The sequence below is a fragment of the Oncorhynchus mykiss genome, chromosome 27, assembly GCF_057628025.1.
Source record: "Oncorhynchus mykiss isolate SJ-2025 chromosome 27, ASM5762802v1, whole genome shotgun sequence".
NCBI lineage: Eukaryota > Metazoa > Chordata > Actinopteri > Salmoniformes > Salmonidae > Oncorhynchus > Oncorhynchus mykiss.
In genome coordinates, this window is record NC_143048.1 from 32,348,783 (window position 1) to 32,420,871 (window position 72,089).

Consider the following 72,089-nt stretch of genomic DNA (forward strand, 5'->3'; position numbering starts at 1 on the left):
ATATATGAATAGCGTACAGTATATGATGTTCAGTTGGGTTGTGAAGGCCTGCAACCTTATCTACTACTTCACAGGGACAGATCTAAGTGATTATCAATGACATGACAGAAGGTCTACGGAACCTTTCAACATGCAACAGTGAGGAGGTTTGGACTTTGAATACAAGATTGGGAGAGTATTCCTCACACCATCCAGGCTTTCTTATCAAGACCTGACGGATATGAAACCCTCAACAGGAGCAGTTAAATGATTTAAAGTAGAACACTACGACCATAAAGCATAGGCATAGAGCTGGGAGCGTATAACATTCTAATTGTTATGACACAAGTATGTGATTGCTTAGTTGGTTGGAACGTGCTTCTTGCAACACCAACATGGTCTGAACTTTAGTCTGAACCAACTATACTGGATGACTGTGTGATAATGCTCTCGGTAGCCGATGTGAACAAAACATTTAAACAGGTCAACATTCACAAAGCCACTGGGCCAGACGGATTACCAGGACGTGTACTCAAAGCATGCATGGATAAACTGTCAAGTGTCTTCACTGACATTTTCAACCTCTCCCTGACCGAGTCTGTAATACCAACATGTTTCAAGCAGACCATCATAGTCCCTGTGCCCGAGGAAGTGAAGGTAACCTGCCTAAATGATTACCGCACCGTGGCACTCATGTCGGTAGCCATGAAGTGCTTTGAAAGGCTGGTCATGGCTCACATCAACTGCATCCTCCCGAACACCCTAGACCCACTCCAATTCACATACCACCCCAACAGATCCACAGATGAAGCAATCTCATCGCACTCCACACTGCCCTTTCTCACCTGGAAAAAGGAACACATATGTGAAAATGCTTTTAATTGAATACAGCTCAGCGTTCAACACCATAGTGCCCACAAAGCTCATCACTAAGCTAAGGACCCTGGGACTAAACACCTCCCTCTGCAACTGGATCCTGGACATTCTGACGGGCCGCCCCCAGGTGGGAAGAGTAGGCAACAACACGTCTACCACGCTGATACTTAACCCTCAGGGGTGTGTACTTTGTCTCCTCCTGTATTCCCTGCTCACCTACAACTGCGTGGCCAAACCCGACTCCAACACCATCATTAAATATGCTGAAGACACAACAGTGGTAGACCTGATCACCGACAACGATGAGACAGTCTATAGGGAGGAGGTCAGAGAACTGTCAATGTGATGCCAGGACAACAACCTCTCCCTCAATGTGAGCAAGACAAATGAGCTGATTGTGGACTACAGGAAAAGGCGGGCCAAACAGGCCCCCATTAACATTGACGGGGCTGTAGTGGAGCGGGTCGAGAGTTTCAAGATCCTTGGTGTCCACATCACCAACGAACTATCATGGTCCAAAACATACCAAGACAGTCGTGAAGAGGGCACGACAAAACCTTTTCCCCCTCGGGAGACTGAAAAGATTTGGCATGGGTCCCCAGATCCTAAAAATGCTCTACAGCTGCACCATTGAGAGCATCCTGACCGGTTGCATCACCACCTGGTATGGCAACTGCTCGGCATCTGACCGTAAGGCGCTACAGAGGGTAGTGCAAACATCACTGGGGCCAAACTTCCTGCCATTCAGGACCTACAGTTGAAGTTTACATATACCTTAGTCAAATACATTTAAACTCAGTTTTTCACAATTCCTGACATTTAATCAGAGTAAGCATTCCCTGTCTTAGGTCAGTTAGGATAACCACTTTATTTTAAGAATGTGAAATGTCAGAATAATAGTAAAGAGAATAATTTTTTCCAGCTTTTATTTCTTTCGTCACATTCCCAATGGGTCAGAAGTTTACATACACTCTATTTAAATGTTGGCCCATTGCTCCTGACAGAGCTGGTGTAACTGAGTCAGGTTTGTAGGCTTCCTTGCTCGCACATGCCTTTTCAGTTCTGCCCACACATTTTCTATAGGATTTAGGTCAGGGCTTTGAGATGGCAACTCCAATACCTTGACTTTGTTGTCCTTAAGCTATTTAAGCCAGTATGCTTCCAATTGGAAAACCCATTTGTGACCAAGCTTTAACTTCCTGACTGATGTCTTGAGATGTTGCTTCAATATATCCACGTAATTTTCCTGCCTCATGAGGCCATCTATTTTGTGAAGTGCACCAGTCCCTCCTGCAGCAAAGCACCCCCACAACATGATGCTGCCACCCCCGTGCTTCACGGTTGGGATGGTGTTCTTCAGCTTGCAAGCCTCCCCCTTTTTCCTCCAAACATAACAATGGTCATTATGGCCAAACAGTTCTATTTTTGTTTCATCAGACCAGAGGACATTTCTCCAAAAAGTACGATCTTTGTCCCCATGTGCAGTTGCAAACCGTAGTGTTTTTTTTAATGGCGGTTTTGGCTCAGTGGCTTCTTCCTTGCTGAGCGGCCTTTCGGGTTATGTCGATATAGGACTCATTTTACTGTGGATATAGATACTTTTGTACCTGTTTCCTCCAGCCTCTTCACAAGGTCCTTTGCTGTTGTTCTGGGATTGATTTGCACTTTTCGCACCAAAGCACTTTCATCTCTAGGAGACAGAATGCGTTTCCTTCCTGAGCGGTATGACGGCTGCGTGGTCCCATGGTGTTTATACTTGCATACTATTGTTTGTACAGATGAACGTGGTACCTTCAGGCGTTTGGAAATTGCTCCCAAGAATGAACCAGACTTGTGGAGGTCTACAATTTTATTTCTGAGGCCTTGGCTGATTTCTTTAGATTTTCCCATGATGTCAAGCAAAGAGGCACTGCGTTTGAAGGTAGGCCTTGAAATACATCCACAGGTACACCTCCAATTGACTCAAATGATGTCAATTAGCCCATCAGAAGCTTCTAAAGCCATGACATCATTTTCTGGAATTTTCCAAGCTGTTTAAAGGCACAGTCAACTTAGTGTATGTAAACTTCTGACCCACTGGAATTGTGATATAGTGAATTATAAGTCAAACAATCTGTCTGTAAACAATTGTTGGAATAATTACTTGTGTCATGCACAAAGTAGATGTCCTAACTGACTTGCCAAAACTATAGGTTGTTAACCAGAAGTTTGTGCAATAGATGAAAAACAAGTTTTAATGACTCCAACCTAAGTGTATGTAAACTTCCGACTTCAACTGCATATAATAGGCGGTGTCAGAGGAAAGCCCATAAATTGTCAGACTCCAGTCACCCAAGTTATAGACTGTTTTCTCTGCTACCACACAGCAAGCCGTACGGGAGCGCCAAGTCTAGGACCAAAAGGCTCCTCAACAGCTTCTACCCCCAAGCCATAAGACTGCTGAACAATTAATAATATTGCCACCAAAAAATTTACATTGACCCCCCTCCCCTTTTGTACACTGCTGCTACTCACTGTTTATTATCTATGCATAGTCACTTCACCCCCACCTACATGTACAAATTACCTCAACTAGCCTGTACCCCTGCACACTGACTCGGTACCGGTGCCCCCTGTATACAGCCTCGTTAATGTTATTCTTATTGTGTTACTTTTTATCATAGTCTACTTGGTCAATATTTTCCTAACTTTTCTTGAACTGCACTGTTGGTTAAGTGCTTGTAAGTAAGCATTTCACAGTCAAGTCTACACTTGTTGTATTCAGCGCATGTGACAAATACAGTTTTATTTGATTTGAACTCTGCATGGACTATATTGGGTAAGCCTAGATACTGTAGCTTTAGCCTGATAAACATCTGAAAGACTATTCACTCACCAAGTTAGCATATTTATACACATTAGAAATAGGGAGATAATTTGAACAAATAGGAAATTAGGCAATGTTTAAGATGTTCAAATTAATGATTATCTTTATAATTCATTCATTTATTCGTTTTTATTTATGTATATCTTTTTTTGGAGGGGAGAGTGGGCAGGCTACATACAATTACCTGATTTTGCCTGTAATCGAACGTCCATACATTTCTCTGTAACCTACATACACACCGCATAGTCTGATCATGTTAGGTACAGACTGTACTGGTGCTCCACCGGATCTTGCGAAGTACAGCCAGGAAGCGTCATAGACTCCACGTCGCCAAGAAGACTCTCCGCTCTAAACTAGTCTACCCGCCCGACTAATTTCTCAGGGTGGTCGGGCACTTTGGTCAAACACTACACGCAGACGTAGAAACATGGTAAGGAAATGAAAACATCGATTTTGAATGAAGTGGAACATAGATTTAGAATGAAAGTATTGATAAAGATCCGCTGCCGCTCAGGCCAGTCGTTTTAGGCATTTAAAAAAATATATGAATAGCTTTTTTACGATTGCTACCTGATTGAAAACTAATTTAGACCACATCCAATGAATTAACCTATGCCTGGCTAGTTGTGAATGAAGATATTGCAGAAACTCTAGAAATGGCAATAATGTTACAATATGGTATTCAAAAGAGACATGAAGTCTCTGATCGATTGGTCAGTTACTAAATATGCTAGTCCTTCAATATGCAACTTTATATAACGATTTTTTTTCCTAAACTACCTTATCGCAAATGGCTAATGCCTGGGAATTTCCAGACCAGAGAGAATCATTCATGCACCTCAAATGTGGTGGAATGAGACACATGCCACAGACACGCCCCCATATTAACCCTCCCCACAAGCTGTACAGTTGACTTGATGAAACTTTGTATCTACTGTAGGCCGACAAGTGTATAGCTGTTATGGTTTGGATACACTTCTAGTTTTATTGATAAGCGTAATCAGACTAATTTGAAAACATGTTATAAAAAAAAGGGGGGAAGTGTATCCGACCTGTCTCTATAAAAACATACTCAGATCTGATCTCTGTCAAAGCAGATGTTTTATTTATTGTTTCCTTTCAACTGATCTGCATATACATAGGAGTGAAGAGTAATCTGGTTAGTATCAAAATGAGATACTGTGTCTAGTATTGGTCTAGTATAAGTTAGGAGTCAGAGGTAAAATATGACTTAATATATTGGGTTCTCTCTCTCTCTCCCTCTGTCCCTCTCAGCCTCTCCGGTTGGACATCAAGCGGAAGCTGACCGCTCGGTCGGACCGTGTGAAGAGTGTGGACCTGCACCCAACTGAACCATGGATGGTTGCCAGCCTGTACAATGGCAGTGTCTGTGTCTGGAACCACGAGACACAGGTAAACAACATTCATTCTCATTTAGGATTCAGTTCTCATTCATTCATTCATTGTAGACCTTGCTGCACACTATGTTCTTGAGTGATATATGAATGGATTGTTTCTCTATGATGATGATAACCATGATGCTGGTGCTTCTTTTGAATCTGTGTAGACCCTGGTGAAGACATTCGAGGTGTGTGACCTGCCTGTGAGAGTGGCTAAGTTTGTGGCGAGGAAGCACTGGGTCATTGCTGGAGCAGTAAGTGTTATAACACCCTTATAACTGCTTATAATGCATCTATCTGTCCTATTCAGAGTTCAGAGTTTTCCCATATCTCTCTCCATTTTAACCTTCTCCACCCTCTCTCCCTTCACCTTCTCCCCCTCTCTCTTGCTCTTCTCTGTTCCTCCCCAGGATGACATGCAGATCCGTGTGTTTAACTACAACACTCTGGAGAGAGCTCACATGTTTGAGGCCCACTCTGACTACATCCGCTGCATCGCAGTCCACCCAACACAACCTTACATCCTTACCAGCAGTGGTATGTTGTGTTTGTCTCTTTCTTTTTCTCACTCTCTCTCTCTTTCTCTCTTTCTCTCTTTATATATACATAAATTACAAACATCAACCATTGAATATTGTGAACATGATCGTGTGTGTGTGTGTGTGTGTGCATGTTTGTTTGTGTGTCCAGATGACATGCTGATCAAGCTTTGGGACTGGGACAGGAAGTGGGTGTGTGGTCAGGTGTTTGAGGGCCACACCCACTATGTCATGCAGATCGTCATCAACCCTAAAGACAACAACCAGTTCGCCAGCGCCTCCCTGGACAGGACCATTAAGGTACATACAGTACACACACTAATCTTTGTGTTTGTACCACTACAGTTGTTGGTTGGATTATTGTCATGTTGAAGTGCTTATAGATGTGTAATGTTTCATGAATTCTATACAATTGTTGTAAATCATTACCACTACATTTCAGTAATACACTGGAGTATTCTTTGGTCCTTGGCTGTTGCAGGTGTGGCAGCTGGGATCTTCCTCCCCTAACTTCACTCTGGAGGGCCATGAGAAAGGAGTCAACTGTATCGACTACTACAGCGGAGGGGACAAGCCCTATCTTATATCAGGAGCTGACGACCGCCTGGTCAAGATCTGGGACTACCAGGTACACATGGAAATAAACATGGAAACACAGTTTATGTACAGTCGTGGCCAAAGTTTTGATAATGGGCCTCCTGGGTGGCGCAGTGATCTAGGGCACTGCATCGCAGTGCTAGCTGTGCCACCAGAGACTCTGGGTTCGAGCCCAGGCTCTGTTGCAGCCAGCCGTGACCGAGAGGTCCATGGGGCGACGCACAATTGGCCTCCCTGGGTTAGGGAGGGCTTGGCTTGGATATCCTTGTCTCATCCCGCACTAGCGACTCCTGTGGCAGGCCGGGCACGGTACAATCTAACCAGGTCACCAGGTGCACTGTGTTTCCTTCGACACATTGGATGCGCGCTGTGTTAAGGACGCATGGCTTTCGACCTTCGTCTCTCCCGAGCCCGTACGGGAGTTGTAGCGATGAGACAAGATAGTACAAAACAAAACAATTGGATACCACAAAATTGGGGAGAAAAGGGGGTAAAATGTAAAAATATAAATAAAGTTTTGAGAATGACACAAATATGAATTTTCCCAAAGTCTGCTGCCTCAGTTTGTATGATGGCAATTTGCATATACTCCAGAATGTTATGAAGAGTGATCAGATGAATTGCAATTAATCACAAAGTCCCTCTTTGCCATGCAAATGAACTGAATCCCCCCCAAAAACATTTCCACTGCATTTCAGCCCTGCCACAAAAGGACCAGCTGACATCATGTCAGTGATTCTCTCGTTAACACAGGTGTGAGTGTTGACGAGGACAAGGCTGGAGATCACTCTGTCATGCTGATTGAGCTCGAATAACAGACTGGAAGCCTCAAAGGGAGGGTGGTGCTTGGAATCATTGTTCTTCCTCTGTCAATCATGGTTACCTGCAAGGAAACATGTGCTGTCATCATTGCTTTGCACAAAAAGGGCTTCACAGGCAAGGATATTGCCGATTGTTTGGGGCACGCGGAAAAAAGCTTGTCCGCAGAAGACAAGGTGAGCGCTATCATCAGTCCTGTGTCATGCCAACAGTAAAGCATCCTGAGACCATTCATGTGTGTGGTTGCTTCTCAGACAAGGGAGTGGGCTCACTCACAATTTTGCCTAAGAACACAGCCATGAATAAAGAATGGTACCAACACATCCTCCGAGAGCAACTTCTCCCAACCATCCAGGAACAGTTTGGTGATGAACAATGCCTTTTCCAGCATGATGGAGCTTGCCATAAGGCAAAAGTGATAACTAAGTGGCTCGGGGAACAAAACATCAATATTTTGGGTCCATGGCCAGGAAACCCCCCAGACCTTAATCCCATTGAGATTATTGTGGTCAATCCTCAAGAGGCGGGTGGACAAACAAAACCCCACAAATTTTGACAAACTCCAAGCATTGATTATGCAAGAATGGGCTGCCATCAGTCAGGATGTGGCCCAGAAGTTAATTGACAGCATGCCAGGGCGGATTGCAGAGGTCTTGAACAAGAAGGGCCACACTGCAAATATTGACTCTTTGCATCAACTTCATGTAATTGTCAATAAAAGCCTTTGACACTTATGAAATTGTAATTATACTTCAGTATTCCATAGTAACATCTGACAAAAATATCTAAAGACACTGAAGCAGCAAACTTTGTGGAAATGAATATTTGTGTCATTCTCAAAACTTTTGGCCACGACTGTACACATGTACACACAGTTTATATACACATGTACACACAGTTTATATGCACACGTACACACAGTTTTTCACACACTCTCAAACGAAGAATGAAACACATATGAATATGCACAGCATACACACTTTTCAGATGAGAAAATACACACACTTGAAGTGTTACGCGTCTGTCCTATTGATGATATATATTGAGTTGACTGATTCTACTCTAGTCCTCTCCTCTACCTCCAGAATAAGACATGTGTGCAGACTCTAGAGGGCCATACCCAGAATGTGTCCTGTGTCAGCTTTCACCCTGAGCTGCCAATCATTCTCACAGGCTCCGAGGACGGTGGGTAGTGTAGTGTTTACCTTATCCCTTTAGAATGGAATAACAAGGTGTTTACCTATGTTATAACATAGTAATAACATGTTAAAGTTGTAACATTGTACCGTGGTAATAACATGGTGCTTTCTTGTCATGTTGACTAGTTCTAGTCTTCCCTGGATCCGTTATCTATGTTTGACCATCCTCTCACATGTAAATCTCTTTCTCTCCACCCTTCTTCCATCTTCTTATGGACATACAGGCACAGTGAGAGTCTGGCATTCCAGCACGTACCGCCTGGAAAACACACTGAACTATGGGATGGAACGTGTGTGGTGTGTGTGTGGCCAACGAGGCGCCAACAGTGTGGCGCTGGGATATGATGAAGGCAGCATCATCATCAAGGTACCAACTTAAGGAAACTCTAAACTACACATCAAGAATGATGTGGGGTCAGTGATCTGATTATTAGTATCGTTGGTAATCATATAGAATGCTTGTATTGTTTTCATACAGGGCCAGTTTGATTCTGTAGGCTGACATATCACCCATGTCACCCATGTACAGTATGTCCAAGTTGTCCAAGTTGTATGTTCAGCTGAATATTATGATTTGAACATCAATCCTTCTCTTCCTCTGTCTCATCTTCTTCACTCTCTCCCACCTCTTCTCCCTCTCTCTCCTCACCCCCCCCCCTCCCTCCCTCAGTTGGGTCGCGAGGAACCAGCCATGTCTATGGACTCTAACGGTAAGATCATGTGGGCCAAGCACTCTGAGGTGCAGCAGGCCAACCTGAAGGCCATGGGAGAGGCTGAGATACAGGACGGAGAGAGGCTGTCCCTGGCCGTCAAAGACATGGGCAGCTGTGAAATCTATCCCCAGACCATCCAGCACAACCCCAACGGCAGGTCAGGGTGTGCTTGTGTTACCGTGTTTGTGTGCATGTGTGTACTAGTTGCTCATCAAATGTAAAAAAAAATATGTACAGTACCAGTCCAAAGTTTGGACACACCAACTCATTCCAGGGTTTTTCTTTATTTTTTTTACTATTTTCTACATTGTAGACATCAAAACTATGAAATAATACATGGAATCATGTAGTAAGCAAAAAAGTGCTAAACAAGTCCAAATATATTTTATATTTGAGATTATTCAAATTAGCCAACCTTTGCCTTGATGATAGCATTGCACACTCTTGGCAGTCTCTCACCCAGCTTTACCTGGAATGCTTTTCCAACAATCTCGAAGGAGTTCCCACATATGCTGAGCACTTGTTGGCACCATCTCAATTGGGTTGAGGTCGGGTGGTAGAGGCCAGGTCATCTGATACAGCACTCCATCACTCTCCTTCTTGGTCAAATAGCCCTTACACAGTCTGGAGGTGTGTTGGGTCATTGTCCTGTGGAAAACAAATAATAGTCCCACTAAGCGCAAATCAGATGGGATGGCGTATCGCTGCAGAATGCTGTGGTAGCCATGCTGGTTAAGTGTGCCTTGAATTCAAAATAAATCACACAGTGTCACAAGCGAAGCACCACCATACCACCTCCTCCATGCTTTACAGTGGGAACCACACATGCAGAGATCATCCGTTCACCAACTCTGCGTCTCACAAAGACACGGCGGTTAGAACCAAAAATCTCAAATTTGGACATATTTCCACCGGTCTAATGTCCATTGCTCGTGTTTCTTGGCCCAAGCAAGTCTCTTCTTATTGGTGTCCTTTAGTAATGGTTTCTTTGCAGCAATAATGGTTTCTTTGCAGCAATTCGACCATGAAGGCCACAGTCTCCTCTGAACAGTTGAGGATGAGATGTGCATTTATTTAGGCTGCAATTTCTGAGACTGGTAACTCTAATGAAATTATCCTCTGCAGCAGAGGTAACTATGGGTCTTCCTTTCTGGTGGCCGTCCTCATGAGAGCCAGTTTCATCATAGTGCTTGAAGGTTTTTGCGGCTGCATTTGAAGAAACTTTAAAAGTTCTTTACATTTTCCGCATTGACTGACCTTCATGTCTTAAAGTAATGATGGACTGTAGTTTCTCTTTGCTTATTTGAGCTGTTCTTGCCATAATATGTAACCTTTATTTAATTAGTCAAGTCTGTTAAGAACCGATTCTTATTTACAATGACGGCCTACCCCAGCCAAACCCAGACGACACTGGGCCAATTGTGCGTTGCCCTATGGGACTCCCAATGTGATACACGGCTGGATGGACTTGGTCTTTTACCAAATAGGGCTATCTTCTGTATACCACCCCTACTGTACCTTCTCACAACACAAATTCCACAAACCTTTAACAAGGCACACCTGTTAATTGAAATGCATTCCAGGTGACTACCTCATGAAGCTGGTTGAGAGAATGCCAAGAGTGTGCAGAGCTGTCATCAAGGCAAAGGGTAGCTACTTTGAAGAATCTCAAATATAAAATATATTTAGATTTGTTTAACACTTTTTTGGTTACTACTTGATTCCGTATGTGTTATTTCATAGTTTTGATGTCTTCACTATTGTTCTACAATGTAGAAAATAGTAAAAATAAAGAAAAACCCTGGAATGAGTTGGTGTGTCCAGCCTTTTGACTGGTACTGTATATATGCTATTTAGCAGATGCTTTTATCCAAAGTGACTTACAGTCATGCGAGCATGCATTTGTATGTACTGTTGCGCCCCGGGAATCGAACCCACAATCTTAGTATTGCAAGGACCATGGTCTACCAACTGAGCTTTACAGGACCATAAATGGACAGTAAATATGTGTGTGTGTGTGTGTGTGTGTGTGTGTGTGTGTGTGTGTGTGTGTGTGTGTGTGTGTCAGTGGAGGCTGCTGATGGGAGGATGGCTCATAATAATGTCTTGAAGGGAGTAAATGGAATGGTATCAAACGTGGTTTATATGTGGTTGATATCATTCCATTGAATCCATTTCATCCGTTACTATGAGTCGTCCTCCCCTCAGCACTGGTGTGTGATCACACACTAACTAATGTCGTGTTTCTGTGTGTGTATGTGTGTTACAGGTTTGTGGTGGTGTGTGGGGATGGAGAGTACATCATCTACACTGCAATGGCCCTGAGGAACAAGAGCTTCGGTTCAGCACAGGAGTTTGTCTGGGGCCACGACTCCTCAGAGTAAATCAAGTCAACCGCACACTGACCACTCATACACAGTCATCTATGGACCATCCACGGTCTAGTATGGTCAGGCTGACTTAACCACTGTTGTTTCTATGGCAGGTATGCTACTCGGGAGAGCACCAGCATGGTCAAAATCTTCAAGAACTTCAAGGAAAATAAGTATTTTAAACCAGACTTTGGGGCAGAAGGTAAGACAAACATATCATATTTGATCCAGTATGAGCTGACTCCCTGTGTGTGTGTCTGCATGCAGATGATATGCTGATGTGTTATACCTAACGATATGTGTGTATCATCCCCTGCAGGTATCCATGGTGGGTTCTTGCTGGGCGTGAGATCAGTGAGTGGTCTAGCCTTCTACGATTGGGAGAACACAGAGCTGGTCCGCCGCATTGAGATCCAGCCTAAACACGTGAGTCGGCCACAGTATTTAAACTGTTATTAATCCACAGTTGATCTATATCAACTTTCAGACACGTGACCATTTACAGATTATAGCAGGTCCAGGCAGCGCCTAGCTCAGGTCAAGAGGGTGAGAAGCCACCCACAGTGACCAAACCCTCCTCTAACCTCCTCTCCACAGCGACCCAACTCTTCTCTAACCCCCTCTCCACAGTGACCAAACCCTCCTCTAACCTCCTCTCCACTGCAACCCAACCCTCCTCTAACCTCCTCTCCACAGCGACCCAACCCTTCTCTACCCCCCTCTCCACTGCAACCCAACCCTTTTCTAACCCCCTCTCCACAGTGACCAAACCCTCCTCTAACCTCCTATCCACAGCGACTCAACCCTTCTCTACCCCCCTCTCCACTGCAACCCAACCCTTTTCTAACCCCCTCTCCACTGCGACCCAACCCTCCTCTAACCTCCTATCCACAGCGACTCAACCCTTCTCTACCCCCCTCTCCACTGCAACCCAACCCTTCTCTAACCCCCTCTCCACTGCCACCCAACCCTTCTCTAACCCTCCTCTCCACAGCGACCCAATCCTCCTCTAACCTCCTCTCCACAGCAACCCAACCCTCCTCTCCACAGCGACCCAACCCACCTCTGACCTCCTCTCCATAGCGACCCAACCCTCCTCTGTCCTCCTCTCCACAGCAATCCAACCCTCCTCTGACCTCCTCTCCACAGCGACCCAACCCTCTTCGGACCTCCTCTCCACAGCGACACAACCCTCCTCTGACCTCCTCTCCACAGCGACCCAACCCTCTTCTGACCTCCTCTCCACAGCGACACAACCCTTCTCTAACCCCATCCCCACTGCAACCCAACCCTTCTCTAACCCCCTTTCCACAGCGACCCAACCCTCCTCTGACCTCCTCTCCACAGCGACTCAACCCTCCTCTGACCTCCTCCCCACAGCGATCCAACCCTCCTCTAAATTCCTTCCCCCAGCGATCCAACCCTCCTCTAAATTCCTCCCCACAGTGATCCAACCCCCTCTTCACAGCTACCAAACCCTCTTCTAACCTCCTCCCCACAGCAACCCAACCCTCCTCTATCCTCCTCTACACAGCGACCCAACCCTTCTCTAACCTCCTCTCCACAACAACCCAACCCTCCTCTCCACAGCGACCCAACCCTTCTCTAACCCCCTCTCCACAGCGACCCAACCCTCCTCTGACATCCTCTCCACAGCGACCCAGCCCTCCTCTGACATCCTCTCCACAGCGACCCAACCCTCCTCTGACCTCCACTCCACAGCGATCCAACCCTCCTCTGACCTCCTCTCCACAGTGACACAACCCTCCTGTAACCACCTCTTCTTTCCTCAGGTCTTCTGGTCAGAGTCTGGGGAGCTGGTGTGTATTGCCACGGAGGAGTCTTTCTTTGTGCTGCGCTACCTGGCTGAGAAAGTGGCAACAGCACAGGAGACCAAGGAGGGAGTCACCGAGGATGGGATAGAGGATGCCTTTGAGGTGAGACTACGCGACATCTAGAGATTAGATTCTGGACAGGACAATTTATTTTGTATTTCTACTCTAACATTTTTTTCCATACCTATAGCTCTCCCACTCTTGGTCTCTCTCTCCCCCCTCACCCCCATTTCTCTAGGTGTTGGGTGAGATTCAGGAGGTGGTGAAGACTGGTCTGTGGGTGGGAGACTGTTTCATCTACACCAGCTCAGTCAACAGACTCAATTACTACGTAGGAGGAGAGATTGTCACCGTCGCCCACCTGGACAGGTAAGACTATACCTACCTGCTGAGACTGCTACAAACCATTGACCTGTTGACCTCAAATGACCTGTTATGCATGTGTTTCAATATTTCAAATCTCGCTCAACTCTTACAGTTCCCTAGGGCCTAAAACATAAAGGATTCATGCCTTACAAAATGTTATGTCAGAATGTCGTTTCCTTAAGTCATTGCATGTCATGTTTCCTTTCATTCAAGCTATGTGCTCACCTTAATACTGGTGTTGTTTTGACTCCCCTGTCTGTCTGCTATAGAACTACAGTTGAAGTCAGAAGTTTACATACACCTTAGCCAACTACATTTAAACTCAGATTTTCACAATTCCTGACATTTAATCCTAGTAAAAATTGCCTGTCTTAGGTAAGTTAGGATCACTACTTTATTTTAAGAATGTGAAATGTCAGAATAATAGTAGAGAGTTATTTATTTCAGCTTTTATTTCTTTCATCACATTCCCAGTGGGTCAGAATTTTACACTGAATTAGTATTTGGTAGCATTGCCTATAAATTGTTTAACTTTGATCAAACGTTTCAGGTAGCCTTCCACAAGCTTCCCACAATAAGTTGGGTGAATTTTGGCCCATTCCTCCTGACAGAGATGGTGTAGCTGAGTCAGGTTTGTAGGCCTCCTTGCTCGCACACGCTTTTTCAGTTCTGCCCACACATTTTCTATAGGATTGAGGTCAGTGCTTTGTGATGGTCACTCCAATAATGTCACGACTTCCGCCGAAGTCGGGTCCTCTCCTTGTTCGGGCGGTGCTCGGCACAGTTTGCGCAAGGACGTCCGTCAGGAGTTGGCCTGCAGGGACACCACCCTCACCTTCGACCAGCTGGTGGACCTGTCCATTCGGCTGGATAACCTGCTGGCTACCCGCGGACGTCCAGATCGGGTTCTGTCGGTTCCATCCCCCAGCACCACCGCTCCAGTGCGTAGGGAGACTGGAGGAGGTTCCGGCTCGTGCACCATCTGTGGCCACAGAGGTCACACTGCAGTCGGTGCCAGGTTGGTTCCTCTGGGGATCGAGGCAGCAGGCAGGGCACTCTAGCGTCATCCCAGATGAGCCAGCACCAGGCTCACCCAGAGCCCTCTGTTGCACACATGTTTTTGTATGTTACTTTTCCTGAGTTTTCCCCCGCATTCCCAGCATAAGGCGCTCGTCGATTTCAGGCGCAGCTGGGAATTATATAGACAGATCATTCGCCCTTAGTTTAGGGATCTCTATTGTTCCCGTGGCTGTGCCCTTCCCCGGTCATGCCTTAGACAGTCGACCATTAGGGTCTGGGTTGATTAGGGAGGCCACCGCTCCTCTGGGCATGGTGACGCAGGGGTGTCACAAGGAGAGAATCAGTCTCTTCCTCATTGAGTCTCCTGCGTTTCCCGTGGTGCTAGGCCTACCCAGGTTAGCTTGTCATGATCCCACTGTTTTTTGGCAACGGAGGGCTCTCAAGGGGTGGACGCGAGAGTGCTCGGGAGGTGTTTAGGGGTTTCCGTTGGTGCTACTACGGTGGAAAATCCAGACCAGGTTTCCACCGTTGCCATTCCCCCTGAATATGCCGATTTGGCTCCCGCCTTCTCCAAAAAGAAGGCGACTCAATTACCACCCCATCGACGGGGTGATTGTGCGATAAATCTCCTGCTAGACGCAGCACTTCCCAGGAGTCACGTGTATCCTCTGTCACAGGTGGAGACGACAGCTATGGAAACATATGTCTCCGAATCCCTGCGTCAGGGGTGCATTGGGTCCTCCACATCACCCGCCTCCTCGAGTTTCTTTTTTGTGAAGAAGAAGGAGGGAGGTGTCATGTCGTTCCCCTCTTTGGGTACAGCAAGACCCATCCCCCTCTCCCTGCCTCTCCCTTCCCCCTTCAACTAGGCTGCTGTGGTCAGAGAGGTCGTAAATTCCTAGGGAAGACCCTGCCTCATGGCCACACAGTATAACGACAGAGTGAATTTTCATAGAGAACAAAGGAATTTCTTCCACCTCACAGAACTTGAGGTCCGAACAACATTTATGTTCTGGAGAAGTATTAAAAGATCGGTGAAGAATCCAGCTACGAACTGGTCCGTTTGTTACATTTTGGTAAGGCTCATGGGAGACGGTGCGGCCACATTACCATAACGCTGTTTATATAATAGCCTCAGATATGAGGTTTACATCTAATTGTTGTATAAGATGAATGAGTGAGTATGATACTGTTTGTAAAACTGTGGAATGTGATTTTGCACTCCAATTCTCCAATTCCCTTTTGAGTTTAACTAAATAAGAGGACCGCCCATGAGCCCAGTTAGGGTCAGGCATCCTGGGACAGCCCCTTTTCTGCAATTCTGAATAAAACCCCAACTTTGAGAAGTTCTCAGTAGACCATGTTTTTCTCTATTACGAGAGGACGAAGGTTGCAGACCAAAGACCTGAATCTTTTAATCATACCACGTGGTTAAACCCTTAGACTATCGATACCGACAGAATAAGAACAAGTCTTTGATTTTGATTACTAGTCTGCAGCTAGGAATTCGGTATCATTGAACGCGAAGAACGACAACTGCCGAAACATCCATTCTAAAACAACATGAATGAATGTCGCTCTGAACTATCACTATCAGGACAGACAGAGAGAGAGAGAGACGGACAATTCTACAAAAGAAGCAAACTTTTCAACAGCGATCAAGACGACACACTGAGCATAAATATATATATTGATTGCAATTGTTCCCAAATGAGTTCATGTGCAAAGGCATTTCAATTGTTATAATTATCAACTCTGTAGTGACTTCTCAGGTGACCTCGACCTCCCATTTTGTCTAACAAGCCGCCATGCCGGTTTAGCACACTAGGGCACATTCTCCTATCATTTCTTGTAACCATATTTACTTTGTTTGTGTGTGTGTGCACTTCTGTGATTGTTTAGTTAGTTAATAAATAAATGATTTAAGATAATTGATGTATGGATGGCTCATAGTGAAGACTGGTTTCGTGCAGATAACCAACAATTTACGACGTTTGGAATGAGACTAACGTGAGGTAAAGTAAATAATTAATTAATCAGAAGACTATTGATCAGATATGAAAATATCTGAAAGGTTATATTAGGAAATTATAACTTTGTAATCTGAATATTTTCCTTGGTGCCCCGACTTCCTAGTTAATTACAGTTACCTGATTAATCAGTTTGATTGCGTAATACTAATTACAGAGAATCTTTGATAAAAACTATAAGTCTTCAGTTTAATGATAGTAAAGACACGACAGAGGTCTGCGCCCGTGTATTGACTACCGAGGCCTAAACCAGATCACGGTGAGGTACAGTTACCCGCTACCTCTTATCGCCACGGCAATTGAGTCAATGCACGGGGTGCGCTTCTTTACCAAACTAGATCTCAGGAGTGCTTACAACCTGGTGCGTATCCGGGAGGGAGACGAGTGGAAGACGGCGTTCAGTATGACCTCAGGGCATTATGAGTACCTCGTCATGCCGTACGTGTTGATGAATGATCCGTCAGTCTTCCAGGCCTTTGTAGACAAGATTTTCAGGGACCTGCACGGGCAGGGTGTAGGTGTATATTGATGACATTCTGAAATACTCCGCTGCATTCGCCGAGCATGTGTCCCTGATGCGCAGGGTGCTTGGTCGACTGTTGGAGCATGACCTTTACATCAATGCCTGTTCTTCCAGCAGTCCATCATCTTCCTAGGGTACCGCATTTCCACCTCGGGGGTGGAGATGGAGAGTGACCGCATTTCTGCCGTGCGTAATTGGCCGACTCCCACCACGGTAAAGGAAGTGCAGCTGTTCCTAGGGTTTGCCAATTACTACTGGAGGTTTATCTGGGGTTTTGGTCAGACAGCGGCTCCCATTACCTCACTGCTGAAGGGGGGCCCGGTACATTTGCAGTGGTCGGCTGAGGCAGACATGGCTTTTGGTCACCTGAGGGCTCTGTTTACCTTGGCCCCGTGCTGGCCCATCCGGATCCCTCTTTGGCGTTCATAGTGGAGGTGGACACGTCCGAGGCTGGGATAGGAGCCGTGCTCTCTCAGCGCTCGGGTACGCCACCGAGCGAAACTATGACGTGGGGGACTGGGAGCTGTTTGCTGTCGTCAAGGCTCTGTAGGTGTGGAGACATTGGCTTGAGGGGGCTAAACACCCTTTTCTCATCTGGACTGACCACCGCAATCTGGAGTACATCCGGGCAGCGAGGAGACTGAACCCTCGCCAGGCAAGGTGGGCCATGTTTTTCGCCCGTTTTGTTTTTTCCCTTTCCTACAGACCAGGTTCCCAAAACATGAAGGCAGACGCACTGTCCCGACTGTATGACACAGAGGAGCGGCCCATGGATCCCACTCCCATACTCCCAGCCTCCTGCCTGGTGGCGCCGGTAGTGTGGGAGCTGAACGCGGACATTGAGCAGGTGTTACGTGCAGAGCCCGCTCCACTCCAGTGTACCGCTGGGTGTCTGTACGTTCTGTCTGCTGTCTGTGACCGGTTGATCTATTGGGCCCACACGTCACCCTCCTCTGGTCATCCTGGGATCGGTCGGACGGTGCGCTGTTTGGTTGGGAAGTACTGGTGGCCTACCTTGGCCAAGGACGTGAGGGTTTATGTTTCCTCCTGCTCGGTGTGCGCTCAGTGTAAGGCTCCTAGGCACCTGCCCAGAGGGAAGCTACACCCCTTACCGTTCCACAGCGGCTTTGGTCTCACCTGTCGGTGGATTTTCTTACCGATCTGCCCCCTCACAGGGAAACACCACGATACTGGTCGTTGTGGATCGGTTCTCTAAGTCCTGCCGTCTCCCCCCATGCCCGATCTCCCTACGGTCCTACAGACTGCAGAGGCCTTGTTTACACATGTCTTCCGGCACTACGGGGTGCCTGAGGATATAGTGTCTGATAGAGGTCCCCAGTTCACTTCGAGGGTCTGGAAGGTGTTCATGGAACGTCTGGTGGTCTCGATCAGCCTTACCTCGGGGTTTCATCACGAAAGTAATGGGCAGGTGGAGAGAGTGAACCAGGATGTAGGCATGTTTCTGCGGTCGTATTGCCAGGATCTGCTGGGGGAGTCGTCCCGAGCGCTGCTGGAGCCGTGCGTCAAGGGGAGGGGGGGGGGGGGGGTACTGTCATGACTTCCGCCGGAGTCAGGTCCTCTCCTTGTACAGGCGGCGCTCGGCGGTCGGCTCCGCCGGTCTTCTAGCCATCGTCGAGCCAATTTTCATTTTCCATTTGTCTTGTTTTTCCACACACCTGGTTTCTACTCCCTCATTTACTTGTTGTGTATTTAACCCTCTGTTCCTCCCATGTCTTTGTGTGGGATTGTTTATTGTAGTGCTTGTGCACGTTCCCCTTGAGCGCACTACGTGTTATTTTTGTGCCTATTTATCTTGTTGCTCTGGATACCATTGGTTTTGCTTAATAAATCTTACCGGTTATTACCCAGTTTCTGCTCTCCTGCGCCTAACTTCTCTGCCGCCTATTACGCACCCCGCTACAAATAACTTGACTTTGTTGTCCTTAAGCCATTTTGCCACAACTTTGGAAGTCTGCTTGGGGCCACTGTTCATTTGGAGGCCCATTTGCAACCAAGCTTTAACTTCCTGACTGATGTCTTGAGATGTTGAGATGCCCTGGAATCCACATCATTTTCCACCCTCATGATGCCATCTATTTTGTGAAGTGCACCAGTTCCTCCTGCAGCAAAGCACCCCCACAACATGATGCTGCCACCCCTGTGCCTCACGGTTGGGATGGTATTCTTCGGCTTGCAAGCCTCCCCCTTTTTCCTCCAAACATAACGATGATCATTATGGCCAAACAGTTTCATCAGACCAGAGGACATTTCTCCAAAAAGTTTGATATTTGTCCCCATGTCCAGTTGCAAACCGTAGTCTGGCTTTTTTATGGCGGTTTTGGAGCAGTGGCTTCTTCCTTACTGAGCTGCCTTTCAGGTTATGTCGATATAGGACTTGTTTTACTGTGGATATAGATATTTAGTACCTGTTTCCTCCAGCATCTTCACAAGGTCCTTTGCTGTTGTTCTGGGATTGATTTGCACTTTTCACACCAAAGTACGTTCATCTCTAAGAGACAGAACGAGTCTCCTTCCTGAGCGGTATGATGGCTGCGTGGTCCCATGGTGTTTATACTTACGTATTATTGTTTGTACAGATGAACATGGTACCTTCAGGCGTTTGGAAATTGCTCCCAAGGATGAATCAGACTTGTGGAGGTCTACAATTTTATTTCTGAGGTCTTGGCTGATTTCTTTTGATTTTCCCATGATGTCAATCAGAGGCACTGAGTTTGAAGGTAGGCCTTGAAATACATCCACAGGTACACCTCCAATTGACTCAAATTATGTCAATTAGCCTATCAGAAGCTTCTAAAGCCATGACATCATTTTCTGGAATTTTCCAAGCTGTTTAAAGGCATAGTCAACTTAGTGTATGTACACTTCTGACCCACTGGAATTGTGATACAGTGAATAAGTGAAATAATCTGTAAACAATTGTTGGGAAAATGTATTGTGTCATGCACGAAGTAGATATCCTAACCGACTTGCCAAAACTATAGTTTGTTTACAAGACATTTGTGGAGTGGTTGAAAAACAAGTTTTAATGACTCCAACCTAAGTGTATGTAAACTTCCGACTTCAACTGTATGTACTGTACCTGTCTGTCTACAATATTGGTGTTGTATTGACTCCCTGTCTGTCTGCTATAGGTACATAGTTCTGTCTGTCTAAAATACTGGTGTTGTATTGACTCCCTGTCTGTCTGCTATAGAACTATGTACCTGTCTGTCTAAAATATTGGTGTTGTATTGACTCCCTGTCTGTCTGCTATAGAACTATGTACCTGTCTGTCTACAATATTGGTGTTGTATTGACTCCCTGTCTGTCTGCTATAGGTACATAGTTCTGTCTGTCTAAAATACTGGTGTTGTATTGACTCCCTGTCTGTCTGCTATAGAACTATGTACCTGTCTGTCTAAAATATTGGTGTTGTATTGACTCCCTGTCTGTCTGCTATAGAACTATGTACCTGTCTGTCTAAAATACTGGTGTTGTATTGACTCCCTGTCTGTCTGCTATAGAACTATGTACCTGTTGGGCTACATCCCTAAGGATGACCGTCTGTATCTGGGTGATAAGGAGCTGAACATCGTCACTTACTCTCTGCTGGTGTCGGTACTGGAGTACCAGACAGCTGTAATGAGGAGGGACTTTGGGATGGCCGACAGGGTCCTACCCACCATCCCTAAAGAGATGAGGACCAGGGTCGCCCACTTTTTAGAGAAACAGGTGAGACTGGGAGGGTGGGTGTATTTTTACATTGGTGTGTGTCTTAACGCACACCATTTCTGTGTGTGTCCTCTAGTGTCTGTGTGAATATTTTGTGTGTGTGTGTGTGTGTGTGTAACCCTTTATCCTCTCTCTATCTCTCTCTCTGCAGGGTTTCATGCAGCAGGCTCTGGCTGTGTCCACAGACTCAGAACACAGGTTTGAGTTGGCTCTGCAGCTAGGAGAACTGAAGATCGCCTACCAGCTGGCTGTAGAGGCTGAGGTGAGACAACACGTAAAGAGAAATACTGGGATTTTTTGGGACAAACTGGGAATTATAGCAGTCTTGGAATGCAAGGGAAGTATTGAGAAATGTACGGCCAAATTTGGATATTTGCAGGCATACAGTATTTGGAGACCTACAGTATAAGATGACATGTGAAATACTAAAGGTTATATCTTATCATATTTTTAACCAATCAAAAGCAGAGTGAATAGGGCTTCTATTTTGTGTTTGTGATGAATGACTTTCTAACATGGCATACCTGTTCCCTCTCTCTCTTCCCCCCGTCCCTTTCTCTCCCTCACCACATCCTCTCTCCCTGGCACGGTGCCCTGCAGTCAGAGCAGAAGTGGAAGCAGTTGGCAGAGCTGGCCACCACTAAGTGCCAGTTTGTCCTGGCCCAGGAGTGTCTGCACCATGCCCAGGACTATGGGGGGCTACTGCTGTTGGCCACAGCCTCGGGCAACACCACCATGGTGGGCAAGCTGGCAGAGGGGGCAGAGAGAGATGGCAAGACCAACGTGGCTTTCCTCACCTATTTCCTCCAGGGGAAGTAAGTGTGTTTAGGGAGAGAAGGGTGCGGGGGGTGGATGGTACAGAGGGAGGTGAGGAGGAGTGAGCAGAGTGTTTAGGTTTAACTTTTATATGTACATCATCTGTCAATAAATTGTTCTTATTGTTTCATCATTTATAATTCATTATTGGATCTTGGTGGGCTTTATGTTTATGATCTGGAAATGGCAATGTCCTTGGTTTCATCATTAGTCATTGTATTTCCATATTTCTGTTTTTTCCTTCTAGACTGGACAAATGTCTGGAGCTCCTCATTAAAACCAACCGGCTGCCAGAGGCTGCATTCCTGGCCAGAACATACCTGCCCAGCCATGTGTCTAGGTACAGCACTGGCAGGTTGACCTTGATTATCTCAATCTTGCCCTGGAGACACAACTTAGCTAAATTGGCTATATTAAAAAAATGCATGAAAACAAAATCTAGCTTTTTGGTCTTAATTTAAGGTTAGTGTTAAGCATTCGGGTTAGCAGTATTGTAAAAATCGGAATTTATGACTTTGTGGCTGTGCCAGCTAGTGACCACTCTGCAGAGCTACCTCCAGCACATGATTCATGACAGAAAAACGCTAACGTGCACAGCTGTGTGTGTGTGTGTGTGTGTGTATACACATGTACTGACCTCTCTGTGTCTCCAGAGTGGTGAATCTGTGGAAGGAGAGCCTGGGGAAAGTGAACCAGAAGGCAGCTGATGCGTTGGCCAACCCTACAGACTACAGCAACCTGTTCCCCGGCCTACAGGAGGCCTTCCTGGCCGAAGAGTATCTCAAGGAGACGCACGTCAGGCTGAGGCCCGCCGCAGAGTACCCTCTCATCACCGTGAGTAGATACACACACATCTTGGGAACATTGTGGTAAAACTTTTGCAGCCATTTTGGATCATTTTCTTCTGTTTCATACCTATTTAACACAACCCTGATTGAACATGTTCTTTCCATCTTACACTGAACAAAAATATAAACACAAGTCCCCTGTTTCATGAGCTGAAATAAAAGATCCCAGAAATGTTACATGTGCACAAAAAAACATATGTTTACATCCCTGTTAGCATTTCTCTTTTGCCAAGATAATCCATCCACCTGACAGGTGTGGCATATCAAGAAGCTCATTAAACAGCAAGATCATTACACAGGTGCACCTTGTGCTGGGGGACAATAAAATGCCACTCTAAAATGTGCAGTTTTGTCACACAACACAATGCTACAGATGTCTCAAGTTTTGAGGGAGCATGCAATTGGCATGCTGACTGCAGGAATGTCTACCAGAGCTGTTGCTCATTTCTCTACCATAAGCCGTCTTTAACACCATTAAAGATAATTTGGTAGTACGTCTGACCGGCCTAACAACTGCAGACCACATGTATGGCGTTGTGTGGGCGAGCAGTTTGCTGATGTCAACATTGTGAACAGAGGTGGTGGGGTTATGGTATAGGCAGGACATAAGCTACGAACAACGAACACAATTGCATTTTATCGCAATTTGAATGCACAGAGATACTGTGCCGAGATCCTGAGACCCATTGTCATGCCATTCATCTTCCACCATCACCTCATGTTTCAGCATTATAATGCACGGCACCATGTCGTAAGGATCTCTACACAATTCCTGGAAGCTGAAAATGTCCTAGTACTAACGAGACATGTCACCCATTGAGCATGTGTGGGATGCTCTGGATCGACGTGTATGACAGAGTGTTCCAGTTCCCGCCAATATCCAGCAACTTCACATAGCCATTGAAGAGGAGTGGGACAACATTCCACAGGCCACAATCAACAGCCTGATCAACTCCATGTGAAGTAGATGTGTTGCAAAGCATAAGGCAAATGGTGGTCACACCAGATTCTCACTGGTTTTCTGATCCATGTCCCTACTTTTTTTTTTAAGGTATCTATGACCAACTGTATTCCCAGTCATGTGAAATCCATAGATTAGGGCCTAATGAATTCATTTCAATTGACTGATTTCCTTATATGAACTGTAACTCAGTAAAATCTTTGAAATTGTTGCATGTTGTGTTTATTTTTTGTTCAGTATAATTATGTTACTGTAGTGTGTTAGCAACACCTAGTGGTGCAATACCAGCCAAGCACAATAGAAACATGTGATGCACTGATGAAGACACTCAATGTATGCGACCAGCAGTAAAATACAGGTCAATGATTTGTGTAAAGGCAATACTTTACAGGTAACATAAACCCCTTGTACCTCTGCCCTTGTTTTCTGATCAAATAAATAATAGTATAATAATGCTTGTTATTTTAGTATAAGTCTTGTACCTGTACTTGTAGTAATACTGTCGTAATAATGCCTCTCCACACACTGTTCTGCCTCTCTACTCACTGTTCTACCTCTCTACTCACTGTTCTACCTCTACTCACTGTTCTACTTCTCTGCACACTGTTCTACTTCTCTACTCACTGTTCTACTCTCTACTCACTGTTCTACCTCTCTACTCACTGTTCTGCCTCTCTACTCACTGTTCTACCTCTCTACTCACTGTTCTACCTCTACTCACTGTTCTACTTCTCTGCACACTGTTCTACTTCTCTACTCACTGTTCTACTCTCTACTCACTGTTCTACCTCTCTACTCACTGTTCTACCTCTCTACTCACTGTTCTACCTCTCTACTCACTGTTCTACCTCTACTCACTGTTCTACTTCTCTGCACACTGTTCTACTTCTCTACTCACTGTTCTACTCTCTACTCACTGTTCTACCTCTCTACTCACTGTTCTGCCTCTCTACTCACTGTTCTACCTCTCTACTCACTGTTCTACCTCTACTCACTGTTCTACTTCTCTGCACACTGTTCTACTTCTCTACTCACTGTTCTACTCTCTACTCACTGTTCTACCTCTCTACTCACTGTTCTACCTCTCTACTCACTGTTCTGCCACTCTACTCACTGTTCTACCTATACTCACTGTTCTACCTCTACTCACTGTTCTACCTCTCTACTCACTGTTCTACCTCTACTCACTGTTCTACCTCTCTACTCACTGTTCTACCTCTCTACTCGCTGTTCTACCTCTCAACTCGCTGTTCTACTTCTCTACTCACTGTTCTACCTCTCTACTCACTATTCTACCTCTCTACTCACTGTTCTACCTCTCTACTCACTGTTCTACCTATCTACTCACTGTTCTACCTCTCTACTCACTGTTCTGCCTCTCTACTCACTGTTCTACCTCTCTACTCACTGTTCTACCTCTACTCACTGTTCTACCTCCCTACTCACTGTTCTACCTCTCTACTCACTGTTCTACCTCCCTACTCACTGTTATACCTCTACTCACTGTTATACCTCTCTACTCACTGTTCTACCTCTCTACTCACTGTTCTACCTCTTTACTCACTGTTCTACCTCTACTCACTGTTCTACCTCTCTACTCGCTGTTCTATCTCTCTACTCACTGTTCTACCTCTCTACTCGCTGTTCTACCTCTCTACTCGCTGTTCTACCTCTCAACTCGCTGTTCTACTTCTCTACTCCCTGTTCTACCTCTCTACTCACTGTTCTACTTCTCTACTTACTGTTCTACTTCTCTACTCACTGTTCTACTTCTCTACTCACTGTTCTACCTCTCTACTCACTGTTCTACTTCTCTACTTTTCAGTCCAATGAGAATAGGAATGTCCTGGGGGAATCTGCAGACTATGTGCCAAAAGTAGTGCCTGCTGAACCAGAGGTAAATTCTGAAATCTCACACCTACTAGAATACTTGACAAGCTGTTATATGTTGTACTACTTACATAACCCCTATTTTAGACACAACCATTCAGTGTGATTTGTCAACTTGTCAATCTTAATTAAAGTACTTTACTGTCACTGTTCTAGGTTGCTGGGAGCATGGATGAACCCCCTGTATTGGAAGCAGTGGTAGAAGCCCCTGTAATGGCAGCAGTGGTGGAGGCTGCAGCCCCAGAAGCTCCAGTAGTGGAAGAGTCCATTGTCATGGAAGAGGTAGAACCTGTTGCAGCTGCCGTAGTGGAGTTTATCCCAGCAGTAGAAGAATCTATCCCAGTGACAGTAGTGGAACCAACTATGGCTGCAGTGGAAGAATCCATTGAGTTGGCAGAGGAGGAACCCATTGTTGTTGAAGTGGAAGCTCCCAAGCCAAAGCAGGCAACATCAGTGGAAGATATCCTCACTAAGATAGAGGCTCTTGTCACCATAGAAAATGACACAGAAGCACCCCTCTTGGTGCCAGAGGTAGCACAGTCCACCCCAGAGGAAGAGTTCAGAGCAACACCAGAGGAGGCCGTTGAGGAAGGACCTGCAACAATGAAGCCCATAGCAACAGATGCACCTGTTACAGAGTCGGTCACAGAACCCATTGTAACAGAAGCACCAGTTGCCGAGGAAGCGCCAGTGCCTATAGCAACAGAACCAGAACCTGTTACCATAGAAGCAGTGGTGGAAGCTGAAGCACCCATTGCCGCAGCAGTACTAGAAGCCATAGCAACAGAACCCATGGTTACAGAACAAGCACCTGTTACCATTGAAGTGGCAGTGGCAGCAGAAGCACCCATTACTGAGGCAGTAGCAGAAGCCATAGCAGCATCTGAAAAAGCCCCAGTCATTGTAGAAGAGAATGAACCTGCCCCAGCACCACTCATAGACCTAGCCCCAGCCATAGACCTAGTCCCAGCCAGAGACCTAGTCCCAGCCATAGACCTAGTCCCAGCCAGAGACCTAGTCCCAGCCATAGACCTAGTCCCAGCCAGAGACCTAGTCCCAGCCATAGACCTAGTCCCAGCCAGAGACCTAGTCCCAGCCATAGACCTAGTCCCAGCCAGAGACCTAGCCTCAGCCATAGACCTATCCCCAGCACCACTCATAGACCTAGCCCCAGCCAGAGACCTAGCCTCAGCCATAGACCTAGCCCCAGCCATAGACTTAGCCCCAGCACCACTCATAGACCTAGCCCCAGCCAGAGACTTAGCCCCAGCACCATTCATAGACCTAGCCCCAGCCATAGACCTAGCCTCAGCCATAGACCTAGCCAGAGACCTAGCCCCAGCACCACTCATAGACCTAGCCCCAGCCAGAGACCTAGCCCCAACCAGAGACCTAGCCTCAGCCATAGACCTAGCCCCAGCACCACTCATAGACCTAGCCCCAGCTCCACTCATAGAACTAGCACCACTCATAGACCTAGCTCCAGCCATAGATCCAGCTACAACACCAACTGTAGAGGACAAGGCTGCAGCAGCCCCAGCAGTAGAGCCCCTACCAGCACTCACCCAGGTGGTTCCACCAGGCGCAGAGCTAGCCCCTGCAGCCCCTCTAGCTGCCCTCTTAGAGGGTAAAGGTGTGGAGGAGGCAGCCCCTGCAGCCCCTCTAGCTGCCCTCTTAGAGGTTAAAGCTGTGAAGGAGGCAGCCCCTGCAGCCTCTCTAGCTGCCCTCTTAGAGGGTAAAGTTATGGAGGCAGCCCCTCTAGCTGCCCTCTTAGAGGGTAAAGGTATGAAGGAGGCAGACCCTGTAGCTGCCCTCTTAGAGGGTAAAGTTATGGAGGCAGCCCCTCTAGCTGCCCTCTTAGAGGGTAAAGTTATGGAGGCAGCCCCTCTAGCTGCCCTCTTAGAGGGTAAAGGTATGGAGGAGGCAGCCCCTGTAGCAGTAGCAACAACATCCATGGACCTGCTGGACCTGAATGATGAGGTAAACCTAACCAGTCTATACATCCTGTCATGACGTACACAGTATTTAGAATGCTAATCTATATTGGAAATCACGTTTAGATTTTTATTGATATTGAACAATGATGTACTCTATATAACTGTTATGGACAACAAAGTACCAGCAAGGTAGTTCACCCTCGCCTACAGTTTTCCACTGACTCCTCACTCATATACATTACTTATTCCTGCAGGGTCTTGACGACCTGGACATGTTTGATCTGGACGACGACATCGACACCACAGACGTCAATCTGGACGATGACTTCTTAGACGACTGAAACTCTTGGAGAAATGCTCTTAAAGTGACCAAAGTGTTGTTCATACTCCTAGTGAATGGGAGTGTGTGTGTGGGGGACCAGGGTGTTTTTACCTTTACAGTGAAACTGGTGAAAGGTGGGGCGGATGAGTTCATGTCTTTCCATCTTTACACATTAACTGTGAAAACACCGTGGAAGGTTGTTTGTAGAATGCTTTGGGTGATAATGTGGTGGACTGGGTTCATTCATTAGGAATAAACACAGTACATGTTTGAAACGGGATACAAATTTGCCTTCTTATTGAACAGGTCAAATGTACTGTGTCAAATAGATTTCTGGTTTCGCACATGCTGAACACAACCCCGGGTTGTATTCATTAGTCGTATTTCATTGCAAAAGTTTTGCAATGGAAACGGTTTACACCAAATACAAAACACGTTTCTATTGCACAAATTCAGGTTGGTTCATAGAGTAAACTTTTTCCATTGCAAACATTTAGCAATGGCATCCAACTAGTGAATACACCATGGTTTTGAAATCCTTTGTACAGTACTTCATCCTCCAACTCTCACATTGACCTACAGTATAGAATGATAGTGTGAACCAGAGTGGTCATGGGTTTGACATGTTTACCTTATCCTCTCACATAGGAAGATGGGAATAGTTTACTACTGTACCTCTTACCGCTAGTTAAACAGGCTTTGATCTTTCATTCATTAGTTAGGTCATGAGCTTGTCTTCAGTATACCTCTACATGTCTTGGCAAGCATGCTGCTCTGCCATGGTCTAGTATCTTATGCATCTGCTGTTTTTAATAAGGAACCTACTTCATTGTTACAGATGTGAACCCAAGTGCCTAATGTATGACTGGTCTGGAATTAAATGTTATCAACTCAATAAAGATGACAAGTGTTTGTCTGAATCAGGCCAAAGGAATAATTGTAAAAAATTATTTTACCTTTATTTAACTAGGCAAGTCAGTTAAGAACAAATTCTTATTTTCAATGACGGCCTAGGAACAGTGGGTTATGCCTGTTCAGGGGCAGAACGACAGATTTGTACCTTGTCACGTCAGGGATTTGAACTTACAACCTTGCGGTTACTAGTCCAACGCTCTAACCACTAGGCTACCCTGCATGCAATAAATGAGAGAATGTATATAAACATTTTTATTTTGTATGTACATGATAATTAAACAGCTTACAGTCAGTTCCAATGTTGAGATACAGTATGATTAAGGTTATGGACAAATTACAAGGTTGAAATGCAGAAGTGAATATCTGCACTGCGTCAACAGAAGTCAAGCTTGGTGCATCCCAATTATGTGCACATGTTGATGCCATTCATTGGCAATGGACACTTGGCTTGCAAGTGGTTCAAGATGAGCTCCATAGTTCAAGGACTAAGTTTTTCTCTTTGTTTACTGTAATTGTCCAGTTGATTAAAGATTGGGGTCATGGATAGGCAGGCCATTGGGGAGAATGTCACTGCTCCGTTGGTTTATTGTTGTGGGTGTGAGATGTATGGGACGGTTAGATGGAGCTATGCTGTGATGTGAGAGAGCTCTCCAGTGGTTAGGTGTGGTGATGCATGACGGTCAGACGGATCTCTGCGGAAGTCTGCTCGGAGGCCTGCAGGGCCAGCTCTACGTATCCTGCCCTCTGGGACTCCCGCTTAGCGTAGATCTGGTGGGGAACAGACACAAGAGGTTAAACAAAGGGTTTACTGTGTATCACAGCTACCAATATGGTGACTGGTGCAACGTATAAATCAGGTTCTGAGATATACTAGTGTCAGCAGATTAGGCTTCACCTTGAGCAGGTCCAGTCCAGAGGCCTGTTGGCTGGAGGCCTCCTGGGCTGTCTCACTGTGTGGATGGACCTTGTTGAACAGACCCACCAGACTCACTGCATCCTGCCATCTAGAACAATACAACCAGTGTTACTCTAGGCTAACAATGTAACAGTTATGGTGTTATTAAATCGTTACTTGTTCCAATGCCTACAAAACACTTATAACATATGGGGTGTCATGTAGAAGAAAAACAAGCCTCTAACACAGTGTTCCCAACAAAGGGTACTTGTGGTCTATCCACAGGGGGTACTTGGAGATTCATGAGACCATAGGCTCGTTTTTCCGAGTTCCAAGTTGTCTTGAACGCACTGAAATCGGAGATTTCTGAGTTCCCAGTTTTGAACGCGTCATAAATTTGCGTTGTTGTCAACATGCGTTTAAATCGCTTCGAGGATAACAACTAGCTACTAGTACCATTAAAATACTAAAAAGTTAACGCTAGCATAGGCAGCTAACGTTAGACAACAATAGCTGCACATGCTACAAGGTCAGAGGTAGAACTCCAATTTGACAAAATAAACGACTTACTGCTGTCAGACAGCATCCTTCTGCTACATCTGACAAGTACTCGTGTATTTTCTGACCCGAGAATAGCTTCTAAATAAGCAACGTATTGCAAAAAGCGCTGCCATGTTTGTAGTTACCTCAACACGCACAATGACGTGACCTTTACATACGACGTAGGAATGGGGGAATCATGGGAGATGATGTCTTTCGATTGTGTGAGTGTTTTATAAAGGATGTTCGCAAGATGGCGCTAATTGATTATTTGTTCTGTTTCCACTTGCAAATCGTTCATGGTTACAGTGGTGATGCTCATGAAACTGTGACATGTAGTCCTAGGTTGGAATTAGGAATTTAGTATTGTCCTCAAATTGTAAGTACCATACACATGTATTATGTTTGTCTTACCAATACAGACAGTCTTTTCTCATTACGAAAATAAATAAATACATTCAATTTAGATGCCATGGGTGTCAACATGTTGGAGTGCCATGCTCTTTGGGCAACCATGCTAAAAAAAAAAAAAAAACAGCAATTATCTTTCCTTCTCTCTGCATGGTAGAATTGTGTCTGATAAGAATTCAGCTATTCCTGTATTCAGCAATTTAGTTGTTTTTCTGCGCTGCTATGTGATGTCTGCCTATCCTTGAGGAAAAGCTTTGAGTCAGAGTACTAGACATTCCTACACCTTCGTTACAATGTGTTCCTGTATTGTCTGATAGATAGCTATGAAATCTGTCTGGATGATAGGGAACACACACACTTTCTCATGCAGACATACAAAACACTTTCTCATGCAGACATACAAAACAAAATGTAGACATCTACAAAAACAGAGACACGTAACATTGCACTTTAGCACAGATTTACTGTCAAACACATTATGATTTGGTCTGTAAAAAACATCTCCAAGAATTTTTGAAACATTCTTAATAATAAAGGGTCGTGGGATAGATTCTAGGACAATATGTTTGTATGAAAACTTTAAGGAAGTCACAAACATTTTGTTAGATAATTATTCATTCTGACCCATAAGTCAGCAGCTGATTGGAAAGTTCTATAATGGTAGGCAATTGAATTTTCATTGTGCACTATAGTGTATTCCACAATAAAAGGAGAGCGAAACCAAGGAGACTGTTTTTGGACTGTTGAATATCTATTCATTGAGAAAGACTAGGCTGGCTTTGGCAGACATTCTCTGGTCGTCCCAGGTAACATGTAGGAGTGAAGCCTTGATCACTGCTTAGATCTTCTAGAGAGGGATTATGAAAGACCAGGTGGCTATCGCTCACAGTGAGCCCATGGCACACACACACACACACACACACACACACACACACACACACACACTCACAAGCCACCAGCATATTATACAGTCACGTAACCAGAGATACCTATCTGTACGTCATCATGAAAAACAGCATGTGTCACACATAGATCCTTCCCCCAGGGAAGGGCTAGACAAGAGATGGGGGATGTAAGATGGAGCAGGGTAAGGTGTGTGTTTGTCAGTAACAATGTGATGTGTAGCACAGCAGAGTAAAGAAGGGCAGACAGTGGGGTAGCTGTAGCTAGCTGTATGTAACGATGTGAGGATTGAGCTGTAAGGGGCCAACAGCTCCAGATGTACGCAGCTGTCGCGCTGCTGACAGCCCTAATCCTGCTACCCACAACTGAGTGCTCTGGGGGGGAGTGCTCTGAGAGGGATTTCTGATTGTCCTCTGTGTTGTCTTTATTTTTCTGTAAGATAGAGGGAGAGTAGGGAGAAGAAATCTGTCTATCTTTCTACATATCTGTTGACCCTCCTCCTCCTTTATCTCTCTGGACAGAGATTGTTTAATACAAACAGGAAGCTTGGTGACAACCATGATGGGTCAGGATCAAGCTCAACACACACACATATATACAGTGCATTTGAAAAGTAATCAGACCTCTTGACTTTTTCTTAATTTTGTTACGTTACGTTTCGTAATGTCTATGTCTATGTTTTATATTTACGTCTTGGTTAGGGTCAATTGCATTTAGATTCAGATAATCCAGTAGGAGGTTCATAAACATTTCTATTCAAGAACTGGAAAGTGCAATTAGGGTGTTTTTTCAGCTCTTGAATTCTAATTCACTACCTAAATTGACATGGGATTGACCCCAAACCTGAAATACCTAGACACACATGTAGGCCTACATATTTTCTCACACCCACGCATTCCATATTGGACTGGTTGAGTGTAAGGGTGTGTGTCAGCGTGACTGGGCGCAGCAGGAAGCACAGAGAAGTGAAACCTGAGTGGAGGGGCTCTCTGATAGAGGGGCTGCTATGGCGGGCGGTGAGGGTGGCACTCAGGGAGCGAGTCAGTCTATGTTTATTTGTCTTTCTGCACGGTGGACAGAGGAGAATGGGTTTCGAGGAGGCTGGACAGAGGAGAACAGGTTCAGAGGAAGCTGGACAGAGGAGGACGGGTTCAGAGGAGGCTGGACAGAGGAGAACGGGTTCAGAGGAGGCTGGACAGAGGAGAATAGGTTCAGAGGAGGCTGGACAGAGGAGAACGGGTTGAGAGGAGGCTGGACAGAGGAGAATGGGTTCAGAGGAGGCTGGATAGAGGAGAACGGGCTCAGAGGAGGCTGGACAGAGGAGAACAGGTTCAGAGGAGGCTGGACAGAGGAGAACGGGTTCAGAGGAGGCTGGACAGAGGAGAACAGGTTCAGAGGAGGCTGGACAGAGGAGAACGGGTTCAGAGGAGGCTGGACAGAGGAGAACGGGTTCAGACGAGGCAGGACAGAGAAGACTAGGTTCAGAGGAGGCTGGACAGAGGAGAACGGGTTGAGAGGAGGCTGGACAGAGGAGAATGGTTTCAGAGGAGGCTGGACAGAGAAGAATAGGTTCAGAGGAGGCTTTACAGAGGAGAACGGATTCAGAGGAGGCTGGACAGAGGAGAACGGGTTCAGAGGAGAACGGGTTCAGAGGAGAACGGGTTCAGAGGAGGTTGGACAGAGAAGAATGGGTTCAGAGGAGGCTGGACAGAGGAGAACGGGTTCAGACGAGGCAGGACAGAGAAGACTAGGTTCAGAGGAGGCTGGACAGAGGAGAACGGGTTGAGAGGAGGCTGGACAGAGGAGAATGGTTTCAGAGGAGGCTGGACAGAGAAGAATAGGTTCAGAGGAGGCTTTACAGAGGAGAACGGATTCAGAGGAGGCTGGACAGAGGAGAACGGGTTCAGAGGAGAACGGGTTCAGAGGAGAACGGGTTCAGAGGAGGTTGGACAGAGAAGAATGGGTTCAGAGGAGGCTGGACAGAGGAGAACGGGTTCAGAGGAGGGTGGACAGAGGGGAACGGATTCAGAGGAGGTTGGACAGAGGAGAACAGATTCAGAGGAGGCTTTACAGAGGAGAACGGATTCAGAGGAGGCTTTACAGAGGAAAACGGATTCAGAGGAGGCTTTACAGAGGAAAACGGATTCAGAGGAGGCTTTACAGAGGAGAACGGATTCAGAGGAGGCTTTACAGAGGAGAACGGATTCAGAGGAGGCTTTACAGAGGAGAACGGGTTCAGAGGTGAAACCGAAAGGTTTGTGACTATGAAGGAGGACGGCCCTTTTTGAAAAACGATATGACCAAAATGTGAGAAAATAAATACTACCAATGCTGTATAGTTAAAATAATGTTTAATTCAAAGGGAATTGTAAGGTCAATGCCTTTTAGTAGAAAAGCATTTATTGACCCTGACATAGAAAGAAGAAAACTCTGAAAGGATACATTTTCCCAAATTCCACCAGTTAAAATGTTTCTCAAATGCTTCGGAAATAAGTGTTATAAACCCCCTAAGGTCCATGTCCGTGCCCCTATGTCGCACTTCTGCATCTGCGGTAAATGGTCTTCTCACAAAATAGTCTGTAGTGTCCATTTGGTTTAGCCGACAAAACTTATGAAAGATGAGACTCTCACGAACACTACAGTGTTTTTCATTTGCTCTCCAACCCCAACAATGTGTCTTGTGACTCGTCTGAAGTCGGTACAGCCAATCTGTCAACTTCTATCAGTAGTGTCTGAACCGTTTGGGCTACACACCTCTGTGGAAAGGTGAGACTAACGAACACGTACTGTACATGTCAGTTGATTTGCTCTAGGATGCCTACAGGCCTCAAAAGACACGTCTGAAGGTCCCCGGAACCAGTTTAAATCTATGGAAGTATATATGGAGACTGTTTAGTGCCAAAAATGAAGGGTTAGATACATGTCAAATGTTTGTGTGTGTGTGTGTATGTGTCAGCTGAGAAACAGGGGCATCTCTGTGGCTTCAGTCTCAAGGACAGCAGCTCCTCCTCTCCTCCTCGTCTTTGAACGAAGAGGAGTGAGAATGGGAGAGAAGACAGATAGGAGTTAGGGAGAGATTGAGGAGAGGGAGGAAGAGAGAAGGGCACAGTGACATAGGGATGGGTTGCTCCACAACTACAACCTGCATATTTGTATGATTATTACTGAGTGAAGCTAGTGGCTCCCACCATCATGGAATCAGAGAGAGAGAGAGAGAGAATTCCTAGAGGGAGAGTTCACCTGCACCCTCTGACCTCCCTTGACCTGCCTACATCTGTTCATGCTCACTGGTTTCTAGTCAAGCCCAGAATAGCCCCATGCCATGCACTAAGCTATATGCCTCCCAACCTTTCTTATGGTTTTCACCCCAACTTCACCCTTTACTGTCTCCCTTCTCTCTCACACACACACACACGCGCACACACACACACACACACACACACACACACACACTCATGTACACACTCATCATCACACCAATCACACAGACTACCCCCAACCTCCCCCTCCAAATGAAACTGGAACCAACTAGCCACCACACCCTGCTGCACCTCCACCGTTCGAAAGGCCTTTAGACTGCATTTGTTTCCAACTAAAGCCTGTCTTGGTTTACATGCAATGCGAGAAGGCCTGCGAGAAGGGGGGGGGGAGGGGGAGCGTGGCACTGATAAAGAAGCTAATAACCAGACTCTGAGGAGGTCAGAGGTCAAGCCGGGAAAACTTCTCAGTGCTTCTCAGTAGGGATTGAGTAAAAATAGGTATGAAAGGTGCTTCTGAGTAGGGGGCTAGACTGGGCCGGGGCCTCATTGCGTGCCACATCAACCTCGACTTTTGAGGGACTGGAAGAAAGCGAACAAAAGATGGGAGGGAACACACTCTCTGATCAGTGACAGTAATCAGAGCCAGTGTCCCACGGGATTCAGCTACTGATCTGCCCCAGCACTCAGAAGCCTCCACTACACCCTGTCCCCCACACACACACAACCTGTTCCCCTACTTCACCACACACATAACCTGTTCCCCTACTTCGCCACACACACAACCTGTTCCACTACTCCCCTATTCCCCCACACACACAACCTGTTCCCCTACTTCACCACACACACAACCTGTTCCCCTACTCCCCTATTCCCCCACACACACAACCTGTTCCCCTACTTCACCACACACACAACCTGTTCCCCTACTTCACCACACACACAACCTGTTCCCCTACTTCACCACACACACAACCTGTTCCCCTACTTCACCACACACACAACCTGTTCCCATACTTCGCCACACACACAACCTGTTCCCCTACTCCCCTATTCCCCCACACACACAACCTGTTCCCCTACTTCACCACACACACAACCTGTTCCCCTACTTCGCCACACACACAACCTGTTCCCCTACTCCCCTATTCCCCCACACACACAACCTGTTCCCCTACTCCCCTATTCCCCCACACACACAACCTGTTCCCCTACTTCACCACACACACAACCTGTTCCCCTACTTCGCCACACACACAACCTGTTCCCCTACTCCCCTATTCCCCCACACACACAACCTGTTCCCCTACTTCACCACACACACAACCTGTTCCCCTACTTCGCCACACACACAACCTGTTCCCCTACTCCCCTATTCCCCCACACACACAACCTGTTCCCCTACTTCACCACACACACAACCTGTTCCCCTACTTCGCCACACACACAACCTGTTCCCCTACTCCCCTATTCCCCCACACACACAACCTGTTCCCCTACTCCCCTATTCCCCCACACACACAACCTGTTCCCCTACTTCACCACACACACAACCAGTTCTACTAGTTCGCAACACACACAACCTGTTCCCCTACTCCCCTATTCCCCCACACACACAACCTGTTCCCCTACATCACCACACACACAACCTGTTCCCCTACTCCCCTACTTCACCACACACACAACCTGTTCCCCTACTTCACCACACACACAACCTGTTCCCCTACTTCACCACACACACAACCTGTTCCCCTACTCCCCTATTCCCCCACACACACAACCTGTTCCCCTACTTCACCACACACACAACCTGTTCCCCTACTTCACCACACACAACCTGTTCCCCTACTTCACCACACACACAACCTGTTCCCCTACTTCACCACACACACAACCTGTTCCCCTACTTCGCCACACACACAACCTGTTCCCCTACTCCCCTACTTCACCACACACACAACCTGTTCCCCTACTTCACCACACACACAACCTGTTCCCCTACTTCACCACACACACAACCTGTTCCCCTACTCCCCTATTCCCCCACACACACAACCTGTTCCCCTACTTCACCACACACACAACCTGTTCCCCTACTTCACCACACACACAACCTGTTCCCCTACTTCACCACACACACAACCTGTTCCCCTACTTCACCACACACACAACCTGTTCCCCTACTTCGCCACACACACAACCTGTTCCCCTACTCCCCTATTCCCCCACACACACAACCTGTTCCCCTATTCCCCCACACACACAACCAGTTCCCATACTCCCCTATTCCCGCACACACACAACCTGTTCCCCTGCTCCCCTATTCCCCCACACACACACACAACCTGTTCCCCTGCTCCCCTATTCCCCCACACACACACACAACCTGTTCCCATACTCCCCTATTCCCCCACACACACTAACTGTTCCCCTACTCCCCTATTCCCCCCCACACATAACCTGTTCCCCTACTCCCCTATTTCCCCACACACACAACCTGTTCACGTACTCCCCTATTCCCCCACACACACAACCTGTTCCCATACTCCCCTATTCCTCCCCCCACCACACACACAACCTGTTCCCCTACTCCCCTATACCTCCCCTCATCACACACACACAACCTGTTCCCCTACTCCCGTATTCCTCCCCCCACCACACACACAACCTGTTCCCCTACTCCCCTATTCCTCCCCCCATCACACACAACCTGTTCCCCTACTCCCCTATTCCTCCCCCAAACACACACAACCTGTTCCCCTACTCCCCTATTCCTCCCCCAAACACACACAACCTGTTCACCTACTCCCCTATTCCCCCACACACACAACTTGTTCCCATACTCTCCTATTCCTCCCCCCACCACACACACAACCTGTTCCCCTACTCCCCTATTCCTCCCCTCATCACAAACACACACAACCTGTTCCCCTACTCCCCTATGCCCCCACACACACAACCTGTTCCCCTACTCCCCTATTCCTCCCCTCATCACACACACACAACCTGTTCCCCTACTCCCCTATGCCCCCACACACACAACCTGTTCCCCTACTCCCCTATTCCTCCCCCAAACACACACAACCTGTTCCCCTACTCCCCTATTCCCCCACACACACAACCTGTTCCCCTGCTCCCCTATTCCCCCACACATAACCTGTTCACCTACTCCCCTATTCCCCCACACACACAACCTGTTTCCCTACTCCCCTATTCCCCCACACACACTAACTGTTCCCCTACTACCCTATTCCCCCCACACATAACCTGTTCACCTACTCCCCTATGCCCCCACACACACAACCTGTTCCAATACTCCCCTATTCCTCCCCCCACCACACACATAACCTGTTCCCCTACTCCCCTATTCCCCCCCACACACAACCTGTTCACCTACTCCCCTATGCCCCCACACACACAACCTGTTCCAATACTCCCCTATTCCTCCCCCCACCACACACACAACCTGTTCCCCTACTCCCCTATTCCTCCCCCAAACACACACAACCTGTTCCCCTACTCCCGTATTCCTACCCCCATCACACACAACCTGTTCCCCTACTCCCCTATTCCCCCACACACACAACCTGTTCCCCTACTCCCCTATTCCTCCCCCAAACACACACAACCTGTTCCCCTACTCCCCTATTCCCCCACACACACAACCTGTTCCCCTACTCCCCTATTCCTCCCCCAAACACACACAACCTGTTCCCCTACTCCCCTATTCCCCCACACACACAACCTGTTCCCCTGCTCCCCTATTCCCCCACACATAACCTGTTCACCTACTCCCCTATTCCCCCACACACACAACCTGTTTCCCTACTCCCCTATTCCCCCACACACACTAACTGTTCCCCTACTACCCTATTCCCCCCACACATAACCTGTTCACCTACTCCCCTATGCCCCCACACACACAACCTGTTCCAATACTCCCCTATTCCTCCCCCCACCACACACATAACCTGTTCCCCTACTCCCCTATTCCCCCCCACACACAACCTGTTCACCTACTCCCCTATGCCCCCACACACACAACCTGTTCCAATACTCCCCTATTCCTCCCCCCACCACACACACAACCTGTTCCCCTACTCCCCTATTCCTCCCCCAAACACACACAACCTGTTCCCCTACTCCCGTATTCCTACCCCCATCACACACAACCTGTTCCCCTACTCCCCTATTCCCCCACACACACAACCTGTTCACCTACTCCCCTATGCCCCCACACACACAACCTGTTCCAATACTCCCCTATTCCTCCCCCCACCACACACACAACCTGTTCCCCTACTCCCCTATTCCTCCCCCAAACACACACAACCTGTTCCCCTACTCCCCTATTCCTCCCGTCATCACACACACACAACCTGTTCCCCTACTCCCGTATTCCTACCCCCATCACACACAACCTGTTCCCCTACTCCCCTATTCCTCCCCCAAACACACACAACCTGTTCCCCTACTCCCCTATTCCTCCCCCAAACACACACAACCTGTTCCCCTACTCCCCTATTCCTCCCCCATCACACACAACCTGTTCCCCTACTCCCCTATTCCTCCCCCAAAGACACACAACCTGTTCCCCTACTCCCCTATTCCTCCCCCAAACACACACAACCTGTTCCCCTACTCCCCTATTCCCCCACACACACAACCTGTTCCCCTACTCCCGTATTCCTCCCCCAAATACACACAACCTGTTCCCCTATTCCCCTATTCCTCCCCTCACCACACACACACAACCTGTTCCCCTACTCCCCTATTCCTCCCCCAAACACACACAACCTGTTCCCCTACTCCCCTATTCCTCCCCCAAACACACACAATCTGTTCCCCTACTCCCCTATTCCCCCACACACAACCTGTTCCCATACTCCCCTATTCCCCCACACACACAACCTGTTCCCCTACTCCCCTATTCACCCACACACATAACCTGTTCCCCTACTCCCCTATTCTCCCACACACACAACCTGTTCCCCTACTCCCCTATTCTCCCACACACACTAACTGTTCCCCTACTCCCCTATTCCCCCAAACACACTAACTGTTCCCCTACGCCCCTATTCCCCCCACACATAATCTGTTCCCCTACTCCCCTATTCCCCCACACACACCACCTGTTCACCTACTCCCCTATTCCCCCACACACACAACCTGTTCCCATACTCCCCTATTCCTCCCCCCACCACACACACAACCTGTTCCCCTACTCCCCTATTCCTCCCCTCATCACACACACACAACCTGTTCCCCTACTCCCGTATTCCTACCCCCATCACACACAACCTGTTCCCCTACTCCCCTATTCCTCCCCCAAACACACACAACGGTTCCCCTACTCCCCTATTCCTCTCCTCACCACACACACACAACCTGTTCCACTACTCCCCTATTCCTCCCCCAAACACACACAACGGTTCCCCTACTCCCCTATTCCTCTCCTCACCACACACACAACCTGTTCCCATACTCCCGTATTCCTCCCCAAAACACACACAACCTGTTCCCCTACTCCCCTATTCCTCCCCCAAACACACACAACCTGTTCCCCTACTCCCCTATTCCTCTCCTCACCACACACACACAACCTGTTCCCCTACTCCCGTATTCCTCCCCCAAACACACACAATCTGTTCCCCTACTCCCCTATTCCTCCACCAAACACACACAACCTGTTCCCCTACTCCCCTATTCCTCCACCAAACACACACAACCTGTTCCCCTACTCCCCTATTCCTCCACCAAACACACACAACCTGTTCCCCTACTCCCCTATTCCTCCACCAAACACACACAACCTGTTCCCCTACTCCCCTATTCCTCCCCCCAACACACATACTCCAGCTCCAAATTAGACTGTTGATTGAGCCAACCACTAATTTTAGCCAGAGACGCCCCCAGCTCCGAATCAGAATTGTCGGAAGAAGAGGTAATCAATCGCTGTCAGCCCTGTCACGACTGAAAAAGGAGCAATGCGGAGCGGAGGGGAACGCTGGGGAATGTTATGGAAGTGGGGGTAACAAGCAAAATCCTGACATCTGTTGTTGTTGTAATTATTGTCGGTTGGAGAGATTTGCGTGCGAGCGTGTACGTAAGAAACATAGAAAGAGAGATGTACTGTGTATTCCCCAGTCTGATGACTCTCTGATGATGAGGAGCAGAGCAGAGGTACACACAGTCTACTGACACACGTATATAACACCATACAAACACTGTCTACTAACAACACACTGATAACACCATACAAACGCTGTCTACTGACAACACACTGATAACACCATACAAACACTGTCTACTGACAACACACTGATAATACCATACAAAAACGGTATACTGACACAATGATAACACCATACAAACACTGTCTACTGACAACACACTGATAACACCATACAAACACTGTCTACTGACAACACACTGATAACACCATACAAACACTGTCTACTGACAACACACTGATAACACCATACAAACACTGTCTACTGACAACACACTGATAACACCATACAAACACTGTCTACTGACAACACACTGATAACACCATTCAAACACTGTCTACTGACAACACACTGATAACACTATACAAACACTGTGTACTAACAACACACTGATAGCACCATACAAACACTGTGTACTAACAACACAGTGATGACACCATACAAATACAGTCTACTAACAACACACTGATAACAACATACAAACACTATGTACTAACACACTGATAACACCATAAAAACACTGTCTACTAACAACACACTGATAACACCATACAAACACTGTGTACTAGCAACACACTGATAACACCATACAAACACTGTGTACTAACACACTGGTAACACCATACAAACAATGTGTACTAACAACACACTGATAACACCATACAAACTATGTGTACTGATACACTGATAACAACATACAAACAATGACTACTGACAACACACTGATAACACCATACAAACACTGTGTACTGACAACACACTGATAACACTATACAAACACTGTGTACTAACAACACACTGATAGCACCATACAAACACTGTGTACTAACAACACACTGATAGCACCATACAAACACTGTGTACTAACAACACAGTGATAACACCATACAAATACAGTCTACTAACAACACACTGATAACAACATACAAACACTATGTACTAACACACTGATAACACCATAAAAACACTGTCTACTAACAACACACTGATAACACCATACAAACACTGTGTACTAACACACTGATAACACCATAAAAACACTGTCTACTAACAACACACTGATAACAACATACAAACACTGTGTACTAGCAACACACTGATAACACCATACAAACACTGTGTACTGACACACTGGTAACACCATACAAACAATGTGTACTAACAACACACTGATAACAGCATACAAACAATGTGTACTGACAACACAATGATAACACCATACAAACAATGTGTACTGACACACTGATAACACCATACAAACACTGTCTACTGACAACACCATGATAACACCATACAAACACTGTCTACTGACAACACACTGATAACACCATTCAAACACTGTCTACTGACAACACACTGATAACACTATACAAACACTGTGTACTAACAACACACTGATAACACCGTACAAACACTGTGTACTAACAACACAGTGATGACACCATACAAATACAGTCTACTAACAACACACTGATAACAACATACAAACACTATGTACTAACACACTGATAACACCATACAAACACTGTCCACTAACAACACACTGATAACACCATACAAACACTGTGTACTAACAACACCCTGATAACACCATACAAACACTGTGTACTGATGCACTGATAACAACATACAAACAATGACTACTGACAACACACTGATAACACCATAGAAACAATGTGTACTGATGCACTGATAACAACATACAAACAATGACTACTGACAACACACTGATAACACCATACAAACACTGTGTACTGACAACACAATGATAACACCATACAAACAATGTGCAGTGACACATTGACAACACCTAATAACACCACACAAAAACTGTCTGCTGACAACACACTGATTACACCATACAAACACTTTGTACTAACAACACACTGATAACACCATACAAAAACGGTATACTGACACACTGAAAACACCATACAAACACTGTGTACTGACAACACAATGATAACACCACACAAACACTGTCTACTGACAACAAAATGATAACACCATACAAACACTGTCTACTGACAACAAAATGATAACACCATACAAACACTGTCTACTGACAACAAACTGATAACACCATACAAACACTGTCTACTGACAACAAAATGATAACACCATACAAACACTTTGTACTAACAACACACTGATAACACCATACAAATACTGTCTACTGACAACACACTGATAACACCATACAAACACTGTGTACTGACACACTGATAACACCATACAAACACTGTCTACTGACAACACACTGATAACACCATTCAAACACTGTCTACTGACAAAACACTGATAGCACCATACAAACACTGTGTACTAACAACACAGTTATGACACCATACAAATACAGTCTACTAACAACACACTGATAACAACATACAAACACTGTGTACTAACACACTGATAACACCATAAAAACACTGTCTACTAACAACACACTGATAACACCATACAAACACTGTGTACTAGCAACACACTGATAACACCATACAAACACTGTGTACTAACACACTGGTAACAACATACAAACACTGTCTACTGACAACACACTGATAACAACATGCAAACACTGTCTACTGTCAACACACTTATAACACCATACAAACACTGTCTACTGTCAACACACTTATAACACCATACAAACACTGTGTACTAGCAACACACTGATAACACCATACAAACACTGTGTACTAACACACTGATAACACCATACAAACACTGTCTACTGACAACACACTGATAACACCATGCAAACACTGTCTACTAACAACACACTTATAACACCATACAAACACTGTGTACTAGCAACACACTGATAACACCATACAAACACTGTGTACTAACAACACACTGATAACACCATAAAAACACGGTATACTTTCAACACACTGATAACACCATACAAACACTGTCTAGTAACACTGAATACACCATACAAACACTGTCTACTGACAACACACTGATAACACCATGCAAACACTGTCTAATGACAACACACTGATAACACCATACAAACACTGTCTACTGAAAACACACTGATAACACCATACAAACACTGTCTACTGACAACACACTGATAACACCATACAAACACTGTCTAGTAACACTGAATACACCATACAAACACTGTCTACTGACAACAAACTGATAAAACCATACAAACACTGTCTGGTAACACTGAATACACCATACAAACACTGTCTACTGACAACACACTGATAACACCATACAAACACTGTCTACTGAAAACACACTGATAACACCATACAAACACTGTCTACTGACAACACACTGATAACATCATAAAAACACTGTATACTTTCATCACACTGATAACACCATAAAAACACGGTCTACTAACACACTGATAACGCCATACAAACAAACTGATAACACCTTACAAACAAACTCATAACACCATACAAACACTGTGTACTAACACACTGATAACACCATACTAACATTGTCTACTGACACACTGACAACACCATACAAACACTGTCTACTGACAACACACTGACAACACCACTCAAACACTGTGTATTAACACACTGATAACACCATACAAACACTGTCTACTGAAAACACAGTGATAACACTATACAAACAAACTGATGACACCATAAAACACTGTCTACTAACACACTGATAACACCATAAAACACTGTCTACTAACACACTGATAACACTATACAAACACAGTCTACTGACAACACAGTGATAACACCATACAAACACTGTGTATTAACAACACTCTGATATCACCGTACAAACACAGTCTACTGTCAACACACTGATAACACCATACAAAACACTGTCTATTAACACACTGATAACACCATACAAACACTGTCTACTAACACACTGATAACACCATACAACCACTGTGTACCTTCACACTGATAACACCATACAAACATTGTCTATTAAAAAACTGATAACACCATGCAAACACTGTCTACTAACACACTGATAACACCATACAAACCCTGTCTACTAACACACTTATAACACCATACAAACACTGTGTTCTGACACACTGATAACACCATACAAACACTGTCTACTGACACACTGATAACACCATGCAAACACTGTCTACTGACAACACACTGATAACACCATTCAAACACTGTCTACTGACAACACACTGATAACACCATGCAAACACTGTCTACTGACAACACACTGATAACACCATACAAACACTGTCTAGTAACACTGAATACACCATAGAAACAATGCGTAGTAACTCACTGATAACACCTAATAACACCATACAAACACTGTCTAGTAACACTGAATACACCATACAAACACTGTCGAGTAACACACTGATAACACCTAATAACACCATACAAACACTGTCGAGTAACACACTGATAACACCTAATAACACCATACATAAACAGTCTAGTAACACACTGATTACACCTAATAACACCATACATAAACGGTCTAGTAACACACTGATAACACCTAATAACACCATACAAACACTGTCGAGTAACACACTGATAACACCTAATAACACCATACATAAACAGTCTAGTAACACACTGATTACACCCAATAACACCATACATAAACGGTCTAGTAACACACTGATAACACCTAATAACACCATACATAAACAGTCTAGTAACACACTGATTACACCTAATAACAACATACATAAACGGTCTAGTAACACACTGATTACACCTAATAACACCATACAAACACTGTCTAGTAACACACTGATAACACCTAATAACACCATACAAACACTGTCGAGTAACACACTGATTACACCTAATAACACCATACAAATAGTGTCGAGTAACACACTGATTACACCTAATAACACCATACAAACACAGTCTAGTAACACACTGATAACACCTAATAACACCATACAAACACTGTCGAGTAACACACTGATTACACCTAATAACACCATACAAACACTGTCTAGTAACACACTGATAACACCTAATAACACCATACAAACACTGTCGAGTAACACACTGATTACACCTAATAACACCATACAAACACAGTCTAGTAACACACTGATTACACCTAATAACACCATACAAACACAGTCTAGTAACACACTGATTACACCTAATAACACCATACATAAACAGTCTAGTAACACACTGATAACACCTAATAACACCATACATAAACAGTCTAGTAACACACTGATAACACCTAATAACACCATACATAAACAGTCTAGTAACACACTGATTACACCTAATAACACCATACATAAACAGTCTAGTAACACACTGATTACACCTAATAACACCATACAGATACTGTCGAGTAACACACTGATTACACCTAATAACACCATACAAACACTGTCTAGTAACACACTGATTACACCTAATAACACCATACAAACACTGTCTAGTAACACACTGATTACACCTAATAACACCATACAAACACTGTCTAGTAACACACTGATAACACCTAATAACACCATACAAACACTGTCTAGTAACACACTGATAACACCTAATAACACCATACAAATACTGTCGAGTAACACACTGATTACACCTAATAACACCATACATAAACAGTCTAGTAACACACTGATAACACCTAATAACACCATACAAACACTGTCGAGTAACACACTGATAACACCTAATAACACCATACAAACACTGTCGAGTAACACACTGATAACACCTAATAACACCATACAAACACTGTCGAGTAACACACTGATTACACCTAATAACACCATACATAAACAGTCTAGTAACACACTGATAACACCTAATAACACCATACAAACACTGTCGAGTAACACACTGATTACACCTAATAACACCATACAAACACTGTCTAGTAACACACTGATAACACCTAATAACACAATACAAACACAGTCTAGTAACACACTGATAACACCTAAAAACACCATACAAATACTGTCGAGTAACACACTGATAACACCTAATAACACCATACATAAACAGTCTAGTAACACACTGATAACACCTAATAACACCATACAAACACTGTCTAGTAACACACTGATAACACCTAATAACACAATACAAACACAGTCTAGTAACACACTGATAACACCTAATAACACCATACAAATACTGTCGAGTAACACACTGATAACACCTAATAACACCATACATAAACAGTCTAGTAACACACTGATAACACCTAATAACACAATACAAACACAGTCTAGTAACACACTGATTACACCTAATAACACCATACATAAACAGTCTAGTAACACACTGATAACACCTAATAACACCATACAAACACAGTCTAGTAACACACTAATAACACAATACAAACACAGTCTAGTAACACACTGATTACACCTAATAACACCATACATAAACAGTCTAGTAACACACTGATAACACCTAATAACACCATACAAATACTGTCGAGTAACACACTGATTACACCTAATAACACCATACAAACACTGTCTAGTAACACACTGATTACACCTAATAACACCATACATAAACAGTCTAGTAACACACTGATAACACCTAATAACACCATACATAAACAGTCTAGTAACACACTGATAACACCTAATAACACCATACATAAACAGTCTAGTAACACACTGATTACACCTAATAACACCATACATAAACAGTCTAGTAACACACTGATTACACCTAATAACACCATACAAACACTGTCTAGTAACACACTGATTACACCTAATAACACCATACAAACACTGTCTAGTAACACACTGATAACACCTAATAACACCATACAAACACTGTCTAGTAACACACTGATTACACCTAATAACACCATACATAAACGGTCTAGTAACACACTGATTACACCTAATAACACCATACATAAACAGTCTAGTAACACACTGATTACACCTAATAACACCATACATAAACAGTCTAGTAACACACTGATTACACCTAATAACACCATACAAACACTGTCTAGTAACACACTGATTACACCTAATAACACCATACAAACACTGTCTAGTGACACACTGATTACACCTAATAACACCATACATAAACAGTCTAGTAACACACTGATAACACCTAATAACACCATACAAACACTGTCTAGTAACACACTGATAACACCTAATAACACCATACATAAACAGTCTAGTAACACACTGATTACACCTAATAACACCATACAAACACTGTCTAGTAACACACTGATAACACCTAATAACACCATACTTAAACAGTCTAGTAACACACTGATTACACCTAATAACACCATACAAACACAGTCTAGTAACACACTGATAACACCTAATAACACCATACATAAACAGTCTAGTAACACACTGATTACACCTAATAACACCATACATAAACAGTCTAGTAACACACTGATAACACCTAATAACACCATACATAAACAGTCTAGTAACACACTGATAACACCTAATAACACCATACATAAACAGTCTAGTAACACACTGATTACACCTAATAACACCATACAAACACTGTCTAGTAACACACTGATAACACCTAATAACACCGTACATAAACAGTCTAGTAACACACTGATAACACCTAATAACACCATACAAACACTGTCTAGTAACACACTGATAACACCTAATAACACCATACAAACACAGTCTAGTAACACACTGATTACACCTAATAACACCATACAAACACTGTCTAGTAACACACTGATAACGCCTAATAACACCATACATAAACAGTCTAGTAACACACTGATTACACCTAATAACACCATACATAAACAGTCTAGTAACACACTGATAACACCTAATAACACCATACAAACACTGTCTAGTAACACACTGATTACACCTAATAACACCATACATAAACAGTCTAGTAACACACTGATTACACCTAATAACACCATACAAACACTGTCTAGTAACACACTGATAACACCTAATAACACCATACATAAACAGTCTAGTAACACACTGATTACACCTAATAACACCATACAAACACAGTCTAGTAACACACTGATAACACCTAATAACACCATACATAAACAGTCTAGTAACACACTGATTACACCTAATAACACCATACATAAACAGTCTAGTAACACACTGATAACACCTAATAACACCATACATAAACAGTCTAGTAACACACTGATAACACCTAATAACACCATACATAAACAGTCTAGTAACACACTGATTACACCTAATAACACCATACAAACACTGTCTAGTAACACACTGATAACACCTAATAACACCGTACATAAACAGTCTAGTAACACACTGATAACACCTAATAACACCATACAAACACTGTCTAGTAACACACTGATTACACCTAATAACACCATACATAAACAGTCTAGTAACACACTGATAACACCTAATAACACCATACATAAACAGTCTAGTAACACACTGATAACACCTAATAACACCATACATAAACAGTCTAGTAACACACTGATTACACCTAATAACACCATACATAAACAGTCTAGTAACACACTGATTACACCTAATAACACCATACAAACACTGTCTAGTAACACACTGATTACACCTAATAACACCATACAAACACTGTCTAGTAACACACTGATAACACCTAATAACACCATACAAACACTGTCTAGTAACACACTGATTACACCTAATAACACCATACATAAACGGTCTAGTAACACACTGATTACACCTAATAACACCATACATAAACAGTCTAGTAACACACTGATTACACCTAATAACACCATACATAAACAGTCTAGTAACACACTGATTACACCTAATAACACCATACAAACACTGTCTAGTAACACACTGATTACACCTAATAACACCATACAAACACTGTCTAGTGACACACTGATTACACCTAATAACACCATACATAAACAGTCTAGTAACACACTGATAACACCTAATAACACCATACAAACACTGTCTAGTAACACACTGATAACACCTAATAACACCATACATAAACAGTCTAGTAACACACTGATTACACCTAATAACACCATACAAACACTGTCTAGTAACACACTGATAACACCTAATAACACCATACATAAACAGTCTAGTAACACACTGATTACACCTAATAACACCATACAAACACAGTCTAGTAACACACTGATAACACCTAATAACACCATACATAAACAGTCTAGTAACACACTGATTACACCTAATAACACCATACATAAACAGTCTAGTAACACACTGATAACACCTAATAACACCATACATAAACAGTCTAGTAACACACTGATAACACCTAATAACACCATACATAAACAGTCTAGTAACACACTGATTACACCTAATAACACCATACAAACACTGTCTAGTAACACACTGATAACACCTAATAACACCGTACATAAACAGTCTAGTAACACACTGATAACACCTAATAACACCATACAAACACTGTCTAGTAACACACTGATAACACCTAATAACACCATACAAACACAGTCTAGTAACACACTGATTACACCTAATAACACCATACAAACACTGTCTAGTAACACACTGATAACGCCTAATAACACCATACATAAACAGTCTAGTAACACACTGATTACACCTAATAACACCATACATAAACAGTCTAGTAACACACTGATAACACCTAATAACACCATACAAACACTGTCTAGTAACACACTGATTACACCTAATAACACCATACATAAACAGTCTAGTAACACACTGATTACACCTAATAACACCATACAAACACTGTCTAGTAACACACTGATAACACCTAATAACACCATACATAAACAGTCTAGTAACACACTGATTACACCTAATAACACCATACAAACACAGTCTAGTAACACACTGATAACACCTAATAACACCATACATAAACAGTCTAGTAACACACTGATTACACCTAATAACACCATACATAAACAGTCTAGTAACACACTGATAACACCTAATAACACCATACATAAACAGTCTAGTAACACACTGATAACACCTAATAACACCATACATAAACAGTCTAGTAACACACTGATTACACCTAATAACACCATACAAACACTGTCTAGTAACACACTGATAACACCATACATAAACAGTCTAGTAACACACTGATAACACCTAATAACACCATACAAACACTGTCTAGTAACACACTGATTACACCTAATAACACCATACAAACACTGTCTAGTAACACACTGATAACACCTAATAACACCATACATAAACAGTCTAGTAACACACTGATTACACCTAATAACACCATACAAACACAGTCTAGTAACACACTGATAACACCTAATAACACCATACATAAACAGTCTAGTAACACACTGATTACACCTAATAACACCATACATAAACAGTCTAGTAACACACTGATAACACCTAATAACACCATACATAAACAGTCTAGTAACACACTGATAACACCTAATAACACCATACATAAACAGTCTAGTAACACACTGATTACACCTAATAACACCATACAAACACTGTCTAGTAACACACTGATAACACCTAATAACACCGTACATAAACAGTCTAGTAACACACTGATAACACCTAATAACACCATACAAACACTGTCTAGTAACACACTGATAACACCTAATAACACCATACAAACACAGTCTAGTAACACACTGATTACACCTAATAACACCATACAAACACTGTCTAGTAACACACTGATAACGCCTAATAACACCATACATAAACAGTCTAGTAACACACTGATTACACCTAATAACACCATACATAAACAGTCTAGTAACACACTGATAACACCTAATAACACCATACAAACACTGTCTAGTAACACACTGATTACACCTAATAACACCATACATAAACAGTCTAGTAACACACTGATTACACCTAATAACACCATACAAACACTGTCTAGTAACACACTGATAACACCTAATAACACCATACATAAACAGTCTAGTAACACACTGATTACACCTAATAACACCATACAAACACAGTCTAGTAACACACTGATAACACCTAATAACACCATACATAAACAGTCTAGTAACACACTGATTACACCTAATAACACCATACATAAACAGTCTAGTAACACACTGATAACACCTAATAACACCATACATAAACAGTCTAGTAACACACTGATTACACCTAATTACACCATACAAACACTGTCTAGTAACACACTGATTACACCTAATAACACCGTACATAAACAGTCTAGTAACACACTGATTACACCTAATAACACCATACAAACACTGTCTAGTAACACACTGATTACACCTAATAACACCATACAAACACTGTCTAGTAACACACTGATTACACCTAATAACACCATACATAAACAGTCTAGTAACACACTGATTACACCTAATAACACCATACAAACACTGTCTAGTAACACACTGATAACACCTAATAACACCATACAAACACTGTCTAGTAACACACTGATAACACCATACAAACACTGTCTAGAACGCACTGATAACACCTAATAACACCATACATGCAGCCACCAGCTGGTGTGACTAAGAGGCACATCATATGACCATTCTACCTCTTCCTCTTCTTCTTCCCATCCCAATCTATATTTTATTTGTTATTACTTTCATTATATTTACTGTCAGTGCTCTGGGACTCTTTGTGTGCTATCCCTCACATTGAACACTAGAGGGCGCTAGGCATGCTCATTGGGATATTATGTTATATTTTCTCTGTCGCTGATGATGAGAACAGCTCCTCTCCCTGACCCTCCACCTGGCTGATGCAGCCCCACTACAGTCTGACTGGGTTCCCAGCTCCACCACAGTCTCTGTAGACCTGAGGCCTGGGCAACCTACATTCTGACTGGGTTTCCAGCTCCTCCACAGTCTCTGTAGACGTGAGGCCTGGGCCACCTACATTCTGACTGGGTTCCCAGCTCCTCCACAGTCTCTGTAGACCTGGGGCCTGGGCCACCTACATTCTGACTGGGTTCCCAGCTCCTCCACAGTCTCTGTAGACCTGGGGCCTGGGCCACCTACATTCTGACTGGGTTCCTAGCTCCTCCACAGTCTCTGTAGACCTGAGGCCTGGGCAAACTACATTCTGACTGGGTTCCCAGCTCCTCCACAGTCTCTGTAGACCTGGGGCCTGGGCAACCTACAGTCTGACTGGGTTCCCAGCTCCTCCACAGTCTCTGTAGACCTGGGCCCTGGGCCACCTACATTCTGACTGGGTTCCCAGCTCCTCCACAGTCTCTGTAGACCTGGGGCCTGGGCAACCTACAGTCTGACTGGGTTCCCAGCTCCTCCACAGTCTCTGTAGGCCTGGGCCATCAACTTCTCTGGGTAGAGTGACACTGGCAGGATAGTGGGTGGGTTAGTCAGTCACCTCTCACTCATAATGAGCTACTCAGATCTCAGATTGTGGAGGTTTCTACAGGAAAGGTGGTGGTCTGTTTTTTTGCTGGCTATATTTAGAATATTCAACAATGTTTTACAAAGACATCACTTATACATATACAGATGATACACTCACACGTACAAGGATTATGTTTCTTTTCAGAGCTCTCAGAGTCTTTAGTCCTTAGTGGTAGACATGTAAGATGTTTTCACATGTCTGTCGGCACCAATCACTTACAGCCTGGCTGTTTTCTAACCAGTCATTAATTAGCACATGTTCCTATGAAGATTATTGATATAACACCTGTTAGTCTGGCCGCTGGTGTTATGGCTGTGTTTGTACAGAGGTAGGATCTTCATTTGATCCATTTTTCTACATCAGGAAAATAATCCTGCAGCAACCGAAAATGTGAATTATTATGTGGATTAGAATCCATGGACATTTTTTCTAGGGATTGATACATTTTTTGTTAGGGCAAATCAAGTTGGAATTTTCAAAGTGGAAATTATAAACTTAGAAGCCTTTTAAAAATGTAAGGTTTGCACTTCCTGCTATGCAGGAAAATGCTCAGAAACAAAAGAGATCAAATTAAGATCCTACATCTATTTTGGCCTTCACCTAAATAGAGACCACTGTGCAGAATATGAAATACAATTTACATAAATGGAGTTGTCACAAATTCCTGCAGGAAATATGTGTTCTTGCGTATTTCTGAGTGTAGCGTATTTTATGTGTGTATGTGTGTTTGTGTCTGTGTATGTGCAAAATATTTGTCTGTCTCTCTGCTTCCCTGTCTGTCTCTGTCTGTCTGCTTGTCTGTCTGTCTGTCTGCCTGCCGGCCTGCCTGCCTGTCTGTCTGTCTGTCTGTCTGTCTGTCTGTCTGTCTGCCTGTCTGTCTGACCTCACCCTCTCCAGCAGGATACATGGACCTGGGTCCGTTCCGTTGGCTGCAGAACACACCTCCCTCTGTGTAGGAGTGGATCGCTTTTGAAGTCGCTGACTGACATCTTCTTTCTGCGTTTGGCGTTAGATCTGTGTACACACAGCCGCGTGGGCTGGGTTGAGCTGACCACAGCGCCAACGGTCGGGTTCTGGTCAAGTGACCTGGTCAGGTGACCTGGGTCAGGGAAGCCATTGGCTGTGCTTTCTTGTCCTCTGTCATGTGGTGGGAAAACATTCCAACAGCTGTCCTGGAACGTTCTAGAAACATCTGCAACGTTTGTTCGCTTGCTTGGTGAGAATCTCCACTCGCACTGCTTTAAAACACAACCTACAAATAACAGTGTTTATGATTTATGGAAAATATTGTAAGGTCCAGAGTTTCAGATTCAGAGCTCCCCTCTCCTCCTTACCAGCTTGAATGTAACTGGGCAGAGAGTTATTGTGTGTGTGTGTGTGTGTGTGTGTGTGTGTGTGTGTGTGTGTGTGTGTGTGTGTGTGCGAGAGAGAGAGAGAGCACTCTGTAGCCTTTGACATAATGTTAATTTGAAGAATGTTTGAAGTATGATGCAACATCAGCTGCTCTTACTTAGCTTTGAGCTGCTTTTCTCTGAAAGGTCCCCTCCGGTCTCAGATTACCACAGAGACAGCCCTGGTACATGTGTGTGTGTGTGTGTGTGTGTGTGTGTGTGTGTGTGTGTGTGTGTGTGTGTGTGTGTGTGTGTGTGTGTGTGTGTGTGTGTGTGTGTGTGTGTGTGTGTGTGTGTGTGTGTGTGTGTGTGTGTGTGTGTGTGTGTATGTGTGTGTGCATTCTCAAGTGCATGGGCATTTGTAATAACATATTTGTGTTAATATTTTCTTTTCCTTGGATGTTTTCTTTCTTGGAATGACTCTGTTTAGGAAATTGGCCAATTGACATAGTTGCGGTATATCAAATAGTAACAATCCCAAACATGGAAAAGATAAGATGGTGTTCTTATTTATGTTTTGGAAATGTGTTGTCAGTACTAAGTAGAGTTACGAACTGTTTTGAATATATGTCCATGATTGAATAATCCAAGCGCTTTATTGTGTTGTCGTCCATATTTGCCATAGGACTGAGTAGGAAAAATAGTCTTCCAGAATAGTTAGCGAAAGGATTTTGGAGTGTCCATTATTGGTTGTGTCACAAATCAGTCTATGAAAGTTGCAAAAAAATGGATATATAGTACTGATTAAACTGTATTCACCCTCTGAGCGTCGTGGGGAATGGAAGTGGGTTGGGGTTTAATTATTTTGGTTCAGTTATGTCACAGACATTTTTCATTCACTCCATGAGGGCTCTTTTTAACACAACCCATACAGACCTCATGGCTGACTCAATGGGCGTTATCTCCCAATGACCTATTCTCAGTTTTCTACTCTTTCCCTCACTCTTCCTATCCTTCATTCAATCATTTGTTTATATATTTTCCTGGTTAAATGAGTTAATTCACTCGTTTACCTCTGGGTTTGCTGTGTTCTTTTATTCCTCTCTCATTCCCAACAGGTTTGGGAGTGGAGTGAAATCCCCGTTGCCCAGGTGCCAGGGCTTCGGTGTGGATCCGGGTGTGATCAGTTGGAGTTTTGCATGACCAACGCCACTACACCTGATCGGTGAGTTTGATAAACAAAAAGAAGCAGGTCCTTTGGCGCCTCTGCAACCACACACATTCTGAATACAGAAATATGATGTTGAAAGATCGTTTGAAAGATGAATTGTGGTCAGTCACTAGTCACTCTACAGCTCACTTCTTGGAAATATGCTTATGGTGGTGGTCGACCCAAATGAGAGGTGATGCAGTTGTATTGTAGGCTATTATATTGCCTTAGAACATACTTGTCCACTCAGGAATTTGACATGAACAGTTGTGTCAATAATAACAGACCAGAAGAGTGTCATAATGGTTACATGTTGCAAATAATGTTGCATGTCAAAGCTAATGGTCAATAGTCTCTTGTGATAAGGTCATTTCTGTATTCTAACTTTACGCTATGTCAGAAACATTGGTAACACTTGATTTAGTACCAATTTATATTTGTTCCTACTTAAGGACTTCATAACACATTCATAAACTATACATAATGCCTTCATAAGCAATACGTAAGTACGTTTTGTATGGCTAACATTTGCATCTTCCATTATCTCTGACCTAGAGGATCTTACCTTAGGAGAGCTGCTCTTGCCTCATCTTTCAACTCTCAGCTCACCCTGCTCTTACAACCCTCAGCCCTTAGATCACTATGGATAAAAGCCTCCATTATACGAGAAGGAAACAGCACGCACACAGAGTTTGTTTTACATGGGGCCTAAAGGAGAACCCTGTGTGTGTGTGTGTGTGTGTGTGTGTGTGTGTGTGTGTGTGTGCGTGTGTGGGTGTGCGTGCGCATCCGGTTCCCCTCTACACCTCGGCAGGCGGCACACACACGCGTGACCATGCATAAGCATGCACACAGCGTTACGCATGCCTGGCTGCGACAGGATGGCACCCACACATATGCCCTGGGTTAGAGGCGGGACATAGGCGGAAGGTGGGGAGGTGGGTACAAGGTGGGCACAATAGGAGGATGTGGCGTGTTGTTTTACCCTGTGGTGGAATGAGCCGTGCGCTGCCAGGGCTGCCGGTCCGAGCTGACACATATGACGTGGTCGATGAGTGATGGCAGTAAGTGCAGTATGAGTGGTCATGTAGATATAGACTGCTACTAAAAACATAACCAGACCAAACACAACTCCACCACAGTCAGATTATGGTTCACTGGCCCCACTGCTTGTTCAAGTTGACCGTTTTGAGATAAATAGTATTGTATGTAATATGGTTGTTTTTGCACATTTCATTGTTGTTTCAGTGTACAGAAAACGTAAACCATAATGTGATACAGCAACATCAATAAGAGTGCATGTCAAAGTGGGTCAGAATGTGGAATGTCTTAGCCAATCAGGCGCCTAAACCTCAGGCTTGCAGCCGATCAGGTCATGGTGCTGCCGTCCCCCAGGAGACCATTGAACTCAACACATAGTTCCATACATGTATTTATGAAGAGATGATGAACTCTTCACTCCAGGAGATCTCTCCTTCTCTCTCTCCTCTCTTTCCTTCTCTCTCTCCTCTCTCTCCTTCTCTCTCTCCTCTCTCTCCTTCTCCCTCTGTCTCCCCTTCCTTTCTCGTTGTAAAGCATGTCTCTTTCTTGTAATTTTATTTCTCTGCTTGCCAAGAAAATGTTTCCTCAGTGAGGCAGTCTCTCTCTCTCTCGCTCTGTCTCTCTCTCTGGGGCAATGGGAAAAAAGGTGCAGCAGGAATTTCTGTGTCTGTGCGCTGTTTAGTTAGATAGGGTCATATAACACCGCTACGGCGTGTTCACATGTGCCGGAGCGTCAGGGCTGTGATGGCTATTTACACTAAAGGGCCGTGTGCGGCCGGCACTGGGGCTCCGCCGCCCTCCCTGGTTACATTAAGTGAAATAGAATCAGCCTAACCCTCACTGCTCAACTCTGCTCTGTCTCTGGATAACTCTCTCTCACGATACTCTCTTTCTCTCTCTCTCAATTCAATTGAATTCAATTCAAGGTGCTTTATTGGCATGGGAAACATATGTTAACATTGCCAAAGCAAGTGGAGTAGATAATATACAAAAGTGGAATAAACAATAAAACATTTACAGTAAACATTACACTCACAAAAGTTCCAAAAGAATAAAGACATTACAAATGTCATATTATGTCTATATACAGTGTTGTAATGATGTACAAAAGGTTAAAATACAAAATAGAAAATAAATAAGCATAAATATGGGTTGTATTTACAATGGTGTTTGTTCTTCACTGGTTGGCCTTTTCTTGTGGCAACAGGTCACAAATCTTGCTGCTATGATGGCACACTGTGGTATTTCACCAAGTAGATATGGGAGTTTATCTGGTCCATTTTCGAATTCTTTGTGGATCTGTGTAATCTGTGTCTCTAATATTGTCATACATTTGGCAGGAGGTTAGGAAGTGCAGCTCAGTTTCCACCTCATTTTGTGGGCAGTATGCACATAGCCTGTCTTCTCTTGAGAGCCAGGTCTGCCTACGGCAGCCTTTCTCAATAGCAAGGCTATGCTCACTGAGTCTGTACATAGCCAAAGCTTTCCTTAAGTTTGGGTCAGTCACAGTGGTCAGGTATTCTGCCACTGTGTACTCTCTGTTTAGGGCTAAATAGCATTCTAGTTTGCTCTGTTTATTTAGTTAATTCTTCCCAATGTGTCAAATAATTATCTTTTTGTTTTGTCATGATTTGTTTTAGTCTAATTGTGCTGCTGTCCTGGTGCTCTGTGGGGTCTGTTTGTGTTCGTGAACAAAGCCTCAGGATCAGCTTGCTTTGGGGACTCTTCTCCAGGTTCATCTCTCTGTAGGCGATGGCTTCTGTTATGGAAGGTTTGGGAATCACTTCCTTTTAGGTGGTTGTAGAATTTAACGTCTCTTTCTGGATTATGATAATTAGTGGGTATCGGCCTAATTCTGCTCTGCATGCATTATTTGGTGTTCTATGTTGTACATGGAGGATATTTTTGCAGAATTCTGCGTGCAGAGTCACAATTTGGTGTTTGTGTAACGGTGTTCTTCCTCTTCGTCTGAGGAGGAGTAAGGATCGGACCAAGATGCAGCGTGGTAAGTGTTCATGACGATTTATTAAAAACGAACTGAACATTGAAATACAAAACAATAAACGAAGTGATGAAAACGAAAACCGAAACAGTACCATGTGGCGACAAACACTCACACGGAAACAAACACCCACAAACCAAAAGTGAAACCCAGGCTACCTAAGTATAATTCTCAATCAGAGATAACTAACAACACCTGCCTCTGATTGAGAACCATACTAGGCTGAACTCAAAAACCCAACATAGAAAAACACACAGACTGCCCACCCCAACTCACGCCCTGACCATACTGAATAAAGACAAAACAAAGGAAATGAAGGTCAGAACGTGACAGTTTGTCCCATTTTGTGGATTCTTGGTTGGTGAGCGGACCCCAGACCTCACAACCATAAAGGGCAATGGGTTCTATAACTGATTCAAGTATTTTTAGCCAGATCCTAATAGGTATGTCGAATTTGATGTTCCTTTTGATGGCATAGAATGCCCTTCTTGCCTTGTGTCTCAGATCATTCACAGCTTTGTGGAAGTTACCTGTGGCGCTGATGTTTAGGCCAAGGTACAGGTATGTATAGTGTTTTGTGTGCTCTAGGGCAACGGTGTCTAAATGGAATTTGTATTTGTGCTCCTGGCGACTGGACCTTTTTTGGAACACCATTATTTTGGACTTACTGAGATTTACTGTCAGGGCCCAGGTCTAGCAGAATCTGTGCAGAAGATCTAGGTGCTGCTACAGGCCCTCCTTGGTTGGTGACAGAAGCACCACATCATCAGCAAACAGTAGACATTTGACTTCAGATTCTAGTAGGGTGAGGCCAGGTACTGCAGACTTTTCTATTGCCCTCACCAATTCGTTGATATATATATATTGAAGAGGGTGGGGCTTAAACTGCATCCCTGTCTCACCGCATGGCCCTGTTTTTTTGCCTATTTTAACTGCACACTTGTTGTTTGTGTACATGGATTTTATAATGTCGTATGTTATTCCCCCAACACTACTTTCCATCAATTTGTATAGCAGACCCTCATTCCAAATTGAGTCGAATGCTTTTTTGAAATCAATAAAGCATGAGAAGACTTTGCCTTTGTTTTGGTTTGTTTGTTTGTCAATTAGGGTGTGCAGGGTGAATACGTGGTCTGTCGTACGATAATTTGGTAAAAATTTCACATTTGCTCTGTACAGTGTTTTCACTGAGGAAATGTACGAGTCTGCAGAGGATTTTCCCAAGGTTGCTGTTGACGCATATCCCACGGTAGGTATTGGGGTCATTGGGGAGTCCTTGGTTCCAAATATTGGGGAAGATGCCAGAGCTAAGGATGATGTTAAAGAATTTTAGTATAGCCAATTGGAATTTGTTGTCTGTGTATTTGATCATTTGAGATCTCTCTCTCTCTCTCTCTCTCTCCCTCTCTCTCTCTCTCTCTCTCTCTCTCTCTCTCTATTTTTCAGTCACTCATGCTCTCTCTTTATTTCTTACTTATATTTTTTCTCCCCCTCCCCTCCCTCCCTCTCTTCAGAGAGTAGTGTAGCGGGTGTTAGTAATGTTATCACCCTCAACAGTCGGGGCTGCACTGCTCAGAGCTCATACGTACATGCGGAGAGAGGTTTCAAAACAGAGGAAGTGTTTCAATACAGTGTACGCACCAACACATCTGCCAATAGTAAAGAACAACTCCCTGCCCCTTTGGCCATCAGCACCTACTCTCAGCCTGGAGAAACCCCCCTCTCCAATATCATTACATCTGTTTGGACTAAAGTAGGCCTAAACTCCTCTCATAATATCGTTATATCCGTTTGGACTAAAGTAGACCTAAACTCCTCTCCAATATCGTTATATCTGTTTGGACTAAAGTAGACCTAAACTCCTCTCCAATATTGTTACATCTGTTTGGACTAAACTGGCCTATACTCCTCTCATAATATCATTATATCTGTTTGGACTAAAGTAGGCCTAAACTCCTCTCCAATATCGTTACATCTGTTTAGACTAAAGTAGGCCTATACTCCTCTCATAATATCATTATATCTGTTTGGACTAAAGTAGGCTTATACTCCTCTCATAATATCATTATATCTGTTTGGACTAAAGTAGACCTATACCCCTCTCCAAACCTTCTGGTACGTTATCTATCACCCCTGCCTTTCAACCCTGTTTCTGATCAGTCTTCACACATAAAAGAAATGCAGCACCCACACACAAGCACGCATGCACACACACACGCAAACACACACACAAACGCAAACACACACATGCACACACGCAAACACACACATGCACACACGCAAACACACACACAAACGCAAACACACACATGCACACACACACACAGGGAGTTTCTGTGTCTGCTCTCACTGTGTCTCTATTAGTCCCTAGGGGCCCACCCACTGGGCAGTGAGGCCCACCCAATCAGATTGTGTCTTTTGACCTAAACATGCAAAAACTATCAGATTTAATTAATAGCAGATTAACTGGAATGACATTCACTAGCATGGGTGGCCAAAAATGAATACCTGAAAGCCAATAAGCCACGGATATGACTGCATTGAGATATATGACACTGTGCTTCTATGGCTATATGGACCATGCCACTGCCTAATTCATTTGTTCATTTAGCAAACAAGACAGCGCATAATCCAGTGCCTTTATAACAGTCAACACACCTTTATTTTATCTTTAATTAGCTTTAAAAATGCTAAATGCTATTTTAGCCTCATGGAAAAATGTGTAGAATAGCCTGAGATTAGCTGTAAAACATCAAATGATTCCACCCACCAACTAATTTCTGGCTAGACTACTGGACTAGCCTTGGTAAGAATTGTTAGTCTTTCTTTCATGTTATTGATGTAGCAGGTTTTTTCTGCAGTTTTATTCATAACAAATAATCAGAAAGTTGCACTTAGGCATATTTAGGGCTACTATCATGGAATATACTGTATGTGTTTAATGGTTATACTGTTTTATACAGCACAAAACACTAGTTGAATAACATAGTAGATGAGGTACATCAAGTCCTGTCCATTGCTGAAATGAACCTTTTTGATATTGGATTAATATTTTTCCATTATTATTGTACTATAGTCTGAGGTGAAATAGAGTCCCTGCCCTTCTCCTCTTGGGATAGCAGTTGTTTCCTCCCAGAATCTACCTCCAGCCTGCTCAAAAGGCAGGTATAGTGTTTCTTCCTGGGAGTTGCGCTGGGCCTGACCCCAGCACATATAAAACATGTTAGCTAATGGGGCGGGAAGCGGGGCCAAGTCGGAGCGTTTGATCAGGAAATCCTGCATGCGCCTTACTGGATGGAAATGTGATTAGTAGCCTTGGTGACGAAGAGATGAGATCCACACGGCTTTCTCTCGAGCGGATGTGACAGGGAGTGTTTTTCCTCATCTTCCCAGCGCAGCGGGATCAGAAGGGCTCGGACATAGGGCATTAGATAATGCGCGCGTAATTGAATGCATCGCCAAAAGCTGGGGAAAGCGGAGACGCTTCTGATCGCGACCTATGATAAGATAACCGCACCATTTACTTGATTTAATTATTCCCAATGCCCCGTGCGCCACCTGTAATGTAATGCTTTTCATTTACAGAAGTGGAAAACTGAAATTCAGGGAACATGTGGTGTGTAAAAGAATAAATCACATAGGCCTAATAATAAGTAGGCCTAGTTTTTAGGCTTATAGGCTACTGTCTTGATGCTTTTATGCGAATTTCTGGAGTGGACTGGGGAACGAGGTGAAGTCAAGGTGACGCGTCGTGCTGGGTCAAATCAACGACCTGAAGGGTGAAAGTAGATTCCAGTAGTCCGGAATCTAGAACCAAAACAAACATGTCAAACCTATTTAGTTGGCAATGGCAGGACACTCTCTGGAATACCGAGGTGTATATTGTTTCTGATTATGTTTTTATATCCACGTGTCTCAGTCCCAATCTTAAACAATCTTCTCAATTTAAATTTGGCTTGGCCAAGTACATATAAAATAAATCACTATTTTAGAAGGAATTACATATTTAAACACTGTCAAACATGCATAATCAGGCATTTCAATGTGAAATAGGCGTTTTTCATTATTGGAGATTCAATTAAATTCATTCAATTTAATTTCCCTATGAGACCAAAGGACAGCAATATTTTTAACATCTGTAGTTCCCTCCACTAACCAACTATAAAATCTTTTTCTCAACACTTTTCATCAATATTGACCTGTGAAGAGAAATCATCACACAGAATGCCTCAGCCATTCTCCTGAGAACATGAGAACGATTAAATAGTGACCATAAAAAGAGAGCCGATCATTTCCCAGACATCTGTGAAAAATGTAACCTTTCCGTCGCTCTCATGATGTCAGTGCGCCGCTGTTTTCTGCGGGGATTGCGCTAAAACGCTTGTGACAGAGCCAAGCTAAACAATTCCAAATGGAGCCCAGCGCGGGAAAAGGGACACTAGCAACAAAAGGAGTTAGATATGGATCATTGGGTCTGCGCGCGGGCCGCAGCTTGAACCAATTATTGGTGTCATCTTGATCCAATTTAATCAATCCGAGGGGGGACTCGAGGGGGGGGGGGGGGGGGGGGGGTGCAAACGTTGGTCAAATACCCCCTCCACTTTCTGCTGTGACCACTGGTGACTGGTAAGAGAATGGTTTGATTTGCGCAATTCCACACATAACATAACATTTTCAAACTCTTAACAATTTTTACAATAGGTAAAATAGGAAAGGCCACATTCTCTATACTGAAAGTGAAACAAGTGATAGGGAGGATTTTAATTTGTCCACTTGAGAAAACAATGCTTTAATTTTAGAGATCTAGAGAACTGTCTTTATCTCCCTGAAAAAAATGTTTTTATATCCGTGCCAGAAAGCAGCCACCCGCCCCTCTTCCTATCCGTTTTCTGTCGCTATGGATGAACTGTAATGGGAGATGAGGCTGAGCCTGTGGCGCACGAGCCCCCATTAGCACACAAGTCTGGATTTAGGACCTTACATTGTTTTTTATCCAACAAGATCCATTGCATGATAGCCTTTTAGTTATATTTGTTTCGTATTTACAAGTATGCAACATCGGTTGTCTTAATACGTCGCCCACTCTAACTCACTCACACACACCATGACTCGGGGTCTTTATATGTCGCCAGAGAAACCCTTCACCCTTCCTAAAACAATCAGTATTTGAATCAAGAAACCTGTAGAATTACTTAGTGTTTAAGAAAAACAATACACAGTAGTACTTATTATTATATCTTAAACCGGGTCGCGTTCCCAATTACCCTAAATCGTTGTGTTGACATGGTCAGTGTTTTCACTGATAATATTGATATTATTTCAGGTAATGCGTCTTGGCACGGTGGGTAAATGTAGTGTTCACTGCGATTCCACTACTTGTCAATAGCAGAGTGGAATAGGTTTTGAAAAACGAAAAAATTTCCAACATCAAGGACTAGACTATTCAAATTTTACCCTACGAGTTCCGGAGCCTGCTGCTTTTCTGTTCTACCTGATAATGAATTGCACACACCTGGTGTCCCATGTCTAAATCAGTCCCTGATTAGAGGGGAACAAGGAAAATATGCATTGGAATTGGCTTCTTCGAGGTCCAGAGTTGAGGGGCTCCGTTGCAACGTTAGGTAGCGCTGCGGGTCAAAAGTTCACCCAGGCCCTGAAAGTAATTAACTAACACATATTTTAAATGTTTGTTTGTTTGTTTGTTTTCACTTAGGCTATGTCTCAAAAAAAGCATTCCACTTTGCGCGCGAGGTTACAAGTTTATGCACAAGCAAGATGTGTATACAGCAAATATAACCTAATATTACAGCATATTCAGCTAATTAAGTGTCTCTCATTCGATGTTTCTATGCTCATCCTTTCCATGGGGTAGTCTATATAAAAGGGTGATTCGTTTATTTGCATTAAGGCAGTTAGCCTTCATTGGGTCCCCTTAATAACTGTTGTTGCAGTAATTACGTCGACATAATACCCCTCTGATGTTCTACCGCCGATGGAAGCCACCGTGTCCATCTGCAGGATGGTAGGCCTATTACACAAAGCCGGCTCTAGTTCTCCAAATTAAAAATGGCCTCCATTGACTGTTGACCTTGGCTCGACTTTCTCGCTTTCTATTTTTATTAGGTTATTAACACAAACCCCTGAAAGTATCTTTTTAAAGTATAAAGCAAATTCGATTAAGCCTCTTTACTCGCACCGGTGCAGACATAGGCTACATATCGCTGTCTAAACTCCTGTCTGCTCCTTGTTACCTATAGCGGCGTGGAGACACTGAACTCACTGAAACCGTTTCGGCCAGAAAGCCTATATCCCTCGGTCCACATCTGATGGAGGGGGCCGAGGTTTGCAGCACATTACCACTTTATTGAATTAATTACGATAAGGATCATAGCTTTAAAGCGGGGTGAGGCGAGGGGCGTTTTTCGGCGCAGATAGCTCCGAGCAATTTCTTCCCTGAACGATCGCGCAGGGTTATTGGATCTGTCAGGCCTGAACTCGGTGGCACAGTAACGAACTCCATAAGGTAAGGAGGTTGGGCACAGTTCGCGGCGGTGATCCCTATACCTCTGCTACACAGGGAAATTTGTACTACATACTGAACAAATAACGAGAGAGGCAGGCAGGGCCGTCGTTTCCATGGTGCTGCATGCAACTCCAAAGGCTTGGATGAGAGAGTGGGGTTTCCCGGGGTCTCGCGCCATATACAGTTTCACCCTATGAAATAAACTGTGTCATTCTATTATGATGCCGGTTGGATTTGTAACGACCTTACCCAGTTTGACTTGTTTCTGTATAATAAGGCGACGTGACGTGCACGAGTATACAGAATGAACGCAAATAGGTCTAGTAAAAACGTTACAAATAGCCATTTTTTTGTGTTGGGTGCGCAGTTGGGAAAACCAAGAAGACCTCCCATCCACTTCACATCAAAGGATTCCTCTTCCATTGAGTGAGTCCATTCTCATTTTCTCAATTTCACCCATCACAATGTTGAAAGTATTAGAAGATATTAGTAGAGAATACCTGTCATGTTTTTGAATAACAAACGCACGGAAACGCGCGGGTATCAGAATGTGGGGGGCCCGGGGGAAGGAGTGTCTTTTCAAGTAAAGAGCGGTGGGGTGAGTTGTCTGTCCGGTTCCAATTAGCGGCTTTGTTGATCAATAGCGCTGCTGAGGGCGTTATGGCTGCTTATGACGTTTAGATAATGTTTTTATTCCTTTGTGAGCCAACCAACATTTCAACACATTTGACAGCCCTCCCAGGCTCCCTTCTTTACTTTTTACATACTCCACACGAGGTGTGTGGACAAGAGCTAAGTGTGTGCAGATGTACCACAATATTTTCACTGTAAGAGAGAATCTTTCAGCGACAATAACCTGCAGCTGAAATAGCGCGCTGTCCCGCCACGCGAGAGCCTTTCATATGAACGCAAAATATCTCGAGAATGTGCGCGCAGTCTTTTCATTTTCTTATATCTGACCACTCTCTCACAGACGCTCTTTCTCCCTCCCTACTGTTCAGACACACACTTGTAGCCTATGTAACCCCCCCCCCCCCCCCCCCCCAAACACACACATGCCTGTGCCACATGCAGGCGCACTCCGTATAGCCCACGTACAGCCTTTGCCAACACATACATTAATCCCCTAGTTGTTGATTGAGAGAAGACAGTTATTGGGTATTTGGGAAAAACAGTGAGGAGATCAGATGCACTCACAGCCTTGTACAGTTGGCTCTTAATTCTGCATCTCTGTGCAAGAGGCGTCACTACAATCCCTGATTCGAATCCAGGCTGTGTTACATCCGGCCGTGATAGACCCATAAGGCAGCGCACAACTGGCCCAGCGTCGTCCGAGTTTGGCCGCGGTAGGCCGTCATTGACAATAATATTTTTTTCTTAACTGACTTGCCTAATTAAATAAAGGTTCAAAATATATATATATCCAGGGGGAGGAAAACAAATTCCCATTCAAAACACATCAGGGTCAAATGTGCCCATAAGGCCAGAAGAGAACATTACTGCCATGGCTGGGGCTGATTCCAGATCAGTGTATGACACAGGAGGTTGGTGGCACCTTTATTGGGGAGGATGGTCTCGTGGTAATGGCTGGAGCGGAATCAATGGAATGGTATCAAACACATGGTTTCCATGTTATGAGCCTCCCTCCCTTCAGCAACCTCCACTTGTGTATAGGGTCTGTCTGGTGTGTGTTCATTCACTGATGTCCGCAATTAGACTGGTCTGAGAACAGCAACTAGACACTCATTATTTTCCAATTAAAATCAAATATTCCTTATTGCCATGGCTATAAAGATATTATTGCCAAAGCTGTTTATAATGGCCTAATAACATTATGTTTAGAATGTAGGTTGATCTGAGTTAGATAATGTAGCCAAGTTGTCCACTGTTAGGTTTCATTTCCAGCTGTACTATAATCTAAGGTATGATGTACAAATGTGAAGTTCTACTCCTGTTGGTAGTATACAGGGGCAGGATCTTAATTTGATCACTCTTTTGTTGCTGAGAATTTTCCTGCACTTCAGGAAATGCAAATGTGTTGTGTATTCAAGGTTTAAAAAGGCTTCTAAACATTTTTTTTTTTTCATAATTTGCCCTAACCAACCCCTAGAAAACATTTCCTTTAATTATAATCCACATAATAATTTACCTTTCCCGTTGCTGCATGATTATTTTCCTGCTGTAGCAAACTGGCTCAAATGAACATCCTACATCTATAGTCCGTATTGACCCTCTCCATATCATCATAATCAGAGTCAGATTAAATCAGGAGGGCTGGGCAGTCCAGGAATGGGGGGCACAAGAGGGGAGAGGTGGGCTGGAGGTTATGGAGGGGTGGGAGGAGAGGGGTGAGAGGCTATAGGGGGACCAGAAGGATAGCAGACTTTTTGGGGGGTTGTAGAGAAGGGGAGAGGGTTTAGAGGAAGCAGGGGGTCCAGAGTTTTAGAGTGGGGTGTATTCGGAGCTGGCCAGAGCCTCGTAGGGGTGTGTTGTTTTAGGGGTCCCTAGGGAGGCAGTCTAAGGGGTCAGGGGTGGTTGAGATTGGGGAGGTTGGAGAGCAGAGGAGGAGGGGGATAAGGGGGATAATCATGTTACTGTAATGCTGTTAGCCCAGAATCAGTGCAGGGCGTGGAAAGCAATTTCTGGGCACTCGAGTTGTCTGGCCCAAGGTATGTCATTTAAAGTAACTAAATGTGCACCCCCCTCTAACTCCATCCCTTCATTCCTCCCGCCACCCCCTTATTGTCTATTCTATTTCTTGAGTAAACACTTGATTGAAATGAGAAGTAGTCGACTTTGGACCGCCAGCCAGAGAGCACAGAAATGGACCTGGATCTCAAGAACACTACGCACAAAAATACGATTTCACATTCAAACACAGAACCTTCTTCACCATCTCTCCATCTCTACCTGCTCTCTATCACTCCATCTCTTTCTCCTCACATCTCGTGTCCTGTCCTCATTTCTCCTCACGTCTCGTGTCCTGTCCTCATTTCTCCTCACATCTCGTGTCCTGTCCTCATTTCTCCTCACGTCTCGTGTCCTGTCCTAATTTCTCCTCACATCTCGTGTCCTGTCCTCATTTCTCCTCACGTCTCATGTCCTGTCCTCATTTCTCCTCACATCTCGTGTCCTGTCCTCATTTCTCCTCACGTCTCGTGTCCTGTCCTCATTTCTCCTCACATCTCGTGTCCTGTCCTCATTTCTCCTCACGTCTCGTGTCCTGTCCTAATTTCTCCTCACATCTCGTGTCCTGTCCTCATTTCTCCTCACGTCTCGTGTCCTGTCCTCATTTCTCCTCACGTCTCGTGTCCTGTCCTCATTTCTCCTCACATCTCGTGTCCTGTCCTCATTTATCCTCACGTCTCGTGTCCTGTCCTCATTTCTCCTCAAAACTTTATTTTTCACCTTGGTCCCTGTTTATTCCCTCCATCCTGGGGTTCTCTCCCCCAAACCTTTCCTCTTTCACCCTGCCTCAATTTCAGATGTGTTAACTTGTGAGTAGGGCCAAGAGTTTCACCTGTATGGCCAGAAGGTCTATAACCAAGGCCAGGAATTTCACCTGTACGGCCAGTAGCTTAATAACCAGGGCCCAGAGTTATTCCTGCTCAGGTTACGTGGTCCCGTCAGGAAGAGTTAAGAGAAAATGTATTAGTTCTCTCCTCTCTTCGGCCCCAGTGTAAGTGCTCTATTTCTCTATTTCTGTTTTGGGGCCTAAGTACAGTGCCTTGCGAAAGTATTCGGCCCCCTTTAACTTTGCGACCTTTTGCCACATTTCAGGCTTCAAACATAAAGATATAAAACTGTATTTTTTTGTGAAGAATCAACAACAAGTGGGACACAATCATGAAGTGGAACGACATTTATTGGATATTTCAAACTTTTTTAACAAATCAAAAACTGAAAAATTGGGCGTGCAAAATTATTCAGCCCCCTTTAATTAAGTTAATACTTTGTAGCGCCACCTTTTGCTGCGATTACAGCTGTAAGTCGCTTGGGGTATGTCTTTATCAGTTTTGCACATCGAGAGACTGACATTTTTTCCCATTCCTCCTTGCAAAACAGCTCGAGCTCAGTGAGGTTGGATGGAGAGCATTTGTGAACAGCAGTTTTCAGTTCTTTCCACAGATTCTCGATTGGATTCAGGTCTGGACTTTGACTTGGCCATTCTAACACCTGGATATGTTTATTTTTGAACCATTCCATTGTAGATTTTGCTTTATGTTTTGGATCATTGTCTTGTTGGAAGACAAATCTCCGTTCCAGTCTCAGGTCTTTTGCAGACTCCATCAGGGTTTCTTCCAGAATGGTCCTGTATTTGGCTCCATCCATCTTCCCATCAATTTTAACCATCTTCCCTGTCCCTGCTGAAGAAAAGCAGGCCCAAACCATGATGCTGCCACCACCATGTTTGACAGTGGGGATGGTGTGTTCAGCTGTGTTGCTTTTACGGCAAACATAACGTTTTGCATTGTTGCCAAAAAGTTCAATTTTGGTTTCATCTGACCAGAGCACCTTCTTCCACATGTTTGGTGTGTCTCCCAGGTGGCTTGTGGCAAACTTTAAACAACACTTTTTATGGATATCTTTAAGAAATGGCTTTCTTCTTGCCACTCCTCCATAAAGGCCAGATTTGTGCAATATACGACTGATTGTTGTCCTATGGACAGAGTCTCCCACCTCAGCTGTAGATCTCTGCAGTTCATCCAGAGTGATCATGGGCCTCTTGGCTGCATCTCTGATCAGTCTTCTCCTTGTATGAGCTGAAAGTTTAGAGGGACGGCCAGGTCTTGGTAGATTTGCAGTGGTCTGATACTCCTTCCATTTCAATATTATCGCTTGCACAGTGCTCCTTGGGATGTTTAAAGCTTGGGAAATCTTTTTGTATCCAAATCCGTCTTTAAACTTCTTCACAACAGTATCTCGGACCTGCCTGGTGTGTTCCTTGTTCTTCATGATGCTCTCTGCGCTTTTAACGGACCTCTGAGACTATCACAGTGCAGGTGCATTTATACGGAGACTTGATTACACACAGGTGGATTGTATTTATCATCATTAGTCATTTAGGTCAACATTGGATCATTCAGAGATCCTCACTGAACTTCTGGAGAGAGTATGCTGCACTGAAAGTAAAGGGGCTGAATAATTTTGCACGCCCAATTTTTCAGTTTTTGATTTGTTAAAAAAGTTTGAAATATCCAATAAATGTCGTTCCACTTCATGATTGTGTCCCATTTGTTGTTGATTCTTCACAAAAAAATACAGTTTTATATCTTTATGTTTGAAGCCTGAAATGTGGCAAAAGGTCGCAAAGTTCAAGGGGGCCGAATACTTTCGCAAGGCACTGTATTTGTTGTGCCACGGTACAGTACATGTTTCTGATGAGGATAGGAGCGATGAGAAAAGCATTCTTTAATTTGTTTTTCTGTTTGTTTTCTTTTCCTCCCTCTCCTCTCTTTTAGAACGAAGAGGGTGACGCTTTATCTGGTAGCCAAGTTTACACGTTGTCTGACAGAAAGAGGCTTCAAACAAACAATCTCTACTCTTAACGTAAACACTAGTGTTAACTGGACTAAATATTTACCTTTTCGCTCTATTCATCCCTCTATCCGTCCTGTCTTTCACGTTGATGCGCCACACGCCTAGCGCTGGCTTTGAGATGGCTATCACACACTCAGTGAATCAATCATTTGGGTAGACGGGGGTATGCAACATATGGGCCCTCTAGCCCTTGGGGTGCAATGGTAGGAGGGTTATGAGGTGTGCGTGTGTGTGTGTGTGTGTAAACTCTTGAGACATGTTGACAGAAGAGGTAAACTGTGGAGGTACACTCACAAGCACAGAGGGAGGAAGGAAGATAGAGAGAGAGAGTGGGGATAAGTGTGTTGGATAAGTATGTTTTCATAACAGTTTCCATAATAAAAATAAAACACACAAGCACACACACACACACACACACACACAATGACTGCATCTCCAGTAAAGCAACGCCTTAGGAAGGAAATGCTAGGGTTTAAAATGACACACAATGACAAAGACACAAACACACACAAACTCTCAGATAACGTCACTCACACAGGACAAGCTCATTCACGTAAATGCACTCTACTAACCATAAGTCCCACACATATGTATGTACACACATACACTCACCCTGCATCTCTCCATCTCCCTCCACAGCCATTGTGTTTATATGTTTGTTTAGCGGTCTACACATCGCTGCATTTGTTTTGTTCTCTCAGTTGCCCCGACAACCACTTTTAAACACTGTTCCTGTGTGTATGTGTGTGTGTGTGTGTGTGTGTGGGGAGGGGGGGGGGGGGGTGTTGAAGCTGACAGTGTTATATCTGTGCATCAGTTGACACCCAACACACAACATTAACCCCACTAGCACCCCCAGACACTACTCTACACACAACACTAACCCCACTAGCAACCCCAGACACTACACACAACACTAACCCCACTAGCAACCCCAGACACTACACACAACACTAACCCCATTAGCAACCCCAGACACTACACACAACACTAACCCCACTAGCAACCCCAGACACTACACTACACACAACACTAACCCCACTAGCTACCCCAGACACTACACACAACACAACACTAACCCCACTAGCAACCCCAGACACTACACTACACACAACACTAACCCCACTAGTAACCCCAGACACTACACACAACACTAACCCCACTAGCAACCCCAGACACTACACTACACACAACACTAACCCCACTAGCAACCC

The 72,089-nt window shown here is 44.3% G+C and overlaps 2 protein-coding genes across 2 annotated transcripts; one reads left to right on the forward strand and one right to left on the reverse strand.

Moving 5' to 3' along the window:
- The first annotated feature begins 3,875 nt into the window (after positions 1-3,875).
- Positions 3,876-28,564, forward strand: LOC110507193 (coatomer subunit beta'). Its single transcript, XM_036965091.2, has 22 exons — positions 3,876-4,151; positions 4,997-5,134; positions 5,289-5,375; positions 5,532-5,658; positions 5,812-5,960; positions 6,142-6,288; positions 8,162-8,261; positions 8,500-8,642; positions 8,946-9,145; positions 11,258-11,368; positions 11,474-11,562; positions 11,680-11,786; positions 13,154-13,297; positions 13,434-13,564; positions 20,659-20,866; positions 21,018-21,128; positions 21,467-21,681; positions 21,930-22,022; positions 22,336-22,516; positions 25,317-25,388; positions 25,538-27,361; positions 27,573-28,564. The coding sequence occupies exons 1-22, from the start codon at positions 4,149-4,151 to the stop codon at positions 27,657-27,659; spliced, it is 4,467 nt and encodes a 1,488-aa protein (XP_036820986.2). The 5' UTR covers positions 3,876-4,148; the 3' UTR covers positions 27,660-28,564.
- A 230-nt stretch (positions 28,565-28,794) lies between these two features.
- On the reverse strand, positions 28,795-54,307 carry LOC110507962 (small ribosomal subunit protein mS22). Its single transcript, XM_021588388.3, has 3 exons — positions 54,116-54,307; positions 29,451-29,559; positions 28,795-29,323 (listed from the first exon to the last, which is right to left on the reverse strand). The coding sequence occupies exons 1-3, from the start codon at positions 54,214-54,216 to the stop codon at positions 29,213-29,215; spliced, it is 321 nt and encodes a 106-aa protein (XP_021444063.3). The 5' UTR covers positions 54,217-54,307; the 3' UTR covers positions 28,795-29,212.
- Positions 54,308-72,089: the final 17,782 nt, after the last annotated feature.

What these genes read in the sequence shown, in the direction of transcription:
- LOC110507962 (XM_021588388.3), bottom strand. Translation starts at nt 54,216, where the DNA reads ATGTCAGTCAGCGACTTCAAAAGCGATCCACTCCTACACAGAGGGAGG. An exon ending in CATGTATCCTGCTGGAGAGG is followed by an intron (nt 29,560 to 54,115) that starts GTGAGGTCAGAC and finishes GTATTGTTCTAG; the next exon opens with ATGGCAGGATGCAGTGAGTC. An exon ending in CTGGACTGGACCTGCTCAAG is followed by an intron (nt 29,324 to 29,450) that starts GTGAAGCCTAAT and finishes GTTCCCCACCAG; the next exon opens with ATCTACGCTAAGCGGGAGTC.
- LOC110507193 (XM_036965091.2), top strand. An exon ending in AAGGCAGCATCATCATCAAG is followed by an intron (nt 8,643 to 8,945) that starts GTACCAACTTAA and finishes TCCCTCCCTCAG; the next exon opens with TTGGGTCGCGAGGAACCAGC. An exon ending in AGCTGGCTGTAGAGGCTGAG is followed by an intron (nt 21,129 to 21,466) that starts GTGAGACAACAC and finishes GGTGCCCTGCAG; the next exon opens with TCAGAGCAGAAGTGGAAGCA.